We start from the raw sequence: 72,089 nt of genomic DNA on the forward strand, positions 1-72,089 counted from the left end.
GTCGTCGTAAATCTCATAGAGTTCATCGTTCCATCGAATGCGATGTTTGCCGTGGCCAAGACCATAAATCTTTCGCAGAACCTAATGAGTGACTTATAGAGTTTGATTTTTGTTCGTCGAGAGAGAACTTTACTTCTCAATTGCCTATTCAGTCCTTAGTAGCACCTGTTGGCAAGAGATGTTCTGCGTTGGATTTTGAGGCTGACGTTGTTGTTGGCATGGATGCTGGTTCGGCTTCAAAGTTGTGACTGACAACAGTTACGTGGAAGCTTAGTCGCGAGTCCGACGACTGATAACAGGAGATATTTCATCTTGTCATCGTTCACTGCCAGACCCATTTGCTTTACTTCCTTATCTAGTCTAGAGAAAGCAGAACTAACGATGCAGATATTGAGGCCAATGATATCAATATAATCGGCGTACGCCAGCAGTTGTACACTCTTATAGAAGATGGTACCTTCTCTATTTAGTTCTGCAGCTGGAATTATTTTCTCCAGAAGTAGGTTGACAAAGTCACACGAAAGGGAGTAGTCTTGTCTGAAACCTCATTCCCGATCCTAACGGAGCTTTTAGTGTTGCTCAATGCCAGTTTACACAGCCGTATTAGATTTGCAGAGATAGCGGCATAAATACAGCTCCTTTTCCTGCTGGCACGCTGATAACGCCCAATCAGTTTGTTGACGGTGGGCTTTAATCTTCCACACAAAACGCTCGATAAAACCTTATACGCGATGTTGAGGAGGCTTAAATTCAATTCGTTGGGCATGCTGTCGTCCGACCATATTTTACAAAGAAGCCGATGCATGCTCCTTATCAGTTCTTCGCCGCCGTGTTTGAATAGCTTAGCTGGCCCCGCCGCGCTGTTGTTATTCAGACGTGTAATTGCTTTTTGAAATTCTTCATAGTCGGACAATGGAACATCTGCTCCATCGTTATCGATTGGGGAATCGGGTTCGCCTTCTCCTGGCGTTATATTTTCACTACCTTTCAGTAGGCTGGAGAAGTGTTCCTTCCATATTTTTTATATTCTCTGGGCATCAGTCACTGGATCAGCTTTGGGGGTTCTACAAGAATATGCTCCGGTCTTCAAACGTTCTGATTGTCGCCGCATCTTTGCATACAATTTTCGAGCATTACCCCAATTATCAAGCTTTTCATACTCACGCATTTCGGCCTCTCTCTTTTTCTGTCTGCGTCTAAAATCAGTTGTTATTCCGGAAACTATCAATGCTGTGCACAAACCAATATTTGCATATTGTCACAGGGTTAGCTTGGGCTACTGTGGGGTTCAGGATCTGGTGGATGTCTGAACGGCCTCCAGATGTGCAAGTTACCTGCGAATATTCAATAAGCAGTCAGCGACCAAAGCATCATGGGCGCAGAGATGAAGGGTGTAGCCTAAAAACTTATATCTGCCCGACGAAGTCTCTGTGATGGGGTGAATCGACATCACCCATAATTAAATGTCAAATAAACTAAATCCCGGAAGCGTCTGAGTCAGAGTGAGTGATTTACTGGGAGGCTATGAGCGGCTGGACTTCCCAGTATGAATAAAATGGTACGGTTAGGATCCCGGAGCAAATAAAACATGTCTGCGAATACAAAAAGTGTGAAAGCTGCGGTGCAGGGTGTATGAAGCCCTGTGCCTGCGGTTGTAAGAGGAGAGCAAGAAGGCTCTTGGCCGTCGATATCCAATGACTGCAATGATATGGTGGTGGTCCACTTGGCCAGCGTATATGATAATGCTACCAGTATGGTTGATAACGCAATAATAGACTCCTTTAAACGAGAGTCAAAGTAAGCTCGAACGGCAAAAAAGGTTCGTTCCATAGAAAAACTAATACGGGCAAGATCGTCGCCGCATTCGCTACAACTAGTTAGTACACCTCCAGTGAAAACTGTGCAAACTGGGAGGAACTACATGGCGAAGCTAGGAGATAGCATTAATTAACTCATAAGTCTCATGCGTCCACCTCAACGTTCAATAAATAATGGCATGCGAGAGCTTATAAATGCTATTTCTGGGCTTCATACATGGACACATGAGCAAAATACAGGTTCTAAGAAAGCGGATCGAACAGCTAATCTTGCTAAAATCACGACAGATACGACACCCAAAACAATGCGTGACAAAAAACAAGCCAATCGGAAAACGCCACCAAAAAAGAGCAAGACATACGATGAGTTGGAGGTGAGGAAAAGCAGAAATGAAGGAATAATGGAGATGAGCCCCTCCAATGAGAAAATAAAAGAAGGATCAAAGGATGGAAGCTGCACGACTGCCTGCAACAAATGCAAGTCCACGGATGCGCTGGAAATCATGAAAACTGGGAAATGTCTTATAGTGAAATATTGAAAGCGGTGAAACAAGAGGAAACTCTTCAAAATCTGGGCGAAGATGTGTCGCGCATTAGAAAAACAGCTAAAGTAAAAACTAATGAATATAAAGAAGAAATTAGTAAAGATCTAGGCAACAAGGTAGAAATAAAAGTTGTAGCGCATGCGAAATCAATAGAAATTCGAAGGATATAGTTCAAGCAGTTCTTTCACAGCTAAAAAAACTCAGTGCCGAGCAAGTACGATTAAAAGTTTCAAAAAAGCGCATGCGTATTAAGCAACTCAAATAACGCGAATGAGCAAGCAAAACTATTGACTGTTCATGTTAGTAAGTAAAAAGAACCACCACCGCCGAAAGCCATTATATTGGAAAAAAGGCGAAATTGGTATATTGAGTACGAGCTGCCACAAAGTTCGACGAAATATCAAAGAAGTAGAAGAAACGTGGAATATGAGCAACGATGGGAAACTTTTAAAATAATATGGGAATAGCTTAGAACAGCAATCAGGAAAAGCAAAGCTGCATGCTTTAAAGAACTCTGCGACAAAGAGGATGAAAACCCGTATAAAGCGGTAATGACAAAAGTTAGAGGTGATAAAGGACAAATTCCGACCAGCTCTACTATTTAAGGAAGTAGTAGAAACCTTGTTTCCAAAACAACAAGCGCAAGCAAAGGAATAGCTTAGAACCCCCCGTTTTTCTGGTAGTGGATGGCAATGAGGTAGTTCGAGCATCGGAACGTTTCGGTAATATAAAAGTTTGGACGGTTTTCCAAATAGGGCGTTAAAGACTGCTATCAAATTCAAACCTAAATATTCACTGACGTTTTGATGGGATGAAATTTTTCCAAATATATGGAAAAGACAGCACTTGGTGCTTCTATCAAAACTAAACAAGCCGCCAGGAGATCCAAGTTCGTACAGGCCCCTCTGTATGTTCGATACTATTGGTAAAAACCTACAACGGATAATATGTGATCGGCTTAAAAAACATCTAGAAGAAGTAGAGAGCTTTTCTCAAAAGCAATACGTTTTCGTAGACGACGTTCGACATTGACGCAGTTAAAAAAGTTACGGAAATAGCAGCAAAGCCATTGAGGACACCAGCAGTGCTAACTTCTATTATTAAGAAAGTGGAAGCCGTCACATTTACAGAGTTACGTCACATCCATATCTTAAATACTTGGGCATAATAATTGATACAACACGGCGCTAAGCCGAATAATGGCTAACACTGGCGATACATGTCAGAGCCGAAGACTATTACTGGTTAAAGTGACATAATTTGATATAACACGGCCCTAAGCCGAATAATGGCTAACACAGGCGGGACAAGTCAGAGCCGAAGACTATTACTGTTTAAAGTGACACAGTGAATAGTTATGTATTCAGCGCCAGTGTGGGCTAACGCAGAAAACATATGTATGCCAAACCAGCTAAAGCCTTATTTTGGGCTAAGTGCACGTAGAGTTGTCAGCGTTTTCCGAACGGTATCTCACAAGGCCAGGAGTGATTTCAGGCATAATGCCACCTGAAATAACGGCTCTGAAGGTAAAGAGAGTGTATGAAAAAAATAAAAGCAAACCCCTATCAACGAAAGAGCTCGAGGAAGAAAAACAGTAATGGCAATGTCTGTGGGATTCCGCGCCCAAAGGACGATGGACTTACAGCTTTACTAAAAATTCTTTGCTATAAATATAAATTCTTGTTTGAGCTCTTTATTATGATCAAAGGACCAAAATTTTACAGAATGATAAGGGCCTAAAACAATTCTAGGTTAGTGCAGTATTAGCTTTTGGAGCAAAATGTAGATATTTTCGTTAGGCGTCCATTATGTTCAGATTCCAGTCCATTTAAAAAGTTATGAGCAATTATGAATAGTTAATTTTGAAAAAGAAAGTTTTTGGCCTTTTTATTTTTATCTCGTAGAAACATTTTGTAAACATTTATTTTCTTATGACCTGAATACACTGGATTTTTTTAGTCTAAAATAAAATAAAATATTTGTTTACATTATTTGAGAAAAACCATAGTAATGTATATATCAAGAGGGATATCTCTTCCGAGGCTGTTAACGCTTTTTTCATTAGCAGTGTTTTTTACGTGGCTGGTTCCAACCCCATCGCACAAACCTGTGGAGGGGATGTTTCGCCTTCTCATTTTAGCTCACCTTAAAACGGATGTTTTCTGGCTACCCAGAGGATACTTGGTCAAAGACCGGAAGTCGTGAGCTGCATGAGACATATGTAAAAGAATCGTTTGTGGCAAAAATAATACGGCTGTGTAAATTGACGTCGAGCAAACACCAAAAGCTCCGTCCGACTAGGAAAAGACCTCTCGGAGCCGTTCGATACCAAACAAGGCGACATCCGTTCGTGCGGCAACTTTTCAATCTGCTCTTGGAGAAAATAATTCGAGCTGCAGAGCCTAATCGAGCAGGTACCATCTTCTATAAGAGTGTGGTCGTCGCACTCGCGAGTAGGCTCCCACGTCACTGTTGACAGTCATAACTTCCAAGTTGTAGATAATTTCATCTATTTTGGAAACAGCATTAACAGCAACAACAATGTCGACATCGAAATCCAACGAAGAATAACTCTTGCCAACAGGTGCTGCTTTGAACTGAGTAGGAAATAGAGAAGTAAAGTTCTTTCTCGACGAACAAAAACCAAACTCTATAAGTCACACATTATTCTCGTCCTGCTATATGGTGCAGAGGCATGGACGATGACAACATCTGACAAGTTGACGTTAGAAGTTCTCGAGAGAAAGGTTCTACGAAAGATTTATGGTCCTTTGCGCGTAGGCCACGGCGAATATCCCATTCGATGGAACGATGTATATCTCATACAGCTTATCGTTTCAACGAATGGGATATTCGCCATGGCCAACGCGACATAGTTCAACATAATTCAACGAATTAAGAGACCGCGGCCACGCTGGCTAGATCATGTCATACGTATGGACGAAAACACTCCAGCTCTGAAAGTATTCGACGCAATACCCGTCGAGGGAAGCAAAGGAAGAGGAAAACCTCCACTCTGTTGGAAAGACCAGGTGGAGCAACACCTGGCTGCGCTTGGCATTTCCAATTGGCACCACGTGGCGAAAAGAAGAAACGACTGGCCCGCTGTTGTTAACTCGTCTATAATCGCGTAAGCGGTATCTACGCCAGTAAAGAAGAAGATTGTCCATATATCCACCAGGAATAAGAGATTTTAACGAAGCAAATCTCACTGCCTTTTTAAAAAAATGTTATATTTGAAAGAGAGAGCTTAAAATTATGGGTTTTTCTATATTAATTGATCATAATGAGAAAAAATAAACATTTTAAATAAATCAATAAAGGAAGGGCTAAGTTTGGGTAAAACCTAACAGTTTATACTTTTGGAACTTGCAAAAATCAAAGCCAGGGAAATACCTAAAGGTGTAAAATGTCTAACAGAGGATCGGAATCTAAGAAGCTTAAGATAATTAATATGTACATATGTACATATATAGTATACTCTATATAACTCATACACTAACTGACTATATTCGACATAAAGTTTATTACAAAATCATTATATGTATGAAAGTTGGGGTAGTAGTGACTCGATTTCATTTTTCTTTCCCAATACCACAGACTGTTAACTTGCTAAAAAATTTTCGAAAATTCTGATATTAGTTATACGTATGGGGTCTAGGTCAATAATTCGCTAAAATGTATCTATTTTAGACACTAAGAAGCACTATTATGATTAAAACACTCTCATTTTTATTGAGAAAACTCACATATTAGTCGACATATGAGGTACAAAGTCATCGAAAGTTCAAAAATCAATATATGTATTATGTATATGGGGGTTAAGAGATGTATTGGACTGTTTGAACCCATTTTTGATATACAGATTAACTATTGATAGGGAAGAATTATCCATAAATATCGATTACATATCTCACACATTGAGTATTCGTGCAAAGTTTCATCCCGTTATATTAACCGTTTCTTGATTTGTGTACTGGAAACTGAAAGAATCAAGAAGAATTTAAAATTATCCTATATGGGAAGTAGGCGTAGTTGTTAGTAGTTGGACGAAATCGGCCATTTTCGTACTCTGACATATGAGAAGAATGTCACGTACTAAATTTTGCCGAAATCGGCCTTTTGGGTCCCGGAATATCGGATTTCATCAAAAAGTGAGCAGTGCCACGCCAATCTTTTTTGTGCTATTAGTAGTTTTTAACAGTATCGTTATATAGAAAGTGAACGGGTGTTCATCCAATTGCATAAATTTTAACACTGTCGGTAGGAGTTCTTATAACATTTGGGCTCAGCAAATTTGGTTGTTGTAGCTTTAGTCGTTTAGGAGATATGTACATTAAACTTATTATAAAAAAAATTATATTTTTTAGAATAAACAATTGAATTTTACAAAAAAAATTCAATTTGCCGTAAAAGTTCGAAAATTCCAGAAATTAATCAGAAGTTAACTTTAACCTTGAATAACTTTTAAGGGAGTGAGTATATCGAAAAATTGTCCGGACTTATTTTGTAGAGCAATCAACTCCGTACAAGAATATGACTTTTTTATTCCTACAAACGAGAAAGTTCCAGAGAAAAAAAAATATTCGAAAAAAGTTGCAAAATCCCATGTAATTTCAATGGGAAATGTATCGTGTTTGGGGCAAGGTTTATTATGAAAATTAAGGGCTTTTTATAATCTGATATTTTTTTTAGATGGAAAACTAAAAGTTTAGGGGGCGTCTCGTCAAAAATAATCAATTTGGTAAATAACGGACACCCTAATATACACTTGTGTGGGTAGGAAAAATTTATATACTTTTATTGAATTTTCTTAAAGTATATCCTTTTAGAATTATTTCTTCCAAATTTGATAGAGATCTGAGCACTAGAACGAAAGTTACAGCTGTCAACAGCGCGTTTCTCCCATTTGCCCCCGAGTACGTGCCAAAACCTTAAAAGCGATTATCTCAAAATTATGTTTTTTAAAAAGTACCGTTGCGGTCAGCAAGGATTCTCAGGAACCATGGGACCTATCGCTCTAATTTTTTACTGGCCTCTTGAAAACTACAATATCTCATACTTGAACGAAGGATTTTTTATTTTAAATAAGGGGTTTTTTGGGAATGAAAAACTTATTTTTAGACCCACAAAAATCGATATTTTCAGTAAAATCATCCCACTTGCGTAAAAATGTTTATTTCGCCAAAACCTTCGTTCAAGTACGGGGTTATGATATACTATAAACTACAGAAAACTGTTGTTTGTTTTGATTGCAGATGAACCATCACCTACTTACCATGCTCACCCCAAAGCGTATAAGAAAAAAAGTGTATAGGCACAACAGCTATAGTGCCAACAAAGGGGCACATTTTTCACTGAAAAATTAAATTTAACAACTTTAAACATATATAAACGTATCCACAGTGTTCAATAAAAAACTCCCTTTTTGCAAAAAAAATCTTAAACAACCCAATTTTTTTTTCAGAAAATAAGTGTATATAACCCCTTTAAAGAGTTGCCTTAACTTTAAGATAAAGTTTAGAAATAGACAACTGAATCGAAAATCTAACGATGTTTTTAAGGTATGATGTGTTAAGGACATTATTCTGGATTCCACTTTCTCAATTATAGGAACAAATTGCAAGTATTCGCAACAAGAAATGCCTGCCCTTCTTTTCTTCTTTATTGGCGTAGACACCGCTTACGCGATTATAGCCGAGTTAACAACAGCGCGCCAGTCGTTTCTTCTTTTCGCTACGTGGCGCCAATTGGATATTTCAAGCGAAGCCAGGTCCTTCTCCACTAGGTCCTTCCAACGAAGTGGAGGTCTTCCACTTCCTTTGCTTCCCCCGGCGGGTACAGCGTCCAATACTTTCAGAGCTGGAGTGTTTTCGTCCATACGTATGACATGACCTAGCCAGCGTAGCCGCTGTCTTTTAATTCACTGAACTAAGTCAATGTCGTCGTATATCTCGTAAAGCTCATTGTTCCATCGAACACGGTATTCGCCGTGGCCAACGCGCAAAGGACCATAAATCTTTCGCAGAAGTTTTCTCTCGAAAACTCGCAACGTCGACTCATCAGTTGTTGTGATAGACCAGGCCTCTGCACTATATAGCAGGACGGGAATTATGAGTGACTTAAAGAATTTGGTTTTTGTTCGTCGAGATGGGACTTTGCTTCTTAATTGCCTACTCAGTCCGAAGTAGCACCTGTTGGCAAAAGTTATCCTGCCTTGGATTTCTGGTTCCAAGATAGACGAAATTATCTACGACTTCAAAGTTATGACTGTCAACAGTGACGTGAGAGCCAAGTCGCGAATGCGACGTCTGTTTGTCAGACCATTTGCATTGCTTCCTTGTCCAGTCTTGAGAAAGCAGAATTAACGGTGCGGGTGTTGAGGCCGATGATGTCAATATCATCCCAATCCCGGTGCGTGGGCGCAAATAAGCGATATGTTGAAGAACACCGCTTTGATGCGGATTGTGGCTAGACGTTCATTCACCACAGTGAATGATAGTACTCGGCGACGGAGTCTCTCTCCCACCACGAATCCCACACCAAACTTGCGCTCCTTTATATGGCCGCTGTAGGAAATGTCACAAGGACCTACTCGTCTCTGTCCTTGTCCCGTCCATCGCATTTCTTGGACGGCGGTTATGTCAGCCTTCTTTCTAACGAGGACATCAACCAGCTGGGCAGCGGCACCTTCCCAATTAAGGCACCGGACATTCCAGGTGCATGCCCTTACTTCGTATTCCTTATTTCGTTTGCCATGATCGTCATTAAAAGGGGGGTCTCTTATCCGAGGCTTGTTGCTTCCTTTCATTGGGGGTGTTTTTCTTACGTGGCGGGTACCAAACCCAGCGCACAACCCTGCGGAGGGGTGTTTCACCTTTTCACTTTAGCTCGCCTTCAAACGGTTGTTCTTAGGCTACCCAGAGGACACTTGGTCAAAGACCGGAAGTCGTGAGCTGCTTGAGTCATATGTAAAAGAATCGTTTCTGGTCACTCCCAATTGAATGGCGATCAGAGAACTTTCCTCACTTGCGTGAACTTCTACACATGACTCCATCCTCCAATGCTCCATCCTCCAATGCCTGTCCACGGTCGTCAAATTAGTGCAGAGATAATACGAAGAAAATTTTTACATTTTTTTTATACATATATTCACAACATACTGCATAAAATATAATATTTTTTTTCACTTAACGATTTGATTTAGAAATATCGAGTTCCGCGTGTCGATCTTTTTGTCCCTGCAAACGACAAATTGAGTTAGAATTTAGATATATTGGTAAAATTTGATATTCTAGTGCTATAACACATAAAGTACTATGAATAGGTCACGTAGTTTCAACACATAAAAATTGGTACAATATATCAAAGAGGTTATAGAAATTTGTTTTTAAAAAACTTTTGAAATAAAAGTGTAACACAGCGCTTACAAGGTATAACGAACATTGCACCATCTATAAGAGTGAAGATAGATAGTAACTAGCGTCCTACAGCTTTCAGTAATTGAAATGTATAAAAAGTTGGCAGAAGTCCCAAAGATATGTATATACAATTTCTGGCTAGAAAAACAAACCCTGATATATTCTTTCTGTATGAGTAAGAGAGACTTACTTTTTTTGTTTGGCAGGTTAAGTTTGTTTAAGTTTTTTTTTTAATAAATGCTTTGGATACCGAAAAAAGGGTTTGAATTTCAATCCAAGGGGAATTCAGACCACATTTTGGCGGCACTCCCCCGAGTAAGTGGACCATTATGAAGTTGTTAACCGAAATCTGAAATCGATAATTGAGTCAATCTCGACTTCAACTCTTCAGGCCACAATAAATAATTTTCTAGTTAGGTGTTGCATATATGTATGCAATAAAACAAAAAATAAATGTAATCCATTGATTAAAAAAAGTTATTACAGTTTTTTTTTGTAGCACGATTCGTATTAAAGGCGTAACAAAAAATTACTTCCGATGTTAACAAGAGAGCAATTTTGAGAAAACCATCTAAATATTAACCTAGAAGGGCCGATTGATAGAATTATTCAACTATGTATGTTCAATAAACCTAATCAAATAAATGTGATTTCGTTTTTACAAATCGAATTATTTCAATTAAGGTACTCAATACAGCGATTGTTTCTTTTATTATTTCGTAGTCTTTCTATTTCACGTCGAAACAGCTGTTTGAAACAAATGATATTTATTTTCAATAGATATGTAAATATTTTATTTTTCAAAAATTTAAATTTTCTCTAACTAACATGCGTGAGAATTGTGCAAAATAAAGACTTCGCCTTGCAGAAGATTTGAAGACGGGGTTTCAGGAATATTTTAAATCTGTTTGAAGTCGCTAATGAACTGTTTAAATACTTTTATTTACTATTGTAACTTTGTAGCAAAATATCGAGGAATTTTATTTCATCTACAACAGGGAGCAAAAGAACATTTTCTAATTGCCATTGGGAAAGATACGGACGTTTCATTAGAAATAATTACCGACTGAAATGGAAATGACTGTGCTATGAAAAAATAGATTACTGTGAAGATGCGAGCTCATCAACTTTGCAGTTTCCAGCAATTCCTCTTTGAGTCCTTAGTCTTAAGTTACTTGATGCTATTGTCAGTGAGGTCAGCGCGCGGTGAGCATGGCATGTATTATTGTTTTGCTGTCGGATTTAATGCACATCTCTATGAATGAAGCTGCAATTCGAATCGGTACTTGTACATTAACTTAAGCCACTCTTGCTTTAAAAATACTCCAGTGGTCTGGTATCCTGAAGCTAAAGTTAATTGATATCTTTGACCTAAAACTCTCCCTCCGGCCATATATCCCCTGTTGGCATGTACGCAGAGAAAAATCCACGTCTTATACGTTTTTCGTTTTCAAATTACATTTAAATACGTGAATTCAGTTTTCAGAACAAGACATTTTATTGCGAAATCACCTAATAATATCATTCGATTTCCGCAACAGGCAAATTTCAAACCGAATCCATGAAGTTTTTTAATGTAATGAACATAACATTTTCAATAAATTATAAAAAATTTGAGAGACGATAGCCAGGCGTTTTGTGAACCTTTAAAAAAAGATTAAGCAAATCGGTTTAGTAGTTCGACCGGAATCATGTTCGCTCGTTTAAAAAAGTATGTTTTGAGAAAAACTCGTTTAAAGTTTGAGGTACTGGTGTGTTTGAGGTACTGGTTGTGCACTCCGAGCACTCCGGACTTCGGTATTATTATTTTCGAAACCTTCCAATTGTAAAGTGGGTTTCTACATTAATTCTAAGGTTATAAGGGAACAGAAAATGCAAACAAAAATGAAAAAATATTAACCTACTGACCCCTTAACAAGCAAAATTACTACAAACTAGTGATATTTCATGATCGGGAAAGACGTCTACGAGCCGTTCGATACCGAACGAGTTGTTAGACAAAGGAAGTTCCTATCGGCCGACTTCTTCAAACTATTCCTGGAGAAAATAATTCGAGCTGCAGATTTGAATAGAGAAGGTCAATATTCTATAAGAGTGTACAACTGCTGGCGTGCACCGGCGATATTGATATAGTTGGCCTCAACAACCGCGCCGATAGTTCTACTTTCTCCAGACTAGATAAGAAAGCGGAGCAAATGGGTCTGGTAGTGAGGGCGAAACGAAATATCTCCTGTCATCAAAGTAATAATCGTCGCACTCGCGGCTCCTATCTACACTTATAATTGATTGTATATAATATATATTAAAAGGAATTGTTTTTGAAAAGGAATACACTATTTTACTTCTTTTATCAATACCATATGCATGTTAACTCTACTGTCTTATAAGAAATTGCATTAACATGGGAAGGATCAATGCTTGAAAATGACCAATCAATTTGTATACCCACAGGTGCAGTTGGATATTCTGTAATAAGCAGGGAACTATTTTTTTTTTTTATGTAGAAGATTTCCTATTCTATTCCCTGTAGATTTTAGAACAACATTAAAATCTCCACCGATTGTGACGTTTTGATTACATAACTAAGAAGTAAGAAGTTCCTGAAGTTTGTAGATAAATATCTGAGAAAAAGTCTGAATTATTGTAAAGAGCCGAAATATTAATATTAAAACATATAAAGAAGGCACCGCTTACGCGGTTATAGCCGATTTAACAACAGCGCACCAGTATTTTCTTCTTTCTTTATGTGGCGCCAATTCGAGATACCAGTGTAGCGAGATACTTCTCTATCTGATTTCTTCAATGGAGTGAGGGCCTTCTTCTTCATCTGCTTCCGCCGGCGGGTACTGAATACAAGGCCTTCAAAGCTGGAATATTCTCTTCCATCTGGACAACATGACCTAGCCAGAGCAGCCGCTGTCTCTTGATTCGCTGTGCTATTTCACTGTCGCCGTATATACTCGCCGTTGCCAATGCGGAAAGGGCCATAAATCTTCCCCAATTGTTCATTTCTCATCATAACCAAGTAATGGAACATCTATTTTTATCGTCATCGATTAGAGAATCGAGTTAGCCATCTCTGGAGAAATGGTAATGTTCCCTCCATAATTTTAGTATGCTCTGGGCATCGGTTACTAGATCACCTCTGGGGGTAGAGTTTCCCTCAAGCCTCTCAGCCAGTTTCTTAAGCTTTTCATACTCACGCATTTCGGCTTCTTTCTTTTTTTGTCTACATATGCGTCTCGCTTTAGTGTTAGTGTTGAATGAAGTGGACGTGTTATTTACGCTCTTGGATTATTCGCTGAATGATCCAAGCTTTTCATTGTGAAAACACTAGATTTTTTGAGTTAGGACTTACCGGAATTCCGGACGATCCAAGTGGATACTAAACCCAAAGAAATAGATAAGTACAATTTAATTTAAACAAAAATTTATTTGCAAATACCTGCCCCTTTTCGCGGCCAATTTCCAAATTATTTAGTAATAACTTTTTTATTTCCCCTAATAACAGCGAATCAAACGTGCGCTTATTTTTTAATTTGACGTTTTGCTTTGATCAAATCAGCTGAATCAGAGAATCCTTTTCGGAGGAATTCTAAAATGTTGAGAACGCCCCCAAACGGCAAAAATGAGGAAGCCACCGCTGCTGGATCAACATTTAGTGAAACTGCTGATCGGGCAAGCAAAAGTGAAGAGAAATCACGAAATAATGAGTCCTCCAATTATTTCAACAACCTGGACTGCAAATTAAAAGAGTTAGAAAATATGATGACTGGTCAAAGGCATGTAAACCAGGCAATGCGCGATTTACTTAGTAGCATAATGTGCTTATATAGTAAAGCCGAGAAACCGGTGGAAAAAACTATGGTTGAGAAAGCAACACAGCTTTCTCATATTTTCAAAGAGATGAGTACCCCAAAGCGGCTGCGAGAAGCATCGGGAGAGCTATCCCCCACAAAAAAGCCAAAAAAGGCTAATGAAAAGGTGCAACAAATGACCAGTGAGGCCACGAAAATAATAGATATCACGGGTCCACTTAACGCATGTGAAAAATGGGTGGATGTTGTCAAAAAGAGAAAGCCGATTCAGAAGAAAATAAGAACGAAACCGGACGCCATCATTATAACCAAAAAGGAAGGGTCGTCGTATGCTGATATTTTATGAAAGATAAAAAGTGACAGCGGTCTTGAAGAGTTGGGAGCAAACGTGACCTACATAAGAAAAACGATGAAAGGAGACCTACTGATTGAGCTAAAAAAGCAGGCGGACAAGAGAGCCGAATCATTCCAAAGCGTCTTAGAGGGCGCGGTGGGTGAAATGGCGCTAATACAGCCAAAAACCCATAGCGTCACAATAGTGTGTAAGGATTTAGATGAAATTACTACACCTGAAGAAATCTGTGAGGCGCTAAAAAAATAGTGCGGGATCTAAAACCTGGAGAAATCAAGCGTCAAAAGTATGAGAAAAACGCGTAGTGGCCCCCAGATAGCGTTAGTATGCCTACGTGCACAGGATGCCAAAGCTGCACTAAAGTCGGGCAAAGTTAAGATAGGATGGTCGATCTGCCGCCTTCGAGAATACTCGCCTATTCCTAGATGTTATAAATGTTTCCACCTGGGTCACATGGCGCGTAACTGACGTAGTTTGACAGACAGATCTTTTCAATGCACCCGTTGCGGAACCGCGGGACATTTAGCAAAGGCATGCACCAACGTTCCGAGCTGCATGCTCTGCAAAGGGGAACACTCCGTATTGAGCATGACTTGCCCCAAGTACGTGGAGATGATGAAGACTCTAAGGAAATGAGGATAATACAGTTAAACTTAAATCATTGCGCAGCAGCACAGGATTTACTAGACCAGACAATCACAGAAGAGAACATTGATGTCCCCATACTAAGTAGGTATTCCCCGACTCGTGGAAAGTACAACGTTTGGTTCTGCTCCCAAAACCAAAGAAACCACCTGAAGAACCTTCATCGTACCGACCTTTGTGTATGCTCGACACAATGGGTAAGGTGTACGAAAGTATAATACGAAACCGCTTGGAGTTAGTAATCCAGAAAGCCGGCGGACTATCAGAGAGACAATACGGCTTTATAAAAAAGAGATCCACAATTGACGCACTACGAGAAGTCGTCGATACTGCGAAATGTGCAGTAAGTGGGAAAAGATGGAAAGGTGGCACGAAAAAGTACTGCGCACTGATCACCCTGGATGTCAAGAATGCGTTCAACACTGCAAAATGGGCACACATAATCGGTGCCCTGAAAAAAATTCGCGCCCCAGAATACCTCATAAACATTATAACGAGTTATTTTAAAAATAGAAGGCTGATTTATGATACGAACGAAGGAGCCAAGAGCTACTCTATCTCGGAGTACCCCAAGGGTCAGTGTTAGGCCCGCTGTTATGGAACCTCATGTATGACGGGGTGGTAAGAAGACAGCAACCAAAAGATGTGAAACTAATAGCATATGCGGACGATCTCATGGTGGTAGCAGTGGCAAAACAATTAGTCGACCTAAGAAGCAAATGCAATGAGTGCGTAAATGATCTACGACACTGGTTCTCTTCTGTGAGTCTGGAACTGGCGGAGGGAAAAACAGAAGTTTTACTCATAAGCACTAGGAAGATATAAGAACGAATAGAGCTCACTGTAGGGGAGTGCGAGATTACTTCGCAGCCTCAACTGAAGTATCTGGGAGTAATATTGGATTCCAAATTAAAATTTAAAGAGCACCTGGAGTATTCTTCCGCGAAGGCAAACAAAATTTATAATGCCCTATCGAGAATGATGACCAATAGAGGCTGTGTGCGTTCCAGCCGGCGATTCTTACAAGCGAAAGCAATGAGTTCCGTAATACTGTACGCAGCACCAGTATGGATACAGGCAATGGATATAAAAGCGTATGCTAAACAAATAATTGCAGTGCATAGGCTTTCTGCAATTCGAGTAATAAGTGCTTTCCGCACTACATCAACTGACGCTGCTGAAGTATTAGCCAGCATGCTGCCCATTGACATCCAAGGAGATGAACTCGAGCATTTATATCATCTATCAGTGCCGAAAACAGTATCGGCAAAGACAGAGGAGAGGAACAAGAGCATTAAAATGTGGCAGGAGCGGTGGAATTCCTCATCCAAAGGGCGTTGGACCCACCGACTTATACCGGACATCCACTCTTGGACTGATAGACGACATGGGGACTTAGACTTTTATCTGACCCAAATACTTAGTGGACATGGATGCTTTAGAAGTTACCTTTTCAGATTCCACAATGACATTAGTCCGAACTGTCCGACGTGTACAGAGCATATAGAAGAATCTGAACATGTATTATTTTATTGCCCTAGATTTTCAAATATAAGGGAAAAACTAAAAACCACACTCGGTGGTAGTTTTACAGTCGATAATTTAATGACACTCATGTGTCAGTCGACTGATAAATGGAAAGCTGTCAGCGAAGCGTCAGCATCCATAATGACAAAACTAAGACTTTTTGAACAAATTAGGCGTCCGTCAGTCCGCGCGATAGAGGAGACTTAAATGTCCTGTCCCTCCCACGAAGTAATACTTAATCGGTGGTCCCGTGGGAGAGTCCTGAGTTGGGAGTAGGTTAGGTTTAGCGGATGAAAGTTCCGCACTCCGGCGTTCGATGCTTCCCCCTACCATAAAAAAACAAAAAAAAAAAAAACCCCTTCAACTCTCGATATCTATCCCACCCCGCTCGTTTTGTGATCGATTGTAACATTGCGAGGTAAGCTGTCTGCCTTCTATCCATTTCGACACGACAGTCGTAGTCGTAAAAGCTGTTCTTTCGGCCTTTGCGAAAACTAATGATTTCGCTTGCAGCTGTAGTTATCGCTTAGCTGGACGGACATTTTTTATACCCTGAACAGGGTATATTAAGTTTGTCACGATGTTTGTTACACCCAGAAAGAAGCGTCGGAAACCCTATAAAGTATATATGTATATGAATAATCAGTATGTTGAGCTGAGTCGATTTAACCATGTCCGTCTGTTTTCTGTCCGTCCGTCTGTATATATACGAACTAGTCCCTCAGTTCTTAAGATATCCTTTCGAAATTTTGCAAACCTCATTTTCTCTTCAAGAAGCTGCTCATTTGTCGGAACAGCCGATATCGGATCACTATAACATATAGCTGCTATATAAACTGAACGATCGGAATCAAGTTCTTGTATGGAAAACTTTCACATTTTACAATCTATCTTCACAAAACTTGGCACAGGTTATTTTCTAACATAATTATGTAATATACGAAGAAATTGTTCTGATCGGCTTACTATAGCGTACAGCTGCCATACAAACTGAACGATCGGAATCAAGTTCTTGTATGGAAAACTTTCACATTTCACAATGTATCTTCACCAAATTTGGTATAGATTATTTTCTAAGGCAACAATGTAATCTCCGAAAAAATTGTTCAGATCGGATTACTATAGCATATAGCTTCCATACGAACTGAACACATTACTAAAAGAAATGCACCTGTGAAGGGTATATTAGCTTCGGTGCAACCGAAGTTAACGTTTTTTCTTGTTTTATACTAAAGTATGTAATTGGTATCCAGAAACTTTCTAGGAGATAACTCCTACAAAGAGAAACCAAATAATGTGCTGTAAGCAAATATCCACCAATCTCCAACAGGTGAGAGTTGCTTAAAATCACCAAACACTAAAATCAATATGCCACCGAAGGGCTCTCTGTTTTGAATATTTGCTTTAATCTGGTATCAACAGAGCTAAACATACGAGTACCTGTCATCGATATTTTATAAGTTATCAGTTTTAAATCGATAAGTCATGAATACAACAACTATATCATTGCTAAGTGCCCTCAAATCTCTATTCAACTGATTAACGGATAAAGAGAATATTGAGTGATATATCAGTCCACTTATTCTGAATGCTGCTGTATCTCTCGCACCTAGCTAAGGAAAACGTTGAAGGAACTTGGATTTAATCCAGGTGTAAAATTGATCTTTCCCACCCCTGCTCCGCCACCAATGTACTCATAAAACGGACGACTTATTTTTAGTTGGTGCATCAAATGTGTAAAAAAGGTCATTTGCTTAATACACTGTGGAACATTTTTGGGAATATTGTCAGGGGGGTGAGAAATTCCAAGTCAGAGTGATGGTACTAGGTCAGTATAGTAAAACCCTCAAAGGGCGTACCTTTTAAATTTTTTCCTTATCTTGATGTTTTTTCGCTTAGTTGTAACATTTTGGCAAAAACGTAATTTAACATAACTCGCAAACCACTATTATTTATTTTTCCAATCCATTAGACGGTTGTAGCAGCTTTTACACACTATATTTGGTACCCAATTTTCGTTCACTATAACTTTTTGGGAATAAGGAAAAAATTTAAAAGGTCATAAAAAAAACTGACACATACGAACGCCAAACCCTTTGAGGGTTTTACTATACTGATCTAGTACCACCACCTTTACTTGGAATTTCTCAACCCCCAGATTAGCTGTTATACTGTGAAATTTAAAAGGTCATAAAAAAAAAATGACACATACGAACGCTAAACCCTTTGAGGGTTTTACTATACTGATCTAGTACCATCACCCTGACTTGGAATTTCTCACCCCCCAGATTAGCTGTTGTATTGTGATATTTAAACGTTGAACAGCTGGAATTAAAGGGAGAAATTTAATTAGTGCAATATGGCAATCATATTCAATACCATTAGTTGGTCTTCCCATGCCCATTCCCCATGAAAGTCCATGAATTTTAAATTTGGGCTATTTCGGGAAGCGCCGACACCCTGAACTCATTTTCCACAAGAGGTAGTTCAGTTTGTATATCTTCTTCTAAATCTATTTCATTATGAGAATGTCGGAGGATATTTTTAAGAAAATACATGCTATGTACATGCGGAAAACCTCTCTGTTGAATCTTCATTCTCTTGTAAAAGCAAAATTATGTCTAAAAACCTCCTTAAAAAAGGCTTAAGGTGGTTAAAATAAGAGATACCGATCTTGGTTTATTAAACTGTTGGCTTCCTTTTCCGAAATATTTTTAGAATCAAAAGGTTTTGAGGAAACTACCAAAAGCTCAACCCACTGAGATTCAGCAGCCAATAAAGAAAAGAAGAAGGTTGGAAGCCGAAATTGGCGAACCGTTGTAATTGCCTTTTTTCTCGAAGCAAATTGATGTAAAATTCTTAATTTACAACAAATACAACTTTTTATAATTATAGAACAACTTTGGAATGGTAGATTAATATGAGGCTATAACTAAACGGTTATAGTAAGAGTTTTCTACAGGAATATTGTCCGAAAGAGTCTCTTGAAGGCCTGGATTTAGCACCGGTGGTGCAGATAGTACGAGAATTGGAATTATTTTTTTTCTGACAATGGCATTTTTGGAAGTTGCATAAAAATTGTAATTTCCCTATTCAGAAACCATAATCTCCCGCAGTAAATACATATTTCTTTATGTTTTGAAAATAAATGTTTTTGAATTATGAATAATACCTACTTTTATGACATTATTTTCTCTCGTTAAGGCTGAGCCCACACCGGGTTAGTCAAAACAGGTTTTCTTGTCTCATACGCAACTGCACATAGCTTCATATGTGACAACCCACACCGAACAAGACGAAACGAAAACGCATGTTCGTGCTTTAACTCGTTTGAAGAGCTGTTGTCGAACTTCTTATGTATTTTCATACAGCCAACGCACACCAAATGCGACAAAACCGTCTTTGTTGTTGATCCATACATCCTGAGCTACGGCGCAATCAACACCGAATGGAACAAACAAGACTCGACAGAAAAACACGTTTCGTTGATTAATATTCTAACAAAGCGACAAGAAAAAACTAAAAATAGTGGCTGCAGGAATATTATTACAAAGTGACTAGGAGAATACAGAAATATTAGTTGCTAACAGTATCTTGACGTAAAATGGACGAAACCACAATTCGGACCTTAATGAGTGCCGTCATTCTAGGCTTACGCAGATTGAAACACCATCTCAAGTCGAGCGATGAAGTTAGGAATTTACTAATCAACGAGCACTATACAAATATAACAATAAGCGATTTACTAACAGTTTCTAAATTGAAAATTTTACAAGATAGTAATAACATTTATTTTATAAAGTAATATCCAATAGTTGAACAAAATTGTAAGAAAATACAAATCAAGCCAGTTGTGAAAAATTGTAAAATAATTATGATAGAAACTAATATAATATCAAAATGTAAAAGTAAATATCAACAGCTTGTTATCCATGTTTTATCAAATTACAACTAGAAATAGTTCCTGGGTTTTGAATTTACTAAGCCAAAAGCCCACATACTGTCAAACCGTTACAGCAGATCACAACCAATAGAGGAAATTGACAACGACCTGATCGTTATAAACGATAAATTGGTGGAAGTTTGTGAAGGAAACTTTCATGCAATAACGTTGCATGGAATGTTTGTTATTAAGTTTACATAAAATGTGACTATTAATGGTACTATTTACTCTAACTGGCGGAAGATGGTACGTACTTATCCAGAAGCCGCGCCCGCAAAATTTTTGAATCTGACTAATCATACAACATTATTACTGCTTCCGTACCTGCCCAATATTAACCAAAAAAACCACACATTGTATTATTGAGAGGCTTTGTGAAAGCACAATCGTCGAGATGGCTAATTGCTTACGCATCTACAAAAGCATTTTTTTTGGTGTTGCCATACTAGCCTACGTAGTCAACAAGCACCGAAAGCACAACGTTAGTATTGCAATATTGGGCAACGGTTTCAAAGAATCCGTGGACGTATCCTCTTCTAGCGTGAGAGTAGTTAACATATCACAGTAGCCCACAAAAACAAGTGCATTTATGACTGTGATTGCAACGCAACAAATAACATCAAAAATGCGAGCCTTAAGTTGCAGACATATAGTAATAACGGAAACGCTTACCAGTAGCTAACGACACCAACAGTCCCAAACCGTGGGAATTGCCGAATCAGCGTAATGGAATCATGCGGCAATCCACGTGAGGTGATGGCAAGTAAATTTGATAGGTGTTAGGTATTCCGGGGCAGCACCGAAAAGTTAGTCGAAAAGATACTAGCGAACGGCTGCCCTACATTGTAGGGAAATAAAATAAATTAAATTAAACCTTGCGTTTTATTTACTTTTTAGTATGCAAGTTGACGGCAGCCTCTGCATTTAAACTTTCAATGTAACTGTAAACAAACATATATCCTTTAAATCCCCATCGCATTTATGCATATTTTGCATTTATACAGCAACGCAATTGAAATTCACCCTAAACCAATATTTACATAATAAATTAATAAAAAATCAATATCTTTGTTCTTTGTTTAGATAATAAATTTTTTTGTTTAGATGAACAATAAAATAGCTTTTAAATAAATAAAGTTCTTAAAGCAATATTTTATTTTTTTAATCGTTCTCTTGACAGGAAAGTTAATTGGCTTTTTCTATAATATGAACTACATAGTTCATTTATAAAATTGCATCCATGGGACAAGGAAAAATACACTCGGATTTTTATAGAAATTCAGCGGAAGGAATTACTATTCATAGCCAACGGCCAATAATAAAGTCATCTCAAATTTGACCCAGAAAATAAAGACAGCAGAATATATTTGTATGATGTATTTAAAATTTACTGCTACTACAAGTAAATTAAAAATGGGGGAATAGCCCAACTATGAAATATAAGAAATTATCATATTGCGATTTCTGTAAGAGCGCTCTTGACACTAAGGAGTGTCCAAAAATTAAAAAAAAAAAAACAAAATAACGAAAGAAAATAAAAATATTATAAATAAAAAAAAAAATATTAGGGGTGTTTTTAAATATATAAGAAAAACCAAAGAAGCAACAGTTGAAGACTATGAAAATAGGAACACAATAGCATCCGAAACACCCTTCGATTTATAATAAAGAGCTTAATTCTGCGATTCCGAACTCCAGACCCTACAGAATAAAAAGGATTCCTTCATAGAAGAGATAAAATTAAAATAATTATTCAAAAAATGGTAATACATCAATTAAGGCTTGTACAGTCAATAAATTAAAATAAAAACTCTATAATTCAAGCTCAATTCTGCGATTCTGATTTCTAGACCGTCCAGAATAGAAGAGCCTCCTTTCATAAGGAAGGGATTACGAAAAAAAATAATTTATCTCAAATTGTTAAAATGCTAAATTTAATAGAAATCTAAAAGCTTTTGTCGATACAGGAGACAACTCCTGCTTCCTTTATCAAGCCAGGATTTAAAAGGAGTATATTAGCCAACTATATACGGATGAAAAACGTTAATGGCTATTCAATTATAAAATATCACCATATAATAACTTTTTTCGAGGTTAAGCAGATCTTCTACGAATTAGAAGGCTTAGAATCTGACCTACTCCTAGGGTATGATTTCCTTAAAAATATTGAGGCACACATCGATGTGCCCAATCGGAATCATGAACGTTTTCCTGTTTACTGTTGTGCATCTCGCACTTCATTTGGAGAAGTCCAAAGAGTGTATTTTAACACAGAGAATACAGTACAACCATCGGAAGCACCGCCAACAACGAAATTGATATTGACGAGTTTTTTCTCAACTTGCGTCAGTGATCCGTTTGCGAGAATATTGCTCTATTCGGAAATCCTTTCTTTCATTAAACATGGAACATGATAATCACTTCGCATGCCACTGAAGTTCGCACACTTTTCGCGATGCTGATTTCAACATATCAGCCTTCAAATCCGCGTCAATTGTGGGATATAAAAAAAATGACATTGCCGAAGACATTTTACATCGTATTAGCTAAGAATTGGAAATGGGCAAATTCCGATTGTCTTGACAAAAAAGACGAAACCGTGAATTATACAGTGGAATTTCTAAATTCTTTGGAGAGGCTTGGTATGCCGCCGCATCATTTGCGTCTCAAAGTTGGATCTGCCATTATTATGTTTTGCAATCTTCATGCGCCGAAACTGTGTATTGAAACCTGACTGATTGTGACGGAGCTATCGAATATAAAGGGCCGAATGCTTGATTCTACGAACCCCTATGAGTTTCAACGATTTGCCATGTCAGTTCAAACGTATTCCGTTTCCAAGTAAAACTGCATTTACGATGACAATCAACAGGATACAAGGATAGTCGCTAGAAATATGTGACATAAATCTGGAAATGCTATGTTTTTCACATGGCCATATATATGTACGTGGCGTGTTCACGAGTTGGAAAACAATCTTCTCTGTACATTTACGTACCAAGCTGCGTTACATTGAAAAAATGTTGAAAAATCGAAAATTAACGATGTTCAAATATCATTGAACATGCATACTTATCAGCAAAGCTGAAATACAATTAAAAATATATATCTATTTTCAAACATACATACATACATATGTATGTCTGGACATAAACATAGTCATGCATAGGGACACATGTCATAAATTTACAGAAGAGATAACATTAAACACACACACACACACACATGTATTAAATTGTATACTGGAAAACAACCCCATGTCAAGCAGCAATAAACAATATGCTGCAATACATACAAACATACACACATACACATATATTTAGTTATTTAAGATAGTTTTAAAATTTGTATATAAGCAAGGAAAATACAAAATAAAATCAGAATGAATAAATTCTCAGCTCATATAAGTCTTTATTTTTCCCTCACCAGCGGTAAGAAGTTAAAGATACTCATTTGAGTTTATAACATTTGGTCCATCGAGCCGGATTTAGAGCTCGGCCAAATTAAAAAGTCCTGTATTTACAAACCAGGCAATCTACAAAACAGCCCTGCTTAAAATACAGGCAACTTAAAACAAACATAATTGTAAGACGGGTATATATTCCCGCATATTGGCTAAATAAAAATAATAATTGTAAGACGGGTGTATATTCCCACATATTAGCAACATAAATCAAATTAAACACTTGATCCTATCGAGCCTAAAAAAAAAGCTCAGCCAAATTTAAAAAAGCCCTGATATTATAAAAAATACAGGTAAATAAAAAAGTAAGCCCTGTTATTAATATAAATGCAGGCAAAATTAAATGTAAGACGGGTGTATATTCCCGCATATTGATTAAATAAAAATGTTTGTAAGACGGGTGTATATTCCTTCATTAAAACCGATCGCATAAGCCGTTTTAGCAGAGACTAAACGCAGTGATCTAACTGCTATCCAAGAGATATTCAGCGGCTCTGAGTCGAGGCACAGCAAGGTCAACTAGGCGACCAAATCAAATACCGCCACCGATTTCTGTGGAGAAAAATAAGCAGTTCATCAATAAGTAGGAGAAGTGTTGACGAAACACTCTCAAAATGGGAATAAACAGGAAGAAAATTCCTGAAACCCAAGCGGATTTTTCCGAAAAAGTTTGGTACACGTCCAAGACTTTTTCAAAAAATCTATCAAGTAAAACAAAAATTGAAGAAGTTGAAGCCAAACACCAAGATTTAGATCGAAAAACTTCTATATTCATGAGGAAAATTGAAAACCTCAGAAGAAAAATGGAAGATCTAAGTAAGGAATTAAGGATCAACAACGATCATTTAAAGTGTTTAGACTTTTTATTCGTAGATACTCAAAAACTAAAAGGCAAATTAGATTTCAATGAAGAAATTGAAATCGTATTCGAAGAAATTAATGACGAATACTATGAAGAGCTAAAAATTTAAAAAAAGGTTACAAAAAGAAGAGCCTAAAATTTCTTATTGCCCCAACTTTGAATTGAGAAAAATAATAAAAATTCCAACATTTTATGGCGATATTAAGGAATGGGCCAATTTTTACAACATATTTCAAGTTATGGTACGTGACAACGAGCAGATGCCGAACACAGAAAAAATGCTGCGTCTTCGTCAATGCTTAAAAGGCGAAGCTGCACGAGTAATACAGCATCTACAAATTTCACAAAAAAATTATGAAGCTGCATGGAGTCTACTTAAGAAAAAGTATGACAATCAGCGAATTCTGTTCATAATACCCAAATTATCTACAACTGCGACGAAACTAACTAATGCAGTGCAAAAGATAGAAGACGAGAAACTAATAACAGTTCGATTACTCCCTCTATATTCTGTTAAAGAAAAAACAACAGAAATAATAGAGGAAGATAAAAAGGAAAATGAAATTGAAGAAGAATTCTTTGCAGAATTACATGAACCTTCAAAAACTGAGGAGTCTCTGAATCTCATATCTCTTCCGGCAGGCTCACATTTTGGAGAAATGTGGGAAAGTGAAGTCCAGACGAAATCGATTGAATATAAGGACGAAGCTGATCATATTGTGGAAGATGATGCTAAAGCGCATGAGAAGGAAGAGGAAATTAAAATTTTACACAAACAAACATTGCCGAAAGTAGCAAGAGAAACAATACAGAAGGAAGATAATGAAATTGTTCAAATCGAAGAAACGGATTCAGTGAAGACATTGGGGTTGCAATTGGAACCAAAACGTGACCTCTTTAAGTTTAAAGCAGCACCTCAACAGATGGAAAAAAGTACAAAAACGGTTGCAGCTTTGAAGGACACAAGAACATCCAAGGATGGATCCAGCAGCAGTAAGGACGAACGCAAATGCAGCAAGTCTGATGACGATAAATCCAAGAAAAAAGATGAGAAGTCCGGCGACAAAATGGATGAAGACATTAGTAAACAAAAATCATCTTCAAACAAGATTTCGCAGAAGGATGACAAAAAAAAGTCTTCAGTGAATACATCTACAAAATCGTCGTCCACAGGAAAGCAGACAACACCTTCACGTAATCTTTGGGTATCCGGGTTACCTTCATTAACGAGAGCCAGTGATCTGAAAACCATATTTTCTAAATATGGAAAAGTTATCGGAGCCAAGGTGGTCACCAACACCCGAACTCTGGGTACACGTTGTTATGGCTACGTAACAATGTCATCATCGCCGGATGCCAGTCATTGCTTTGAACATTTGCATCATACCGAAATATCAGTAGAGCGCACTAAAGACGAAATCGGCAGCTCAACAAGTGTCGCCAAAACACGTGCGGATATAACAAAAAAAGATGAAGACAAGAAGATACGAGACACAACTTCTAAGACGAGAGACGACAAACGTAAAACTATTGATACAAAGAAGGACCAAATGTTATAAACTCAAATAAGTATCTTTAACTTCTTACCGCTAGTGGGGGAAAAATAAAGACTTATACTCGTATGAGCTGAGAATTTATTCATTCTGATTTTATTTTGTATTTTCCTTGCTTATATACAAATTTTAAAACTATCTTAAATAACCAAATATATGTGTATGTGTGTATGTTTGTATGTATTGCAGCATATTGTTTATTGCTGCTTAACATGGGGTTGTTTTCCAGTGTACAATTTAATACATGTGTGTGTGTTTAATGTTATCTCTTCTGTAAGTTTAAGACATGTTTCCCTATGCATTTTTATTAACTCTCGCAACAATGTTGCTAAGGAGAGTATTATAGTTTTGTTCACATAACGGTTGTTTGTAAGTCCTAAAACTAAAAGAGTCAGATATAGGGTTATATATACCAAAGTGATCAGGGTGATGAGTAGAGTCGAAATCCGGATGTCTGTCTGTCCGTCCGTCCGTCTGTCCGTCCGTCTGTCCGTCCGTCCGTCCGTGCAAGCTGTAACTTGAGTAAAAATTGAGATATCATGATGAAACTTGGTACACGTATTCCTTGGCGCCATAAGAAGGTTATGTTCAAAGATGGACAAAATCGGCCCACTGCCACGCCCACAAAATGGCGGAAACCGAAAACCCATAAAGTGTCATAACTAAGCCATAAATAAAGATATTAAAGTGAAATTTGGCACAAGGGATCGCATTAGGAAGGGGCATATTTGGACGTAATTTTTTTGGAAAAGTGGGCGTGGCCCCGCCCCCTACTAAGTTTTTTGTACATATCTCGGAAACTACTATAGCTATGCCAACCAAACTCTACAGAGTCGTTTTCTTCAGGCATTTCCATATACAGTTCAAAAATGGAAGAAATCGGATAATAACCACGCCCACCTCCCATACAAAGGTTATGTTGAAAATCACTAAAAGTGCGTTAACGGACTAACAAACAAGTAAGGAAGGGCTAAGTTCGGGTGTCACCGAACATTTTATACTCTCGCATGATAAAGTGATAATCGAGATTTCATTATACGTCATTTATATATTTTTCAAATACCGTATTTTTGTAAAGTTTTATTCCGCTATCATCATTGGTTCCTAATGTATATATTATGTATACAGAGAAGGCATCAGATGGAATTCGAAATAGCGTTATATTGGAAGAAGCCGTGGTTGTGAACCGATTTCACCCATATTTCGTACGTGTCATCAGGGTGTTAAGAAAATATTATATACCGAATTTCATTGAAATCGGTCTAGTAGTTCCTGAGATATGGTTTTTGGTCCATAAGTGGGCGAAGCCACGCCCATTTTCAATTTTTAAAAAAAGCCTGGGTGCAGCTTTCTTCTGCCATTTCTTCTGTAAAATTTAGTGTTTCTGACGTTTTTTGTTAGTCGGTTAACGGACTTTTAGTGATTTTCAACATAACCTTTGTATGGGAGGTGGGCGTGGTTATTATCCGATGTCTTCCATTTTTGAACTGTATATAGAAATGCCTGAAGAAAACGACTCTATAGAGTTTGGTTGATATAGCTATAGTAGTTTCCGAGATATATACAAAAAACTTAGTAGAGGGCGGGGCCACGCCCACTTTTCCAAAAAACTGCGCCCAAATATGCCCCTCCCTAATGCGATCCTTTATGCCAAATTTCACTTTAATATCTTTATTTATGGCTTAGTTATGACACTTTATAGGTTTTCGGTTTCCGCCATTTTGTGGGCGTGGCAGTGGGCCGATTTTGCCCATCTTCGAACTTAACCTTCTTATGGAGCCAAGGAATACGTGTACCAAGTTTCATCATGATATCTCAACTTTTACTCAAGTTACAGCTTGCACGGACGGACGGACGGACAGACGGACGGACAGACAGACATCCGGATTTCGACTCTACTCGTCACCCTGATCACTTTGGTATATATAACCCTATATCTGACTCTTTTAGTTTTAGGACTTACAAACAACCGTTATGTGAACAAAACTATAATACATATAGCAACATTGTTGCGAGAGTATAAAAACGTCAGAAACACTAAATTTTACGGAAGAAATTGCAGAAGGAAGCTGCACCCAGGCTTTTTTGAAAAATTGAAAGTGGGCGTGGCCTCGCCCACTTATGGACCAAAAACCATATCTCAGGAACTACTATACCGATTGCAATGAAATTCGGTATATAATATTTTCTTAACACCCTGATGACATGTACGAAATATAGGTGAAATCGGTTCACAACCACGCCTTCTTCCAATATAACGCTATTTTGAATTTTATCTGATGCCTTCTCTCTATAATATATAGTACATTAGGAACCAATGATGATAGCGGAATAAAACTTTACAAAAATACGGTATTTGAAAAATATGTAAATGACGTATAATGAAATCTCGATTATCACTTTATCATGCGAGAGTATAAAATGTTCGGTGACACCCGAACTTAGATTTCCTTACTTGTTTTTATTGGATGCGCATTGCATGTAAATGCATGACTATGCTTATGTCCATACATACATATGTATGTATGTATGTTTGAAAATAGATATACATATATTTTTAATTGTATTTCGGCTTTGCTGATAAGTATGCATGTTCAATGATATTTGAACATATTGCCGAGGGAAAGAAATGATTATTTAAAATTAGTGGACTGTATATGTTTTCATGATCTTAAATATTACAAATTTCTTAACTTATCTTATTTAAGAAAACGAACATGTTCAATTTTGAACGAACGATTTTCAAGAGAATATAAATTCAACTTTCTTTTCAATTCCAAACGCATAATTTCACGCAGGACAACGTCTGCATGGTCAGCTAGTTTCCAAAAACCAAGCCGGCAAAAATTAAAATAATAACAATAAGGAACGTAAAGTTTCCACAAAAGGATAAAAAAGAATAAATGTCAAAAATAGAAACAATAAAACTAAGGAAACAGGAGTTCCCACAAATCGAGTTAATGGAAAAATTAAAAATAAAGAACAGAAAGATTCCACAAATCAAGCCGGAAATAATAACGGCAAAAATTAAAAAACAACGGAGAGTTTTGGCGATCACATTATATTTAAAAAATATGTTTTATCTCAAGGACAAATTGGAAATATGAACAAAGACTAACTACTTTTATTCGTCAAAAAAACTCCAAAATTTTTAAAAATAATAATCAGGTTGAGCATCTCTCTCAATATATATCATATATAAAGGAAACAATTGCCTAAACGCATTCAAGCATTAATGCAAACTTCCCATTCATGACAAATGTAAAAGCAGAAATAATAATTAAAAGTGAGGATCCGATATGGAGCAGACAATATCCATATCACTTATCTGTAAATTAATTTGTTAGTGAGGAAATTAACAAAGTTATTAATGAAAATAAGGCCTGGTAAGAGTCCGTATAATTCACCAAAAAAGGAAAGAGATGATTTATTTATTATTTTTTCAGAAGACAAAATGCAACACTTAAGAGATCTAGAAACAATTACGGAATTGCTAAAAAAAAAAACCAATTAATAGAAAAGTCACAATAAGGTCATAGGTTTTAAAGGCAAAAAAAGGATATATTTGGGTTTTTTTGTGGCGACATGGGTAATATAAATTTTTTTTAATTTAATGACATATTACTGAACAACTTTTGAAGTATATTAGAAAAAATTTTCAATAAAAAATATTAATAAATAAGCCTGTGACGGTGAATCTCCAGAAGCTTGAACCTTGAATAAAGTGGTTTAGCAGTAAACATTATAACTCGTTACTGGATCATCTGAAACAAAAAAATTTATAAGCGCTTTAAAGGTGATGTATTTTTCGAGGAAATCAGAAAAAGTTTTTTTTTATGTTTTGCTGCAGTTGGAAGCATTAGCTCAAAAAATCGAGGTTAATTTATTAATAAAAAATAGGAAAAAATTAAAAAACCTCCATCTGATTACCTGTTGAATTATGTGAAGAAATAATTTTCAAATTTTCAAAAGGATCGGTTCAATAGATTTTGAGTTCTAATGTTCACGAACTTCAAAAATAACGTTTTCGGGAAAATCGATTTGAAATACCAGGCAGGTATGATAGTCAGGTATCACGGCCAGTCGTTTAAAACGCTGTAACTCCGTTATTTTGACTATAATTGACTCAAAATTTGTACACAATATTCTCGACATATTGATCGTTTAGAACAAAAAAAAAAATAAAAAAATGCAAAAAAAATTAAAACCTTACCCTCTCTTAATGCAAAGACTAAATATAAAAAATTTGTTGGTAATCCACGTCATAGTATAACCAATGGACAAATAGAAAGATTCCATTCTACAATAATTGAGATAGCACGATGTCTTGAAGAAGAATACAATTTAGTGAGCGACTAAGAAACTATATTACGAGCAGCTCAACAATATAACTTAACATTACATTCAGTAACCAGTTTCAAACCAACAGGCGTCTTTCACAATAAAGTAAAACATGAAAAATTACAAGACATCTTAAAACAAGCAAAAGAAAAGATGCTAACATTCCTCAATAAACACAGAATCAAAAAAGAATATCAAGAATTTTGAAATCGTTGTATAATATTAATTCTGCTATCATTGGCACATCCCCACAATTGCGCACCATATGACCATCCGGCTTGATTATTTGTTTATAAAGAAGTAATTTGTTGTGTATGGACAGGTTTGACCTTCGCCCAATTAGCCATTTCATTTTCGACAATTTCAGATTAAGTTCACTGCTTTTTGAAGTGAAAACTTCTTATGGCGCGTTAGGCACTTTTGTGGGTGAGCATTTTCAACCATTTTACACAGATATACTCCGCGTGTATTCTTATAATATATGTATGTATACTATACGCGCTCTTTGCATGGGCATTCGTTCGTGCTCTTGCGACAGACGAGATTACATACCTAAGTATGTGTATACTCAGACAGAGAACTTAAAACATAGAGAAGGTGCAAATTGAATTCTGTATGATGTTCGATTGGACGGCTAACAGAGCTTATAAGATTTTGGAACGGAATTCACCATTCTCGCTGCTATTAAGCAGAATTGAGCACGTTCTCTGGCAGAAATATATGTAAAACGACTGAATTCATGCGAGAATGAATAAAGAGAAATGCTTTGAAGAAAAATATACAAAGTCATACAAAGAATGTAAAGAAGCATTCTCTGAGTCACATATGCGTGATTTATCTTGTATCATATGAACCATTTTTTTCAGAAAAATTAAAAAAATTTTAATTTTTTTACAAAATCGTGAAAAATTATGTAAAAATAATTTAATTGTATTTTTTAATTATTTCAATAAAGTTATATTTATATATAATTTCTTCAAAGAAAATTGATGACCTTCATGAAATATGCATATTCGCATTATTTCGTTATCATTTCCATATTTGCACCAATAGAATTTCTATGGCATATAAGAATGTACATTAGGGTGTGTCATTCTGAGTCAACCTTTTTTTCAACTGAAAAACAGGCTAAAAACTTCCGAAAATGTGAAAAAGAAAGTCACTCAAAAGATGAGCTCTTAATATTAATTTTAAGAGGTGCCTGTTTCAAATTTTCTGTTTTCCATATAAATAACATGGAAAAAAATCATTTTTTTTGTGGTGGTTATTGTGCGGAGGTTATTATATGTGCACGCGATGGCTGCCAGTAGGGATGGTAAACTCGATTCGGATTCTACTCGAGAATCGAGTTTTCTCGTAAAATAATCGATTTTTCGGAATCGATCTTCAGTAGTCGAAGTCGATTAAGAATCGATTCTTGACATTCGAAAATAATAAATATGCAAGTCCAAAAGGGCTATAAATATTACTATTCATGCATTCATACAAAATTGTACTCATATCATAATTATGTTTACATGCCAATATGGAAATGCTGACGGCAAACGCAAAAGTATACACATTTGCATACATTGCGATTGCCTGGTTCAAAGCAAAAATTGAAGCATGAAAATATCACAATGCTGTGGTTGGGAGTATCATCATGGGCATGCATACATATACATATTTATGTCTTCATATTCTTGGGTATGGGAGACAAAGAACACAATAAAAAATGTCTTTATGTTCTCTGTGTGAGAGGTGTGTTTTGTACGCATTTTTCGCTGTTAAAAGTGGAATATCAAAGAACTTACCAATGATCGCAATCTTAGCACAACAAAATACAAAACTACTATTGATGCAGTATTCACAAGATATATAAATAGATTTAAATCAAAGTTGGGCACAATTCCGATTTCTATCGTTCTAGGTACCGCAAAAGCTTAGTTTACGAGATATTCGACCTTAAAGTTCAAAAATTCGCAAAACTCGAACATTTCAAGAAGCTATTTCACCACGTTAAACCCACTTTATTCACATTTTTCTCTTCAAATTAATTAAATTACACTAAAATCTTTTAAATAAATCCACAGTTTACACTTTTGCAAGTTTTTTATTTAAAAATCTTTATTTTAAAAATTACATTTTGCACTCGTTCGAATCTCATTTGTTTACCAAAAATTACGAAGAAATGGAGCGCTGCCATGTGATGACAAGGTAATTCGCTGAAATTCCTCTTTTTCGCAAAAATTCCTCTATTCATGCATATGGATATTTTCTTTTTTTAAATTTATTAAGCAAATAAGTAATATTATATACATGTATTAGTAATATTATATAATAATATTATATATACATATGTATAAGTAATATTATATAATAATGTTACGTAATAAAGTGTAAGGCTACAGTACAGTACGAAAATTCAAATTTTGTTTCAATATGAGTGCATGATAACCGTAAAATATAACCACTTTATATCCAAAACTCATATTTTAAATATAATAATATATATATCGTCACCTAAAATGCAAACCACTGAATCATAAAAAATAAATTGAAATCGCTGAGAGATATAATAACCAAAATGTATAAATTTTATAACGAAAACTTAAATTTTGTTTGAATATTGGATATAAAGTGGTTATATTTTTTGGTTATCATGCACTCATATTGAAACAAAATTTGAGTTTTGGATATAAAGTATTTATATTTTTTGGTTATTATATCTATCAGCGATTTCGATTTATTTTTTATGATACATTGGTTTGTATTTTAGGGGACGATATATATATTATTATATTTAAATTATGAGTTTTGAATATAAAGTAGTTATATTTTTTGGTTATTATGCACTCAAACTCATATTTTAAATATAATATATACATATATATGTATATGTATATATCGTCACCTAATATACAAACCAATGTATCATAAAAAATAAGTGGAAATCGCTGACAGAAATAATAATCAAAATTTATCAATTTTATAACGAAAACTTAAATTTTGTTTGAATATAAGTGCATAATAACCAAAGAATATAACCACTTTCACCACTTTATAACAAGAAGTCCATATATTTTTTATTTTTAACGCAGAAAGGAGTACTACGCGATAGTACTTCAGTCACCTCGGGTATTCGCCCGCCAGGGTTATTTTTTTAGAGCGCGGCCGAAGTCCGCCAACGCAGAAAGGAGTACTACGCGATAGTACTTCAGTCACCCCGGGTATTCGCTCGGCCAGAGTTATTTTTTTAGAGCACGGCCGAAGGCCGCCAACGCAGAAAGGAGTACTACGCGATAGTTCTTCAGTCAACCCGGGTATTCCCTCGACCAGGGTTATTTTTTTAAAGCGCGGCCGAAGGCCGCCAACGCAGAAAGGAGTACTACGCGATAGTAATTCAGTCACATAAATTACGTATTACACATATTATGTAGAAAAATAATATTGATGAAAATCCTGATATTTACTGTTTAAGATGTGGCAAGGCTCTGTTTTCCTCATAATTGTAAACAAAATGCTGATAATGATAGATGTAAGAGTTGTTTAAATTATGGATGAGAATTGATAAATTTTGTATTTACTATTTGCTAATATTTACTAATTTAAATAAAACCCCTTCCTTCGAATATAGTTTCTATATTATTCTACTTCATGTCCCTTCAAAAAGTGCCCACATTGCTTTGATAAACTTGTTTTTTTTTTTATGTACAATTTCTCATGTCGCGAGCCCACCTAAAAATGCTCACCCAAAAAAGTGCCCAACGCGCCATAAGTTCAAGTTTTCACTTCTGCCTGCACTCCCGGAGTGCAACCTTCCTCGGTTATTTTAATATGCTCTTTCCAATGTAATCTAGCATCGATAAGTGATTCTTTTGTAATTTCTTTTTTGTAAAATTTACATGAACCGACTTGCCACCGTTTAGTTTTATTCTCCATTTGTTAGTCCAACTTACTACAGAGTTGATTTCATGTTGCAGGTTTTGCGCAGCTTTTTCTGCTGTTTCTTCAACGCATATTATTGCGGTGTCATTAGCAAAAGTGGCAGTCTTACTGTTTGGTGCTTACGGTAACTCTCTTGTACACAACATATATAAAAGTGGACCTAAGGTACTTATCTGAGGAGCTCCTGCTTCAATTTCTTTTAGTTTGGAGAGTTCATTTCCTTGTTTTACACGGAAAAATCTCACGGTGATATACGATTCTAAAAGAGCACAATACTCAATTGGAATACATGATTTTAGTTTTTGCATAAGTCCTTCCTGCCATACCTTGTCAAACTCTTGTGCAACGTCATAGAATACAGCTGAGCATACGTTTCCCTCCTCTAGGGATTTTTCTATTTCTGATGTTATTCTGTGAATTTGTTCTATTGTTGAATGCTTGTTTCTAAAACCAAACTGATGCGATGGGATTACCTGCTTTTCGTCGATTATAAATTTTTATCTTAGATAAATTAATTTTTCAAAAAGTTTTGAGATTTGTGGAAGTAGTGAAATTGGTCTATATGACGAGACTACGTGAGGATCCTTTCCTGGCTTAGGAACCATAACAACTTCGGCAACTTTCCAAAGGCTTGGAAAATGTGTCAGACGGATTGCTGTATTGAAAAGATAGGTGAGCTTCCGTAAACATTTGTATGGTAACTGCTTTAACACTTCTGCTGTAATTAATACTTTCTTATCTTTAAGCTTTTTGATTTCACTTTTTAGTTCACAAATGGTGATTGCTAGGATTGTTGCATGATCCTGTTGAATACTACTGAGAAACGCGATTTCACTATCCTTGTTTGGACGAAAGGTTTCAGCTAGGTGTTTTGCAAAATGCTTTATCACAATCACTTCTGGCCCATGTATTGGAAGCAATTTTTAGTGGTGCAACGTGGATTATTGGACGTTTCAGATACTTTGTACTTTTCCAGAGTGAGTAATCATCTTTTTTGTCAGCAGATAGTTGAGATAAATATTTATTAATTGACTCATTCTTAATATGAGAGATTTCTCGTTTTAGTTCAGCTGTTGCCTTATTTAGGTTTGTTTTGTCGAGTGGTGAGCGGGTTTGTTGAAATTTCCGTCGTAACTTTCTTTTCTTAATTAAGAAGATTTTTATTTCTTTAGGGTAAATTTAACCTATAATTTTCCGCTTTATCTCCGGAGTATTATCCCAAGCTGCTTGGTGAATTTCTTTCGTAAATGTGTTAACTTCTGACTCTAGTTGTTCATTTATTGTGAATTTCTGACATTTTATTTTAGTCTGAAGTATTTGTTTGAACGAAGTCCTGTCCGTATTTTTGTTGTATAGCTTCAGACTAAGATCTCTTTTAATAACTGTTTCACTTAGTGTTAAATATAATGGAGAGTGATCGGGGATTAGGAGGATGGAGTCATGTGTAGAAGTTCACGCAAGTGAGGAAAGTTCTCTGATCGCCATTCACTTGGGAGTGGCCAGAAACGATTCTTTTACATATGACTCAAGCAGCTCACTACTTCCGGTCTTTGACCAAGTATCCTCTGGGTAGCCTAAGAACATCCGTTTGAAGGCGAGCTAAAGTGAGAAGGCGAAATATCCCCTACATAGGGTTGTGCGCTGGCTTTGGGACCCGCCACGTAAAAAAATACCCCCAATGAACAGTAACAACCAGCCTCGGATGAGAGACCCCCCTTTTGATGACGACCACGGCAAACGAAATAAGGAGTACGATTTAAGGGCATGCACCTGGAATGTCCGGTCCCCTAATTGGGAAGGTGCCGCTGCCCAGCTGGTTGATGTCCTCGTGAAAATAAAGGCTGACATCACCGCCGTCCAAGAAATGCGATGGACGGGACAAGGACAAAGACGAGTAGGTCCTTGTGGCATTTACTACAGTGGCCATATAAAAGAGCGCAAGTTTGGTGTGGGATTCGTGGTGGGAGAGAGACTTCGTCGCCGAATACTATCATTCACTCCGGTGAATGAACGTCTAGCCACAATCCGCATCGAAGCGAGGTTCTTCAACATATCGCTGATATGCGCCCACGCCCCGACGGAAGAGAAGGACGATGTGACCAAAGATGCCTTTTATGAGTGCTTGGAGCGCACTTATGAGAGCTGCCCCCGCCACGATGTCAAAATCGTGCTTGGCGATTTTAACGCCAGGGTGGGCAAAGAAGGTATCTTTGGTACTACGGTCGGTAAATTCAGCCTCCACGATGAAACATCCCCAAATGGGTTGAGGCTGATCGACTTCGCCGGGGCCCGAAATATGGTTATCTGTAGTACTAGATTCCAGCATAAGAAGATTCATCAAGCTACCTGGCTGTCTCTGGATCGAAAAACTACCAACCAGATCGATCATGTTGTGATAGACGGAAGACACGTCTCCAGTGTTTTAGATGTGAGTGCGCTCCGAGGTCCTAACATCGACTCGAACCACTATCTTGTTGCAGCTAAGATTCGCACCCGCCTCTGTGCAGCAAAAAACGCACGCCAACAAACACAAGGAAGGTTCGACGTCGAGAAGCTGCAATCACAACAGACAGCCGAACGATTCTCTACTCGGCTTGCACTCCTGCTCTCTGAGAGCACTCGTCAACAACTCGGTATAAGGGAACTGTGGGACTGCATTTCAAACTTCTTACGTACAGCTGCAACCGAAACCATTGGTTTTCGGAAAGTGCAAAAGAACAGCTGGTACGACGAGGAGTGCCGTGTCGCAGCGGAGAGAAAACAGGCTGCCTACCTCGCAATGTTACGATCGACCACAACACGAGCGGGATGGGATAGATACCGAGAGTTGAAGAGGGAAGCGAGACGCATTTGTAGACAGAAAAAGAAGGAGGCCGAAATGCGTGAGTACAAAGAGCTTGATAAGCTGGCCGACAGGGGTAATACAGAAGGTTTCAAGACCGGAGCATACTGTTGTAGAATACCCAAAGGTGATCTAGTCACTGATGCCCAGAGCATACTTAAATTATGGAGGGAACACTTCTCCAGCCTGCTGAATGGCAGTGAACGCACAACGCCAGGAGAAGGCGAACCCGATTCCCCAATCGATTACGATGGAGCAGACGTTCCATTGCCCGACCATGAAGAAGTTCGAATAGCAATTGCGCGCCTGAAGAACAACAAAGCGGCGGGGGCCGACGGATTGCCGGCCGAGCTTTTCAAACACGGCGGCGAAGAACTGATAAGGAGCATGCATCAGCTTTTTTGTAAAATGTGGTCGGACGAAAGCATGCCCAACGATTGGAATTTAAGTGTGCTATGCCCAATCCATAAAAAAGGAGACCCCACAATCTGCGCCAACTACCGTGGGATTAGCCTCCTCATCATCGCATATAAGGTTCTATCGAGCGTATTGTGTGAAAGATTAAAGCCCACCGTCAACAAGCTGATTGGACCTTATCAGTGTGGCTTTAGACCTGGAAAATCAACAACCGACCAGATATTCACCATGCGCCAAATCTTGGCAAATACCCTTGAAAGAAGAATCGACACACACGACCTCTTCGTCGATTTCAAAGCTGCTTTCGACAGCACGAAAAGGAGCTGCCTTTATGCCGCGATGTCTGAATTTGGTATCCCCGCAAAACTAATACGGCTGTGTAAACTGACGTTGAGTAACACGAAAAGCTCCGTCAGAATCGGGAAGGACCTCTCCGAGCCGTTCGATACCAAACGATGTTTCAGACAAGGTAACTCCCTATCGTGCGACTTCTTCAACATCCTTCTGGAGAAAATAGTTCGAGCTGCAGAACTAAATAGAGAAGGTACCATCTTTTATAAGAGTGTACAGCTACTGGCGTATGCCGATGATATTGATATCATCGGCCTCAACACCCGCGCCGTTAGTTCTGCTTTCTCCAGACTGGACAAGGAAGCAAAAGAAATGGGTCTGGCAGTGAACGAGGGCAAGACGAAATATCTCCTGTCATCAAACAAACAGTTGTCGCACTCGCGACTTGGCACTCACGTCACTGTTGACAGTCATAACTTTGAAGTCGTAGATAATTTCGTCTATCTTGGAACCAGCGTACACACCACCAACAATGTCAGCCTAGAAATCCATCGCAGGATAACTCTTGCCAACAGGTGCTACTTCGGACTGAGTAGGCAATTGAGAAACAAAGTCCTCTCTCGACAAACAAAAACCAAACTCTATAAGTCACTCATAATTCCCGTCCTGCTATATGGTGCAGAGGCTTGGACGATGTCAACAACTGATGAGTCGACGTTGCGAGTTTTTGAGAGAAAAGTTCTGCGAAAGATTTGTGGTCCTTTGCGCGTTGGCCACGGCGAATATCGCATTCGATGGAACGATGAGCTGTACGAGATATACGATGACATTGACATAGTTCAGCGAATTAAAAGACATCGGCTACGCTGGCTAGGTCATGTTGTCCGAATGGATGAAAACACTCCAGCTCTGAAAGTATTCGACGCTGTACCCGCCGGGGGAAGCAGAGGAAGAGGAAGACCTCCACTCCGTTGGAGGGACCAGGTAGAGAAGGACCTCGCTACGCTTGGAATATCCAATTGGCGCCACGTAGCGAAAAGAAGAAACGACTGGCGCGCTGTTGTTAACTCGGCTATAATCGCGTAAGCGGTGTCTACGCCAATTAAGAAGATCGGAGCTTAGACCTAACCCACCTTCTATTTCTATGAAATTTCGAGATATCTTCCTGGTTATAAAGAAGTCTATTACATGTGGTACTTTGTTGGTGTCCGCTGGCCAGTAAGTTGATGTTCCGGTCGATAAAACCTCACACCCGGTTTCTTGAGCTGCCTGAAATAAGTCTCGCCCTTTAGCTGTCGTTAGGTGCGATCCCCAGTAAATATGCTTAGCGTTAAAGTCGCCTCCCATAATAAATTTATTTGGGTGCATATTGAGAAGTTCTTTATATTCTTCAATGAGAATTTTGTATCTCGGCGGGCAATATATCGTAGTAATTGACAAGAGTTGGTTCATTGCTTTTAATGTAATAGTTGTGGTTTGAATACTGTGCGTACTGATTTTTCTGTCCTCGTAATGTTTAACACGTTGAGGACGGCGCAGTTTTCAGTAGTCAGTTTCATCTGGCGACTCCTAGAACGATAAATAGCTAAGGCAGATGTAAGAATGCGAAGCAAGACGCAAAGCGCAACGCGAGATCATGGCAGAGTTAGAGCGTTGAGAGAAGCGAGCTTTCTTTTAGTTGTTCTTGTGAAATTTCAGAATATAGCAACAAAGTTACCATCTGAGTTTTTAAAGACGCGTGCTTTAAAAACTAAATGATTGAAGCGGTAGAGCACGTTGCAAACAGCATTCCCGCTTTGCTCTTGCATAGCTGTTTGAACTTGCAAGCCGCTTGTTGTAGTTATTTTCTACTATTTTCATTGAAAATTTAATTTCTTTGCGAGTGCCAAGTACCAAGCAGTCCGGTGTTTTAAAATTTAGACCGAACCGCAAGCACCCAGAAGAATTATGCATTTTCTTCAGAAATATCCTGGAACCGCAAGACAGTCCCGGAAACGATGCCATGAATGTTAAAACTCACAATTGTTAAAAAAATATATTTAAAAATTTGTTTTAGTTCTGAATCAAAGACAGCGTGACCCACCGGCGGGTCGTCATCGTGTTAATGCTATTTTTAACAATAACAGCAGTGCCTCCCCTCGCACAATTACTAGGGTAGATTGTATGATAGATATCGTAGTTTTTGAAAGTTATATGGCTCTGTCTCGTTAAATGAGTTTCGGATATTAGACATACTATATGTACATCTATTTTCTCTTTTTGTAAAATAAGGTGAAGCTCTTCTTGGTGCTTTAATAGTCCACTAGCATTCCATGTCATAACTCGGAGAGCTCCATTTATGCCTTACATTTTGTTTTATTTTTTTTTTTCGAGGTTTTCTAAACGGGTGCACAGATCGATATTGAATTTTTCTTGTTTATTCAACTTAACGTTTGAGTTGCTTTTCAGTACTTCAGAAAAAGTGAGCTTACTCGCCTGTAGACGATTCTGCTTGTTGACAGTACTTTTATTACCAATCGGTGGATTATTTGATGTCCTGGGCAAATTTATGGAAACTTTTTGTTTCTTCAAGGCTTTTTTACGAATGATTTGAAGCTCCTTGGCAACAATGCATCCTCTGTAGTTTGCCGAATGGCTTTCGCGCAGTTACAGCATTTTGGTTTTACCAAGTTTGGTTTTTGGCTCTCGATGGTTTTGAGCTTACCACCGCATTTAACGCACTTTGACATTTTGCCACAGAAGTTCTTGTTGTGTCCAAATGCCTGGCAATTTTTACATTGTAGAATAAGTTTAGAATTCCTAATAGGCTCTAAGAGAACAACGGTGTGATGAATGTGTTTGATTTCATATATTTTCTTGATGTCTTCATTAGAATCAAAAGTAGCTAAAACATGTTTAAAGGTTCTCGTGTTTTCCACTTGAGTTTATTTATGACGTTCATAACATTTAAAACTTGTTCTTTTAAATCAGCGATATCACTAATGCTACACGAATGTTGGAGATTTTTAATCATAACCTTTATTGGGCGCGTTTCAAAGGAATACCATACAGCTCCCGACGCAGACAACATTTATGTCACTGATCTATAGTCACCACTTGATGTAACGCTTATTTTATGAATGTCGTTATTTAATAGTTTTAACACAAATGAACTTTTGGTATTATATTTAATTAGGTTATTTAGTTCCTTATAATTAGAGATATTTGAAATCATTAGAGGTGAAGGCCGTGGATCATACTTCGGTTTTTCATTTTTAACTGTCTGGTTTTCACCGTTCAATGAAAACGTTTTTTCTTTTAATATCACTTCTGGTGAAGCTTCGGCCTTACGCTTTTTACTAGCCTTTTATTTTTCTTTAAAATCCAGTCTGTTTCCAGAGCTAATTCTTCTTCATCAGTTTTGTATTGTGATTGACTATAATTAGGCACAAGTGGACGATTATTTTGTTATTTAAGCTTTTGATTTTCACTATTTAATTGTTCGCATAACTGTTCTAATTCTTTCAAATTTTGTTTCAACTTATCTATTTCTGAAACAAATTTTTTCGGTTGGCTTGTTAGTATTGTTAGGGGGTGGGGTACGAAGCATAATCCAGCTATATATTATAGATTTATTATATTTATATTTATTCGCTGGCAATGGTGAGTTAGTTGGCCAATAGTTAGTAAAAATAAATATGTGGTACTACCAGAAGAAACGCAGAGAACGTATATTTATAGAGAAGGTCCAACAAAGGACAAGCGTGTGAACTGTCAAAAACTAACGAAATGCGATGAGCGTGTTTCACCACAGCTAGCTAAGAAGGAGAAATTTTAACAGTGGCGCGTGAACAAAGCTGAGCATTTAATGAAAATTATGCTCAGAAATATACATTGCTATTACAGACGTATGTTGGCCTGTTGCTTCTATTTTTATACGTTTACATGCCATCATATTAATTGATATGATGATCGTTTTGCGTATTTTTATAAATGCATGCAAAACTGATAATATTCTAATTAAATTATGCTATTTCCAAAACAATAATTGTAGTTAATGTACGAAAAAGAGCTATTTTCTAAGTATTTTTTGTTTGATACTATAATATAATTTCATATGTGAATATGTTTGTAAATATGTATATATCCTAAGAAACTTAATATATTACAATAATGTAGTATGTAATTACATTTCTTTACTTAAATTTTCATACGCATCTAGATATTAGCACATGGTTACATACATATATACATACATGTGTAAGTAGAATTAAAATTCAAATCGTGATTTTATCATTTATCAGTAAAAAGTGTGCGCAAGGGAATTTTTACCAAAAGTAAAAATAAGTCAAAAGAATATATTTTGAGCTGCACCGAAATGTGTACTCTTTATTTGTAGTCTTAAGACTAATTTATTACATGGTTCTTACTTCTATTTATACTTACCAGTATGTTTGCTTATTACTAGTTGATAGTTTGTTAAGATACAGATTATATTATTTGTTTAGGTTTGTTTACATATATACAGTGAAATTCCTCATAACCGGACACTCACGGTCGCAGTGTTTTTGTCCGGTTATGGGAGATGTCCGCTTATAGGGGATGAGGTCAAAAAATATATACTATACATATAAATTTCATTGTAATTTATTTAAGAAATTTTTCGAAGTAAAGAATATTTAAATACTTTAGTATTACATATACATACATCCATAAATATATCAATTAAATACATTGTACAAGTCTTTACATTTCAATATCGACTAGTTTGATAAAAAAAATTGTGTGATGCTTGTTTGTTTTAACATTGATTCCTTTGATTTGAAATTTTCATTTTCAATGTGACTCTCGATATTTTTAACCTGCTGAAAAACTACATAGTCATTTTTTGCAAATTGTTTCAAGCGCGCAACAAGTTTTAAAACCTCATCATATGATGTTATGGGGTCACTTATTTCTTCTGAACGTTCATCTTCTGAATCACTTAAGTCCATAGTATCATCTGGTTGGTCAAATTGAATTTCTATATTGTTGTCCTCAGTGAAAACATTTTGATTTATTTGGAGAAAACCTTCGAAATCATTTGCCAAATCTGATCCTTCCTGAAGCCTAGCATAGACTGCCAGTGGAATGTCATCTTCGGGATCAAAATCTGAAGGATGCCCTAAGGTTTCCAAAAATCCTGCTTTACGGAAGCAGTTTCGGATTGTTGTGGCTTCCACTTTATCCCAAGATGCTTTGATAAAATACACAGCTTCCAGTACATTAATCGATTTTGAGAGCTCTGAGGCAGAACTTGTATCGCCAATTTTAGTTATCAAGTGTTTTAAAACTAAGCTTCTATACAAAGTTTTAAAATTTTGGATTATACCTTGATCAAGGGGTTGGCTAACTGCCGTTGTATTTGGTGGCAAGAAACAAATTTTTATGTTGGTCAAGTCTAATTCCTTTGGATGAGAAGCCGCGTTATCTAGAAACAAGATAATTTTTCGATTCTGGGCTTTCATTCTTCGATTGAACTGCTGCAGCCATTCGCTCATCACTTCTCGAGTCATCCATGCTTTTTTATTAGACTTGCAATCCACTGGAAGCTTTGCAATTGGAACATGTTTAAAGGATCGAGGACGGGCTACTTTCCCTATAACCAAAAGCGGCTCCTTATCTCCAGCCATATTAGCACAGAACAAAATTGTGAGTCTTTCCTTTGATAGCTTACATCCCATACATTTTTCAGATTTAAAAGCGAGGGTTTTGTCCGGTAAGGCACGAAAGAAAAGCCCACTCTCATCGGCGTTGTAAATGTCTTCAGGCTTCTACCCATTCAACAGAGTTTGCAGATTTGTCTGAAACTGTTCGACATCATCCTGATTCACATCTGCAGCTTCACCAGATATGCATTTGAAGGAAACATTATTCCTTAATCGCCATTAATTTAGCCATCCATCCGAAGCTTTAAAATTAGGTACACCCAGTTTTCCTGCAATTTCCATTGCCTTTGCTTTCAAAATGGGACCAGAAATCGGAATTTTTTGACTTCTAGCCTTAGCGAACCAATGAAAACACATCCTGTCTATTTCCGGGCCGCCTTCTTTAAGGAAACTTCGCTTTTGGTGAATATTAGATCCAGACTCCCATATAGAACGAATTTTCTCTTTATTTTTATTAATTTCAGCAGCTTGAGTTTTGCCAATATTGAACCTTTTAAAGCAAAGGAAACGTGTACCTACAAGTTAAATTTTGGACTCACCATACTTTGCCTTTTTGCAATTCCACGTACTGATAACTTTTCTTTTTCGAAAACAATAATAACTTGCATTTTCTCTTTAATAGAAAGTAGCTTCTTTTTCGGTGCCATATTATTACGAACTTTGAACGCAACCACTCGCATGCAACTTACTTGACAAACTGAATAGAAAACCACCTTTTACTTGACACGCACGGCTTAAATGTGTGCATACATTTTAAAAGGGGAATCCCCTATTTCATTTTTATAATGAACAACAAAGCTTGCTTGCAATGTTTTTGAATTTTGTCCGTTTATGAGAAATTTTTTCATGGAAATGGCTTGAAATACAGTGTCCGCGTCCGGTTATTAGAACGTCCGTTGATTAGAATGATATTTGTATGAACAAATGATTGAAAAACCTGTCTACACAAAATTTGTCCGGTTATTGGAGCTGCCCGGTTATAAGGACTGTCCGTCTTGGGGAATTTCACTGTATTTCTTGCTTAGATGCATTTGCTCTGTTTTAAGATAAGGTTGTTGTGGTATTCAAACTCAATGTGGTTTTCATACTTGTTTGTTTAGGATTGTTTGTTGTAGTGATAGTGCATTTCAATTGTTCCAACTCAAGGTTGTTTTGATGCATTCTGTTTACTGATACCGAAAGTTGTTTTAATGTTTGTTACTATTATAAGGAATACGTTCCTTAACTCGCGCACTGCTCTATAAGTACATACATATGCATATGTGTAGGACATTGCCGAACAAATAATGCACACAAGCCGACATACATATGTACATATTTACATATCTGCGTACATATGTAAATATGTCGCCCGCATAGACTACAAATATTGTTCTACAAAACTAACAATAAACTCAAATATCATCAGCAGCATCACAAGTCAATATGGCAGCCAAATAGTCGATGACCAAATTTGTAGAAAAGCACACAACAACAATATTTTCATTCATGAAATCAAGCGCATTTTCAACAGGCAAACTTGCTTCATTCCTAAAAACAAACACCATCACATCTCCCCGAACAAGCCCTTGCCTACAAGCGTCTTTTCGCGACGATGGCAAAAGCTAAAAATCATAAATTGAACAATTTCTGATATTTGTATGAGAAGGAAAAAGTGAAAACCCCGCAAATATAAGTATTCAAAAATAGTATAATAAAATTGACAACATAGTTTATTTGTCGATTTTCAAGTCAAGAAATGTGTCAAAGAAAATATTCAATATACCTCTGATTTATGTGCACAGTGAATTCCGGTTAAGTAGTACTCCGCTTAAATGAAAATCATCCCTCTTAACTGCCTATATCTTGTGGCATCTCATGGTTGGTTTTTCGAAATATATAGAAGTTATTGTTTTAAGTACCTACCACTAGCTTAAGTATCCGCAATCGCTTATGTGACATATTATATTGTTATTTTTAACATACCACAAAAATCTGTATCTTTGATTGTGGTACTAACAGGGATTGACTGTATTTGTCAAGGAATGTAAAAAATATTGTTACGTGGCTTGCAAAAATCTGCGTCGATATGTAAGCAAGCTCATACAGAAACATACATACATATTTACGCTGGTTTGTTGGTGGAGCTGTTACAGCGGCAAGAGAAGCAGTGGCAATTGGCGATCGTTCGTTTGTGTTTTCGGCACAGCTCGGATTTTCTACCAACAACTCAATGTTGTGACGCTTTGTCGTCGCGTCAGTCTTTCGACATATTTTTGCCAACGACAGTAGGACGACAGTAGAGTTGACAGTAGAATGGAAGATAGAAAGAGGAGGTAGAGTGGTGATGCCACTAATATGTAAAATGTAAAATTATTCACAGCTCTAACAAACTTGATGCTATTTTACAAATAAAAGCATAAAATAGCTATATTATAGCTCTATTATATCATTTGTAATAACAAGTGATAATTTAAAGCAAAAATATTTACCTATTTACTTATTTTTTGCATAAAAAATTTCACTTTGAACAAAATATTAAAATTTCATTGAAGTGAAAGGTATTAGTATGGCCACAACGAAATTGTGTACATGCAAAATGGACAACTGCGTTGTTTTGTGTACATGCCGGCCATTGTGTTGTTGTTGCTTCTCAAAATGTACATGTAGCAAGATGAACAACGACGTTTTCAGTTCACTGTCGTGCCGCTGCAGTCTGTCGTAGCCATTGTGTTTACACTTTGAAGTTAGCGAGAACGACAACTGTCGGCCTGCAGTCGTGTAGTCGTGCAGCTGTCAAAATAACACTGCCCATAAGAACGTGTGTATTTGAATATTTGACAGATGTAGTTTGCAGTCTGTCGTAGCCATTGTGTTTACACTTTGACTCTTTGACAAAATCTGAGCTTCGGCCATTGGTTGTCCGGGGCAACGGAGATTTCGCATGAAACAATATGTGTACATATTTACATACATAGTTGTGTGTGGACAAATTTACAAACATTATGCGTATAGTTTTTTTTGTTTACATGCTCACATAATTACATACATATATGAATATGTGCGAACGCTTGGCCTTTCAACTTTTAAAGGCCTGAAAATAAATATGTACATAAGTATGTATATATCTTATCAAACCTGCATTAATTAAATATTTAAATAACAACATAAACATGACTATTATATATTCCGAAAAATTTTAAGGAATTCATCATGAAATAGTTCAATTTGTACGTACATGCTTGGGTGCTTTGATATAAAATACATATGTATGTAGAAAATATATATATGCATGTAAATAAATTATATGCAGAGTCGTTTGCGCATTGTAAATATGCGAATCTGTAAGCGAACATTCCTTAGCTCCTCGGAAATAGCATTTTTCTCATTTAACACTGAAAATGCTCAGTTCTGCTATTTTCGTGTCCCCTGATGTTAAATGTGGTGAAACACGCTAATAATTTTTCTGCGGTGTGGTGAAACACGCTCATCCAAAACAGTAAATATCCCTAAATTCTCGTCATCGTGAATCTTCTCTATAAATAGTATACGTCCTCTGGTTATACTACGGTAGTGACTTTTCCAAATTCCCTTTTGCTGGTCAAAGTCCAGTAAGAAAAAATGGTATTAGGCTGCCTTACGTCTACTGAGAAATTTTTAGCAGGTGCAACAGTCTATCCACTCAATCATCTCTTCGCACTTCAACTTCCAGTCGATCTCCGTGAAAAGCACTTTCGTATGTAAACAGGTTTTTTTATTTTAATTATTGTAAATATTTAAAATTATTGAATTTATTTCTTGCATACTTTATTTTTCTCCACTTCGCTACAGGGTTGCTAAATTATATGCAGTGGCGTAGCTACAACTTTGGGCGCCCGGGGCCAAGGATATTCTGCCGCCCCCCTTTATCTACCTACCTACAAGTTTCATGAGAAGGTTCGAACAAAAGTGAATTTTTATAAAATATCTTCCAAAGTAAGTATATAAAATTTAGGAACTAGAAGCCACGCAAGTTCTGAAGTTCCAAGACTCTCACAATACGGTTTTTGAGGAAATTGATAGTAAATTTACAAGACATCGTATTAAAAGCTATAGAAAAAACCCATTTTCACCTTATATCTTGTACACTTTTGACACAATTCGCAGGAATTTTTGACCAAATTGTAGTTTTTTAATACAATTTTTGAAAATTTGGAGAAATAAAAGTACTTGCTACAATCAAAGCATAGGGTAACTGTGAAAGGGACACGTCGCGTCGACAGAGTAAAAATAAAGATATTGTTTTTTTGTCACTCCTACGTCGCAATGTGTCGCTCTCACAGTTTGCCCTATGCTTCAACTGTGAAATATCCGTTGGTTTCTCAAAATATGTTCGGTTAAAGAAACTATGGAATTTTTTGTCTGTACACGAGGCTTGATACAAATGTTTCTTTAAAATGGAAAAAATCATTCAAAAACGAATCCACGCTCTCCACAAATTTGGAAAAGCTTAATGACCGTTTTGGTTTTCTTTGTGATTTTGAACAAATTATAGAACTAACCAGAGACTCATACAATGACAAACTCATCAAAATTAAAGAAAAATGCCAGCAACTTGCCGAATCCTATCCAGATGACTTGGATAACGAAGATTTATACAGTGACATCCAAAACGTCCTACTTTTATTAAAGAGAGCGAAGAAAAACGAAGAACAAATTGGATTTTGGCCAGAAAAAGTTTTATTATACATTTCTTCAATGGGACTGGAAGCCTACAAGACGTTAGCGACAGCTTTAAGAATACTACTCACTATACCTGTATAATTGCATCTTGAGAAAGATCTTTTAGCAAACTTAAATTGATCAAATCTAACTTGAGATCGACCATGAGTCAGAGTAGACTGTCCACTCTTGCGATTCTCTCAATAGAATGTGAAACTGCTTCAACTTTAAATTACAATGATATGATATGTGATTTTGCAGCGATCAAAGCTGGAAAAGTGCAACTTTAAGTTCTATCACTATTTTTAAGAAAGATATAAACCAAAAGGTATAAGACAAATTCAAAGACTGAAGAGTATTCGAGTAAAATTTTTTAATTTTTATTCAGATTATTACATTGTGAGTGTACAACAAAAAAAACAGCGAAGATCGTTTTGCCGCCCCCAAGACGTTGCGTCCGGGGCGACGGCCCCCTGCGCCCCCCTAGTTACGCCACTGATTATATGAGATTGAGATTAAGAATTAAAAATGTATAAATACAAGTTCCTAAAGACAGCGAAGTTAATTCGCATACTATATGAAAATATAAACGTAATAGAATCACTTGTTATAATTTATTCGCAAACAAAGCCTAACCAATGGCAGAAAAGTAAAATTTGTGTTAATCAAAAGAGTAGGGATTCTTTCTTGTTTTCTTCAAGAGTGGGAAATAGTTTTAATGAAAACTCTTCTTTTAAAGAGATATTTTTTTATTTCCTTAACCTTAAAATGGTGCCCATATACTCTCGATCACAGCAAGTATTCAGAATTTTCTTTTATTATATTTTTTTTTTTAAATATTGTGTTTCATTTGAAATTTGTCTACTTTTGAATTTTTGACAATAAGCCTAAAAAAAAATAATTTTATATAATTATTTCATTAGCGTTTATTCAACACTTGTTCCAATCTCCCGCGTTCTCTAATATAACCTAACATCTTTTATTGCAAATTCCAACTAAATTCTCCGCATATTTCACATGAAGCGACCTCCAGATTTGTTTCATTAAAGCCTAAACATTCTTTATTCCATTGATGTCTGGTGGCTGTGATGACCAATCTAAACTAATAATACGGTTTTCCTGTTTTAAATGTGTACATAGGCTGCTCCTTTGTCTCGGATCATTGTCTACTTACAGTATTCAATCATAGTTATTTATACGGTAAAGCTTTTCAGATGACTTCAGTAAACCATTTTAATACAATTCTATCATTCTAACCCCCTTCTGTGAAGCACCTCAAAACCCTACAGTCTTTGAATAAATGTTGGTATTTTTCTTAGCCAAAAACGCCTCAAGGGGTTCTTAAAAAAGAAAAAAATAACAACATCATCTACGTTTCCATTTTCTCCCTAATGTGCCTGCAAGCGAATTTTCAAGTGAAGCGGTTGTGTTTTTTGGTGCGGTCCTGGGGTTTTGTCCAAAATTCCTAGTTTCTCACACCAATTGTTAGCGATTCCTTTGCTGAAGCTTTTCGAAAGCTAAAACAACTAAACGGACACTAAATTTGCGGGATAAGATAAGTACAATTTGTATTTCTTAATTAAAATTCATTTTTACCCGAATATATTTTTGTGTTTTTTATAAAAACACATCGTTTTTCTCCTGTAGCTGCAATTCAAGCAAAGCGCGTGCTTAATTTTTTGCATTGCCATTTCCTCCTTTTGTTTTCTACTCCTTTTCGTATTCCCTTTGGTTTTGGCATTACCAACTACCGAAAATATAAGAAAGGTTGTAGTGACAGTGACTGAACACACCTTACGTTAGAGCTCCCAACTATTTTTCTCATTGAGGTATGGCCTCTGAGAACAGTAGCGGATGCACACCCGAAAATCCATTTAGAAGGAACTCTAAAATCATGAGAACACCTCCTAATGGAAAAAGTGAGTTATCCACCGCTGCTGGATCAACGAAAAAATGCGAAGATGCCAATAATACAATTAGAGGTGGCAAACTCTCCGAGGAAACGCCAATTAACGAAACTACCCAAAATTTCAACCAGTTGGGTAGTAAAATAAAAGAACTGGAGAATATGATGGCTGGCCAAAGGCATATAAACCAGGCAATGCGCGATTTAGTTAGCAGCATAGTAGCGCTACATGCCAAAGCTGTTAAAAGGGGGAAACCTACCCAAAAGGATTATGGTAGGGAAGCGTCCCAGGTTTCCCCAAAGGGTAAGGATGTAAATACCCCGAAGAGGCTACGGGAGACAATAGGCTTTTTACCTCCCACTAAAAAGCCGAAAAATGTAAATAAAGCGGAGAAGCCCACCTACAGCGAGACATTGAAGTTGATTCAAACCAATACAACGGTTATACCCACTACATCCGAAACATGGGTGGACGTTGTCAAGAAGCAAAGACCAGCCGAAAAGAAAATTAGATCGAGGCCAGACGCCATCATACTCACGAAAAAGGATGGTGCATCATACGCGGATATTCTCCGGAAAATAAAAGGTGATACCGGGTTAGAAGAATTGGGCTCAAGTGTCACGTATATAAGGAAAACGTTAAAAGGAGACCTGCTATTAGAGCTGAAAAACCAAGCGGATAAGAGAGCCGACGCGTTCCAAAGTGCTTTCGAGGAAGTGGTCGGTGAAATGGCTGTGATACAGCCCAAAACCCACAATGTCACGATCATATGCAAGGACTTAGATGAAATTACGACTCCGGAAGAGATCTGCGAGGCACTGAAAAAAGAGTGCGGGATAGAAAACCTAGGGAAAATAAATATTAAGAGCATGCGAAAAACCCGAAGCGGTACCCAATAGCTACTATATGCCTGCGCGCCCAGGATGCCAAGACTGTGCTTAAGGTAGGCAAGATAATGATCGGGTGGTCCATTTGTCGCCTCCGGGAATACTCCCCTATTCCCCGTTGCTTCAGGTGTTTCCATCTGGGGCACATGGCGCACAAATGCTGCAACCCTGTTGACAGGTCGTCCCTGTGTACACGTTGCGGATCCGGTGGACATGTAGCGAAGTCATGCACTAACGATCCTAGCTGCATGCTGTGTAAAGGAGCACACTCAGCCTTGAGTACTACGTGCCCCAAGTATTTGGAGATGGCGAAATCTTTAGGAAAATGAAGATAATACAATTAAATCTAAATCACTGCGCTGCAGCACAAGATCTGCTTGAACAGACAGTAGTTGAAAAAACATTGATGTCGCTTTATTAAGTGAACAATACTCCCAGCGTTCGGAAAGCACTTGGACTGCAGACATATCCGGAAAAGCTGCAATATGGTCATGTAAAGGACAACCATTTATATCTCGCTCCAGATATCACAACTGTTTCACATGGGCAAATATACGTGGCATATACTTTGTTAGCTGCTATGCTCCTCCCAGCGCCTCAATTAAAGATTTTGAAGAATTCCTCTTGGAACTTGTTCTAGAAACCAGAGGCAAAGCACCAATTGTAATCGCAGGCGACTTCAATGCGTGGTCGACCGCTTGGGGTAGTAGGCGCACAAACCATCGTGGGCGTCTACTACTTGAATTCCTCGGCCAAACAAATCTTACGATCCTGAATAGCGGAACGCAAAATACATTTCAAAAAGGAAACAAAGGCTCTATAATCGATCTCATGTTCGCCAACGACGCCCTTAGTAGGCACATCAAGTGGGCGGTGTCGGACATATTTACAAATAGTGACCACATGGCTATTATTGCTGAAGTCTCATATGCCGAAGGGTCGGAACGCCGCAGCAGGAGCATATGCCAAAAACGAACTTGGAAAGAAAAAGACTTTGATGCTGAACTTTTTGAGATGGTCTGGAGTTCAGAAAATATACAAGGCGAAGACGCCATGCACTTGGTATCCGCAGTTCGTCAAAAATTGTCTACAGCTTGCGACGCAACCATGCGTAGGACAGCACACCGCAACAACCGAAGGCCAGTGTATTGGTGGAATGAAGAGATAGCTAAGCTCAGAAAACTCTGCAACTCAGCTAGACGCCGCCTACAACGTAATCAGAGTGAAGAAAATGAAAGCAGTCTTAGGAATTTATTTAAAAGTCAAAAGAAGCTTCTGAAGTCAGCCATCGGTCGCAGTAAAAAGAAGTGTTTTGAAAAACTCTGTGAGGAAGCAAACGAAGACCCCTGGGGAACAGCATATAAAATATGTATGTCAAAATTCAAAAACAAGGCACAACAGCCCAAAAGTGCATCCTTCATGAGAAATGTCGTCGAAACTTTGTTCCCAAAACACGACAGTATTTCTTATGCTAAGCCTCGAACCGAAGTCATAGAGCCACCACTGCTGGTTAGTGAAGAAGAAATATTGGCCATAGCCGGAAAAATTAAAAGCAGCAAAGCGCCTGGATTAGATGGCATTCCAAACAGAGCCCTAAAGGAGGCCATGATTCTGAAACCTAAATTATTCGTAAAAATGTACAATGCGTGCTTAAAAGAAGGAACATTTCCCGACCCATGGAAAGTCCAGCGATTGGTTCTACTCCCTAAACCAAAAAAGCCTCCGGAGGAACCATCTTCATATCGACCTCTGTGCATGCTTGACACTATTGGCAAAGTTTATGAAAGCATAGTTAGAAACCGCTTGGAGATAGCAATCCAGAAAGCCGGCGGATTATCAGAAAGACAATACGGCTTTATGAAAAAGAGGTCCACCATTGATGCACTATACGATGTCGTTGACACCGCGAAATGCGCAGTAAGTGGCAAGCAGGCGGAACAAAAAAATATTGTGCGCTGGTCACCCTGGATGTGAAGAATGCCTTTAACTCAGCAAAGTGGACAAACATAATTAAAGCTCTGTATGACATAAGCACTCCTCAATATCTGATGGAAATTGTCATAAGTTATTTCGAAAACAGGCGACTGTTATTTGATACAGATGATGGCACAAAGAGCTACTCTATCTCGAGTGGAGTACCGCAAGGCTCGGTACTAGGCCCCCTTTTATGGAACATAATGTATGATGGGGTGCTAAGGAGACACCAACCGAAAGATATTAAATTAGTTGCAAACGCAGACGACCTTATTGTGGTAGCAGTTGCCAAACACCTCGATGACCTCCGGAGCAAATGCAACGAGTGCATTAACGGTCTGCGCCAATGGTTCTCCTCAATGAGTTTAGAACTGGCGGAGCAAAAGACTGAAGTCTTGCTCATAAGCACAAGAAAAGTGGAGGAAAGTATATCTCTCACCATAGGGGAATGCCAGATTCATTCACAGCCACACCTAAAATATTTGGGAGTAATAGTAGACTCAAGGCTCAAATTTAAGGACCACTTAGAATACACTGCAGGTAAAGCGAACAAAATCCTGAATGCCTTATCAAGAATGATGGCAAATAAAGGCTGCGTGCGTTCCACCCGGCGTTTTTTACTAGCAAAGGTAATGAGATCGGTTGTATTATATGCGGCTCCAATATGGATCCAGGCGCTAGGCATCAAAGCATATGCCAGACAAATAAACACAGTGCACAGGCTGTCGGTACTAAGAGTTATCAGTGCTTTCTGAACAATTTAAAGCGACGTTGCTGAAGTAATAGCCAGTATGATGCCCATTGACATCCAGGGTGACGAATACGAGCGAGTGTACAAATTATCAGGGCCAACTACAGAAGCCAAAAGAAGAGAGAGAGTGAAAAGCTTAACAATATGGCAGCAGCGGTGGGAAACCTCACATAAAGGACGGTGGACCTACAGACTCATACCGAATGTCCATTCCTGGATCGACAGACGACATGGGGACCTGGATTTCCACCTAACCCAAATATTAAGTGGACATGGATGCTTTAGAAGCTATCTATACAGATTCCAGCACGACATTAGTCCGAATTGTCCGTCGTGTTCAGAGTGCTGTGAAGACTCTGAGCATGTTTTCTTTTACTGCCCGCGCTTTACAAGTGCAAGGGAAAAACTTAAAACTACACTCGGTGGTAGTTTTACGGTGGAAAATTTGACGACACTCATGTGTCAGTCCACTGAGAACTGGAGAGCTGTCAGCGAAGCGGCAGCCTCAATCATGACAAAATTGAGACATATAGACCAGAGTAGGCGTCCGTCAGTCCGTGCAATAGAAGAGACTTAAATGTCTTATCACTCCCACGAAGTAATACTTAATCAGGTGGTTCCGTGGGAGAGTCTGGAGTTGGGAGTAGGTTAGGTTTAGCGGATTAAAGTTCCGCACTCCGGCTTTTGATGCTTCCCCCTACTTTAAAAAAAAAAAAAAAAAAAAAAAAAATGTGCAGACCTCCACTTCCCAAATGTACAACTGGTATTTAAATACAAGCATATTTTTAATAGTCCATTTGGGACATTTAGGACGCTTTGTTAGAAAGGCAGCTTCAAAACGTCTTGTTTGCCTTTTGAAAATTTTGTGGAGTTTTATCTTTTATTGATTCTGAATAGCTCGTGTCTTAGCTTCTTGTAACCTTCGGCTCTTTTCTTTGCGTCATTTGGGTTTATTCAAGTTTCTATTACCCAAGCTTATTTATCTCTGATAATTATTCCGACCTGGTTGTCCGATATCATTGTAATGTTGCGGTTGTTGTCTGGTTTGTCTAAATGGAGAAAATTATGGACCAATGTTCATACCCGTAGGTACTTATTGCTGCCGATGATGTTCATTGGATATTCTACTGTCGTCTTCTTCCTTACTGGCGTAGAAATCGCTTACGCGGTTTTAGCCGAGTTAACAACAGCACAGCAGTCGTTTCTTCTTTTTGCAATGTGGCACCAACTGGAGATTTCAAGCAAAGCTGGATCCTTCTTCACCTGGTCTTTCCAACGGAGAGGAGGTCTTCCTCTGCTTCCTCCGGCGGGTACTGCGTCGAATACTTTCAGAGTCGGAGTGTTTTCGTCTAGTCGGAATGTCGGCGTATATCTCATACAACTCATCCTTCCATCTAATGCGACCATAAACCTTTGTCTTCGAGAGAGGACTCTACTGCTCAAACGCCTACTCCGTCCAACAGGTGCTACGGCAAGAGTTATTCCGCGTTAGATTTCGAGGATGACATTGTTGTTGCTGTTAATGCTGGTTCCAAAACAGACGAAATTATCTACAACATCGAAGTTATGATTGTCAACAGTGACGTCGGAGCCTAGTCGCGAGTGCGACGAATGTTTGTTTGATGACCGGAGATATTTCGTCTTGTCCTCGTTCAGCACCAGACCCATTTGCTTCGCTTCCTTATCCATTCTGGAAATATCAATATTATCGGCGTACGCAGCAGCTGTTCACTTTTATATAAGATGGTTCCTGCTCGATTAAGTTCTGCAGCTCGAATTATTTTCTCCAAGAGTAGATTGAAGAAGTCAACGAAAGCTTTGACCGAAACCTCGTTTGCTATTGAACGACTAGGAGAGGTCCTTCACGATTCTAATAGAACTTTTAGTGTTGCTTAACGTCTGTTTACACAGCCGTATTAATTTTCCGGGGATACCAAATTCAGACATCGTGGCATAAAGGCATATTTGGTCACATCGTCTATATTCGACTGTATTGTGGAGAATATTGGTAATTATTGAAATTTGGTAGGAAATTGTTCCTCCCAAATGAGTTCACAAAAGTTATTTTAGACATTCTAGCTCGATGTTTACAGCTTTTAAGTTAGAGCTAATGCGGAGCTTGGGTCCAAAGGATGACAAATAATGGTCTGTTAAGATCAGAAATGAATACACGAAGCGCATTTTCCCGATATTTCTTGTAGAGGGACTTAATAAGTGGTTTATTGTCACCATGAGTTATTGTAGTTTTATATATCAGCATAGTTAATTTGCGTTCGATCTCATCACAGTACTTGACAGCCAATGACGATCTTTTACAGAGTATTTAAAGTTCTTGATCGATCAAATAGATCCCTTTTTTCGAATATGTGAAGCCTCTTTCAAAGGCTTTGTATGCAGTGTAATCTGTTTGTCTCCAGGATATGTAACGCTCCTGGTCACCATTAAATGCTGGCATACTTTTAACAAAATCTCGTCGCAGGTCTTACAGATTGAATTGAATAGTTGGAAATCTCGCCGTGTGCGGGCAGTTACAGTATGCACTGCAGCACTAAGCAGTGCTTGAATAATTTGAGCTCCCATTGATAAATTGAAGGACATATAATGGTACAGAAATCAAATGTTTGGTCCTGCCTGCCTGGCTTTTTATTATTATACTTTGTCGTTTTACTATTTATTTATAATTTTTTTTCGGATTCCTCTGCCAGTCTGTAATAATATTCCTTCGTCTGTTACTAGGTAGAGCATCCCAGTGTGTAATTTTATTTAGTTTACCGTATATGACTAAAATTTCTTCTTGATTCTCTTGAGGATTTCCCCGAAGATGGTCAATTGCAGCTTTTTTATTATTTTATCATCGGTTGTACAAATCGTTACCTTGCGTTAAATTTTCTTTTTTACTTGCTTTTATGTTTATAATTCTCTGGAGAGTCCACCCTCCGGCCGTGAATAGCAGATTTTTTATTTTTTCATTAACAGTTGTACAAACCGTTCTTTTGAAAGAAAAAATTCAACACCATTAACCCACTTCTACCGAAAGACGCAGAAGCAAGTAAAGTTTGGAGCATCGAACACTCTATCCACAATTTTGGGTAAATTTTTTACTTATGGTAAATTATTTCTCTTTCGATGACCAATAAATGACTTCTAGTTGTGTGTGGGTCCCTCGATGACTACTCCTCGGTTTAGCGTGCTAATAAAATTTGTATTATCCTTTATAAGAGTTTTTATGTCTAATAAAATTTCATTTATCTTGTATAAGGATCTTTATGCCTAATAAAATTTCACTTATACATTAAAAAGATTTTTATTTCTCCAAAAATTTCACTTATCTTTAGAAAGATTTTTATGTGTGGGTCCGAACTTACGACCACGATCACGTATACTTTTACGAGCATATTCCACGTTGGGCGCAAATTAATAAAACGAGTTAGTTTCATTTGATCAGGATTTATTTAACTTTCTTCGCAAGTACAGCTGTATTCACTGGGTGAGTTCGTACGACTAATCAAGTCATTATATTTTTAAGCGACTACGCTTAAATACCTGATTTCCCTAATTAAAAGCAGGTTACAGGAAAATAAAATAACTGAACAATCGGTTGTATAGGAGATATGGGATTTAGGTGTGTGATATGGCCGATTCCGACAAATGATCAATAGAATCGCAAAAACCAGCTATGTTTTAAATTTCATTCAGATATCTCAAAAACTGACAAAGAAAATTTTATGATCCCAAATCAACCCGCTCTAAATATATGTATCAAATGTTCATATACAAGTATGTACGAACATATTCAACAAAGTGAAGTTAAAGTATGCACAAATAATTATATTAATATAAGAGAAAACAAATACGTATAAACATACATTTCAAATACAACAAACACACGGTCGCGAAATTAAATGCAAAATAAAGCAAATTAAATGGCTGAGATCATAAAAACATAAAATTAACATTTATGCTAACAAACAAAACCAACGGTCGCGAATTCTGAGTCAAAATACACAAACAACATTATGAGGCATACAAGTTGGAAACATTGCGGAGAGGAGCACCTAAATTTAACCACACGCAACTCATTTTCCTTTTACATTTTTAATAACTTTTAAAGTTAAAATAGCGAAATAAAAAAAATTTAAAACTATTTGCCCAGAAACCAAAAAAAAAAAAAATACAAATAACGCGCACAGAACAATCATAAAATAAATACATATTCACATATTTACAGCCCACATTCTCAATTCCCTGCCAACCATGGATAAAAAACCAGTGAAACAGCAGGTGAAAATGTGGGTAGATTGCCATAGGCCGCGTGAAGATTCTACCCACTTTTCCCCTCGCACGTACGTGTACATGTGATCATACATCTCTGTTGCGCTCATTCAGCAGTGTCATATAAAAAAGTATATCTGTCCTGCTCTAATATCCCCCATCGACGGCTGATGCAGAGTTGCATTTTCAACAGCTGATGCAGGGTTGCATTTTTTGATTCCTACTTTAAAAATTTCCTAAAATTTCAAACAAAACCTTTTAATTTTTAAATTATTAATTTTATTATTTTTAATAAATATTTACATACATTTTATTATAATTTAATAAATTAAAGCTAACATTGTTATTTACACAACATATTTAATTAAAAAAAATAATTATCATCTGAAAAACTATTTATTAAAGAAAAGCATTATTAATAGCTGAAAATAAAAGAGTGAAAAAAGATTATAATATACAAGTACCTGAAATAAAATAAAGGTCATTAAAACCTGAAAATAAATAATAATTACATTGAATTTGTAATATTTAAAAGAAAAAGAAAGATTAATTGTATAAAATGAAAATAGTATCTGAAAAAAAGATTAATATTATTTGAAAAAATTAAATATATTAAATACAAATAGAATTTACTCTGAAAGCAAAGATTAATTAAATAAAAATAACATCTAAAAGAAAAGATAAATATTATTTGATCATTTAAAATATAAAACAAACATTTGTTTTCACATATTATATTGGATTGTGCAGCCCGCCTTACACGCAAAAAATACATATGTATGTATGCATTTATTTTTGCGTATTATATCCAATTTCAAAGTACACACACTTTTTTTACATACTTACTTAACAATTGATATTTGATGCTTCTGATGATATTGCTGCAGCTGCCATTTCCAGTTGCTATAAAAACAAATGAAGAAATTATTTGCAAATTATTAAAAAAAAAAAATCACATAAAATTCACTTACTCACCTTCTTGTTGTACGAGCCTCCTTTACGATGGTACGATCACGAATGACAAACGTCTTCCAATCGTTCTTTTATTACTCTTTTTGGGATTTTCTTTTGGCACTATTGACAATTACTTTTTCTCCTTCACACTCATTCAAATAAATCAAGAAATGAAAGAAACTTTTTTTCAACGCATTTAAGTAAACAAAAAATAACCCGAAAATGTGCGTTGGTGTTAGTGCATAGAGAACAAATATGTATCTAGTTGAATTGAAATATTTCGCAAATATGGGTAGCCGTTTTTGGCAGGGAATACCCCTTTGTACTTTGTCAAACAAACATAAGGAGGATTGTATAGATGGCGTTCACATGGGGACTCTTTTGTCGCTTATTATCAAATTCTCTTTTGGTATCACTCTGTGCGCTACCAAGAAAGAAAAGAGTCCAGCAACTCGATTTGTTTTTTTTCTTCCTTTTCACAAAATTTCTGCGAAGGTTTGTGTGGTTCGGCTAAGCGAGTTGTATAGTTAATTATTATGTTGACCTCACATTCTGGTTAATAACACTGTGGAACATTTTTGGGATTATTGTCTGGGGGGTGAGAAATTCCAAGTCAGGGTGATGGTACTAGGTCAGCATAGTAAACCCCTCCAAGGGTTTGGCGTTCGTTTTGTTTTTGTTTTTGGCAAAAACGTAGCATACAAAAAAAAAAAAAAAAACAACGTTTTTGCCAAAATGTTACAACCAAGCGAAAAAACATCAAGATAAGGAAAAAAATTAAAAGGTCATAAAAAACACTCACACATACGAACGCCAAACCCTTTGAGGGTTTTACTGTTCTGACCTAGTACCATCACCCTGACTTGGAATTTCTCACCCCCCAGATTTGCTGTTGAATGTAATGAATGTGGTAGAAGATTATGCATAATACCAACTATTAATATTTTCAAAGAAATTCTTCAGTCATAAATTCCCTTATATATTAAATGCACGCTATAAATATTTTCAAGACCAAATTTGAGACGGGAATTCCCTATACTTTCGGGAAGTATTAAAAGTCGGCAATTCTGATACTCTAATTTTTCTCTATTTGTTATATAATATGGTTGATTTAGATAAAATTATATTTGAATTGCGGTTAAAACAAATAAAAAATGAAAGCCTCTTAATATTTTTATGTAAATTTAATACAGTAAAAATAACTCGGTTTTTTAAATTTATTTATAAATATAAATATTTGATTTATAATTCTAATGGTATAAAATATTTAAATTGAGTATCCTATTTTTATCCTTATTCAACATTTTCTAAATTCTTCCAATTATACTATGCATATTATATAGAAAAATTGATAAGATTCAAATTTCCGAAAATATACAAAAGATTTCATGTATGAACTGGCAAATACAAAATAAAAAGCATATTACTTGCATATTTAAATATGTACGCACAAAATATTCCTGCATGCTAATGTGCAAAGCGCATTGATCCCTTCAACGAGCTCTTATTTCTACACACATATAAATACGAACATAAAATTCCATATTTAAAACTACATAGAACAATGTTTGATATCACTACAACTAGTTTCAAAAAGTAATGAGTAGTTTAATTTGAATAGAAATTAATAATAATTTGCATACAAACATAGTATATAATTAATTCCTTTATATTTTAGCTTCCATCTTAACCATATGGTTTTTTTCGATTCTCGCCTCCCCGTGCACATTTGCATTAAGCCTTTTATAGTGGGCATCTGCCTGACTCCTTATTTCTTCGGCGACTGTATTCACCCTTAGGTCTCGATGAATATCAGCATTTCTGCAGTATCAAGGAGCATTTACAATACTTCTTAGCACATTGTTTGGAAAACGCTGTATAATATTAATAATGCTATCATTGGCACATCCCCACAGTTGCGCACCGGCTTGATTTTATCTTTATAAAGAAGTCATTCTTTGTGTATGGAGAGGTTTGACCTTCGCCCAGGTAGTGATTTCATTATTAACAATTTCAGATTATGTTCAATCATTTTATATTATTATGCCTAATTCAACGTAATCTAGCATCGAGCGTGATGCCAAGATATTCGGCTGTATTTGCATATGGTATGCAGACATACGAGATATACGACGACATCGACATAGTTCAGCGAATTAAAAGACAGCGGCTACGCTGGCTAGGTCATGTTGTCCGGATGGACGAAAACACTCCAGCTCTGAAAGTATTCGACGCAATAACCGCCGGGGGAAGCAGAGGAAGAGGAAGACCTCCACTCTGTTGGAAGGACCAAGTGGAGAAGGTCATGGCTTTGCTTGGAATATCCAATTGGCGCCACGTAGCGAAAAGAAGAAACGACTGGCGCGCTGTTGTTAACTCGGCTATAATCGCGTAAGCGGTGTCTACGCCAATTAAGATGAAGAAGTTGCAGACATATAGAATATTTATAGGATGATAAGTGATTCTTTTGTTTGTAAAATTTACACGAACCGATTTGTCACCATTTTTTTATTTTACATTTTTTAGTCCAACTTACTAAAGAGTTGAATTTATTTTGCAGGCTTAGCGCAGCCTTTTTTGCTGTTTTTTCGACGCATATTATTGCGGTGCCATCAACAAAAGTGGCAGCCATACTGTTTGGTGCTAACGGTAAGTCTCTTGTATACAGAATATATAAAAGTGGACCTAAAGTATTTTCCTGAGGAGCTCCTGTTTCAATTTCTTTTAGTTTGGATTAATTTCCTTCTTTTAATTTTTGCATAAGTTCTTCGTGCCGCACCTTGTCGAAGGCTTGCGCAACGTCAACGAATACATCTGAGCATACGTTTCCCTTCTGGAGAAATTTTTTATTTCGGATGTTATTCTATGAATTTGCTCTGTTGTTTCTAAAACCGAACTGATGCGATGGGATTAACTGCTTTTCATCGATTATAAATTTTAATCTTTGATAAATTAATTTTAAAAAAAATGTGGTATTTGTGGGAGTTGTGAAATTGGTTTATATGACGAGACTTCATGAGGTTCCTTTCCTGACTTAGGAACCATAACAACTTCGACAACTTTCCAAAGGCCTGGAAAATGTGTCAGAAGGATTGCTGTATTGAAAAGATGGCTAAGCTTCAGAAAATATTTTTATGGTAACTGCTTTAACACTTCAGCTGTAATTAGATCGAATCCAGCTGCTTTCTTAACTTTCAGCTTTTTAAGTTCCCAAAGGTTATTGCTGGAATTGTTGAATAATCCTGTTGACTATAACTGAGGTATGCGATTTCATCATTTCTATTTGGACGAAAGCTAGGTGTCTAGCCCATTTATTGGAAGCAATTTTTAATGGTGCAACGTGGTTTGCTGCACGTTTCAGTCATTTGGTACTTTACCAGACTGAGTAATCATCTTTTTTGTCGGCGGATAGTTGAGATAAATATTTACATATTAATTGACTCATTCTTTATATAAGCGATATCTCGTTTTAATTCAGCTGTTTCCTTATTTAGATTTGTTTCGTCGAGTTGTGAGCGTATTTGTTGCCACTTCCGTTGTAAATTTTTTATATTAATTAGGAGAATTTTTGTTTCCTTAGGGTAAATTGTTGTCCGCTTTATCTTCGGAGTACTATCCCAAGCTGCTTGTTGAATATATTTCGTAAATGTGTCAACTTCTAACTCTAGTTGTTCAATTGTTGTGATTTTTGGACACTTTATTTTAGTCTGAAGGTTTGAATATTGTGCGTACTGATTTTTTATCCTCATAATGTTTAATGCTGTTTTTAACAATAACAGCAATGCTTGCATACATATCAGCGCAGATTTTTGCGAGCCGCGGAAAAATATTTTAGAATTATACATATAAAAATTTAAATGATGAAATGTAATTTAGATATAATATTGTTGTAATATATTAAGTTTTTTAGGATATTATGATGGACATTTACATTGTATATATGTATATGATAACATATATATGTAGTATGTAGCAATGTAAATGTGATTACTGTATTATGTTGTATCGTTGCCTTATTTTGATGTTACTTGAATAAGCAATCCTGTTGTATTTTTGAATTTGTATTATGCTTTATTTTAATATTACTCGAATAAGCAATCCTGATGTAATTTTGAATTTGTATCATAACTTATTTTAATGTTATCCGAATAAGCAACCCTGATGTAATTTTGAATTTGTATCATAACTTATTTTAATGTTATCCGAATAAGCAACCCTGATGTAATTTTGAATTTGTATCATACCTTATTTTAATGTTACTCGAATAAGCAACCCTGATGTAATTTTTAAAACTTGTAACTGGCGACATGAAAGTGAGAAAAATAAAGAAGAGTCAAGCGCTGAACACATAGAGAGCGACAGACTGCAAACTACATCTGTCAAAAAATAAAATACACACGTTCTTATGGGCAGTGTTATTTTGACAGCTGCACGACTACACGACTGCAGGCCGACAGTTGTCGTTCTCGCTAACTTCAATATCCTCCTATTTTTGCCAACGACAGTAGAGTTGACAGTAGAATGGAAGATAGAAAGAGGAGGTAGAGTGGTGATGCCACTAATATGTAAAATGTAAAATTATTCACAGCTCTAACAAACTTGATGTTATTTTACAAATAAAAGCATAAAATAGCTATATTATAGCTCTATTATATCATTTGTAATAACAATTGATAATTTAAAGCAAAAATATTTACCTATTTACTTATTTTTTGCATAAAAAATTTCACTTTGAACAAAATATTAAAATTTCATTGAAGTGAAAGGTATTAGTATGGCCACAACGAAATTGTGTACATACAAAATGGACAACTGCGTTGTTTTGTGTACATGCCGGCCATTGTGTTGTTGTTGCTTCTCAAAGTGTAAACACAATGGCTACGACAGACTGCAAACTACATCTGTCAAATATTAAAATACACACGTTCTTATGGGCAGTGTTATTTCGACAGCTGCACGACTACACGACTGCAGGCCGACAGTTGTCGTTCTCGCTAACTTCAAATTGCTCCTATTTTTGCCAACGACAGTACGACGACAGTAGAGTTGACAGTAGAATGGAAGATAGAAAGAGGAGGTAGAGTGGTGATGCCACTAATATGTAAAATGTAAAATTATTCACAGCTCTAACAAACTTGATGTTATTTTACAAATAAAAGCATAAAATAGCTATATTATAGCTCTATTATATCATTTGTAATAACAAGTGATAATTTAAAGCAAAAATATTTACCTATTTACTTATTTTTTGCATAAAAAATTTCACTTTGAACAAAATATTAAAATTTCATTGAAGTGAAAGGTATTAGTATGGCCACAACGAAATTGTGTACATGCAAAATGGACAACTGCGTTGTTTTGTGTACATGCCGGCCATTGTGTTGTTGTTGCTTCTCAAAATGTACATGTAGTAAGATGAACAACGACGTTTTCAGTTCACTGTCGTGCCGCTGCAGTCTGTCGTAGCCATTGTGTTTACACTTTCAAAATGTACATGATGAACAACGACGTTTTCAGTTCACTGTCGTGCTGCTGCAGTCTGTCGCAGTCATTGTGTTTACCACTTCAGTTCGGACGCAACCACGAAACGAATCCGTCTTCCTACAAAATCTCAGAAGTGAGATTCGGGCACAGTAGCTAAGTACAGTTTTATCAAAGTTTTTGCAAAATTTTTTTTATAAAAATGGAGTGCGTCGATACAAACATATATACGGCGGCCCAGTTGCGTGAGTGGTTGAAGCGGTTGGGGCTCCCGACTCATGGCAACAAAAGTGCCCTGGCAATAAGGTTGGGCGATGTGCCTGCAATTGAGCGTGGCGATTGTCCTAGTTTCGCCGGCGAGGAGGTTGAATCGGTGGGCATTGATGAATCACCTTTGGAGGAGGCAGCGGAACGTGATTTAAAGACGCGGAGTGAGCTCCTGACCAAAGAAGTCGAGCAGTTAAAGCTTATGATCGTGCAACTTAGATCAAGCAATGTAGTAGGTGGCGCCACTGACGTGGCAGAAAAAGACGATTCATTGAATATCAGAGCTTCGGGTACTTTAAATAACGACGCAACGAATGTCAGGGCGACATACAACAAACAAACAAACATACAACATGCAACAAATAATAGCGGCGGCGCATTGAACAACGACAGCGGCGCATAGAACAACGGCAGCGGCGCTTTCAACGACAACAGCACTTTAAACGACAATGACGCTTTGAACAGCAACGGCGCTGTAGGTACAGTAACAAACGAATGTAATAAAGATAGCGCTACGGTAAGGAGTGGCGGTGCTGTGCCTTTGGAGATGTTAAAAGATCTGTTACCAGAATACGAAGGTGGGCCGAATTTTAACGTTTGGATTCAACAATTAAGAAGTGCTGGGAAAGTTTTTAATCTTGATCAAGGCGCTGCGCGCTATAATAATAAGCAAACTAAAAGGTAGTGCAAGAGTGTGGCTGCATGCGAGGCCTCTATTTATCACAGAAAATATAGACAGCCTTGTTGCAGAAATGCAAGCGGTATTTGCACCAACACACAACAAGTTGTTGCTGCGAAAACAGTTTGAAGCGCGCAAGTGGTCGGTTGGTGAAGGCTTCCACAAGTACTACAATGAAAAGGTTTCACTGTCACGTCCGTTGAATATGGATGAATGCGAGTTGATTGACCATATTATCGAGGGTATGCCGGACGAGCAGTTACGGACTCAGGCATATATCCAATGCTACACTACAAAAATGCAGCTTCTGCAGGTGTTCGGGAGAGTTGAATTGAAACGTGACTCGATGCAAATGCCTCGCACTAGTGTCAGATGTTTCAACTGCAACTCATTTGGACACATGGCCGTGGCATGTCGGAAACCGAAGCGAGAAGTTGGAGCGTGTTATGGGTGTGGCAGCATGGAGCATAAAGTCGCTACGTGTCCAACGAGGATTCAAAACGACCGTGCAGATGAGAGCCCATACGTAAGATATTTAAAGTTTATTGTGAGTAATAATACTGAATGTATGTTATCTTTAGAATGCCTCATCGACTCAGGGAGTCCAATAAGTTTTGCAAAACGATCATCCTTACCAGATAATATTGTATTTAATGATAATTTTTCAGTTTCTGTTCCATATTTTGGGTTAAATAAAAGTAAATTAGAAATGTTTGGTGAATTTAATTGTAATGTTTGTTTTGAAAATAAATTTGTCAATATAAATTTGATCGTAGTGGCCGATGAGACTATGGGGTATGACGTAGTTTTGGGTAGAGACTTTTTCAAAGCAAGTAATTTAGTTTTGATATGCAAGGATGAGATCAAAGGGAATACATTAATTAAGTTGAAAAAGAGTGTTGATGATAACAGTGTTGAATATGAAAGTGTAAACGATGAAGGTAAACATTAAGTGGGCGGGTTCAAAAAAGATTGTAATAAAAATTGTAAAGTAGAAATGTGTATAGTTACGTTAAATGAAACAAATGATAGAAAAACAAAAGTGGGTGATATAAATAAAACTGAGTGTATTGTTGACGAAACAAATGATAGGAAAATGATAGTTGATGCAAATAAAAATAAAACGTTAACTGATGTGAATAAAAGAAAAAAGATAATTGATCGGAAAAATAATCTGAGTGATAATCGTTGTAAAACAAATATGGTTACAAATTTTATTGTTGATGAAATTAAAAAATTGGTTGATAAGAAATTAGATCAAATTAATGAAATGGAAAGTAATAGTGAAAATAATGAAAATTCTAGAAATATAAAATGGCTAATACTTATTGATTTTGATAAGGGGAAAGAACTAAGTTTAAATGTGGGGAAAAATATATCACATTCAATTTGTACAAAATTAAATAAAGTATTTACAAAACTGTATGTACAGGCTGAACGTCCTGATGAACCATTGGTAAAGTGTAACATGAGACTCGTATTAGAAAACATAAAACCTTTTCATTATTCCCCGCGGCGATTATCGTATGCAGAAAAAGGGGAGTTGCAAAAGTTAATAGATGAGTATTTAGCAAGGGGATATATCAAACCAAGTGAGTCCGAATATGCGTCGCCGATTGCATTAGTAAAAAAAAACGGGAGATCTTAGAATGTGTGTAGTTACCCGACGCTGAATAAAGTAACCGCGAAAGATAATTATCCGATTCCATTAATTGATGACTTGTTAGATCGATTAGCGAAAAAGAAAATATTCACAAAGCTTGATCTTAAGAATGGGTTTTTTCATGTTTATATGCATCCAGAGTCACAGAGATATACGTCTTTTGTGACTCCGTTGGGCCAGTTTGAATTCGCGAGAATGCCTTTTGGACTTAAAAATGCACCATCGATGTTTCAATGGTTTATACAAAAAATATTTGCAGAAATGATAAAAGAAGGAAAAGTTATAGTGTATTTAGACGATATCATGATTGCAACAGAAAACTTAGAGAACCATTTCCAAATTCTAGAAAAAGTACTAAATAAGATAACTCAAAATAAACTTGAATTAAGGTTAGACAAGTGTAAATTTCGACAAACAAGCGTGAATTATTTGGGTTATATTGTTGACGGTGAAGGAATAAAGGCGGATGACAAAGGACTAGAAGCGATAAAAAATTTTCCGGTGCCAAAAAACGTTCATACAGTTCAAAGTTTCATAGGTTTGTGTTCGTATTTCAGGAGATTTGTGAAGGATTTTTCTGTTCTAGCAAAGCCTCTGTTCGACTTGACAAAAAAGGAAAAGATATTTTCGTTTGGGGCAAAAGAATTAGAATGCTTTGAGCTTTTGAAATCTAAAGTGCTGGGCGCCCCGGTACTTGCGTTGTATGACCCGAATGATTACACCGAGTTACATTGTGATGCAAGTTCGATAGGATTAGGGGCTATTTTATTGCAAAGGAAAGAAGTGTAAAGATGCACCCAATTTTTTTATTTTCGAAAAGATCTACCGAAGCAGAGTCACGATATCACAGCTTCGAGACCATTGCGCAGCAGCACAAGATCTGCTAGATCAGACAATCATAGAAGAGAACATTGATGTCGCCATCCTAAGTGAGCAATACTCCCAGCGTCCGGAAAGCACTTGGATTGCAGATAAATCTGGCAAGGCAGCAATATGGTCCTGTAAAGGGCAACCTTTTAAGACCTGCTCCAGAGAAAAACATAATTGCTTCACATGGGCGAATATTCAGGGGATTTATTTTGTAAGTTGCTACGCTCGTCCCAGCGCAGCAATCGCAGAGTTCGAGGATTTCCTCTTAAGGCTATCTTTAGAAACCAGAGGCAAAACACCTATTATAATAGCGGTTGATTTTAATGCTTGGTCAAGTGCATGGGGCAGCAGATGTACAAACCACCGCGGGCGGCTAATTCATGAATTTCTGAGTCAAACGCACTTAACAATAATGAACACCGGAACTCGAAACACTTACCAAAAGGGCAATAAAGGATCCATAATTGACATTATGTTTGCAAACGATTCGCTGAGCAGGCACATTAAGTGGGCGGTGTCTGACATATACACAAACAGTGATCATATGGCAATTATAGCGCAAATTTCGTACTCCCGAGATCAAGAACTTTTTAGCAGAAACCCCTGCCGAAAGCGAAGCTGGAAACAACAAGAATTCGACGCAGACCTGTTTGAGCTAGTCTGGAGTGCATCAAAGGCATCAGGTGACGGCGCCGCTCACCTGGTATCAGCAGTTCGAAAAGAACTGGTCGCAGCATGCGATGCAACAATGCGTAGAACGTCACATCACAACAAGCGGCGGCCTGTATATTGGTGGAACGAGGAAATTTCCACGCTGAGAAAGCTCTGTCACTCAGCTAGACGGCGTCTACAGCGTAACAGGGGTGAAACTAACGAAAACCACTTTAGGGAAGAATTTAAAAGCCACAAAAAGCTCCTGAAGTCAGCAATTACCCGTAGCAAAAAACCATGTTTTGAGAAGCTGTGTGAGGAAGCAAACATTGGCCCTTGGGGTACTGCTTACAAAATATGTATGTCAAGATTTAAAAACAAGCAGCAGCAACCTAAAGATGCATCTTTTATGGGAAAGGTTGTCGAAACATTATTCCCGAAACGACCGGATTTCATATGTCAAGCGACAGAAACGAAGCTGCAGAGTCACCCCCGCTAGTCACGGAAGACGAACTATTGGCAATAGCAAAGAAAATCAAAAACGCCAAAGCGCCTGGGTTGGATGGCATACCAAACAGAGCTCTGAAGGAAGCCATAAGCTCAAAACCTCGAGTTTTCGCTAAAATGTACAACGCTTGTATAAAGGAAGAGGTATTCCCCGACTCTTGGAAGGTACAACGTTTGGTTCTGCTCCCAAAACCAAAGAAACCACCTGAAGAACCGTCATCGTACCGACCACTGTGTATGCTCGACACAATGGGTAAAAGTGTACCGAAAGTATAATAGAAAACCGCTTGGAGTTAGCAATCCAAAAGCCGGCGGACTATCAGAGAGACAATACGGCTTTATAAAAAAACAGATCCACTATTGACGCACTACGAGAAGTCGTCGATACTGCGAAATGTGCAGTAAGTGGCAACAGATGGAAAGGTGGCACAAAAAGTACTGCGCGCTGATTACCCATGATGTCAAGAATACCTTCAACTCGGCAAAATGGGCAGATATAATAAAAGCCCTGGATGAAATACGGGCCCCTGAATACCTCATAAACATAATAATGAGCTATTTTAAAAACAGAAGGCTGATTTTTGATACGGACGAAGGCACCAAGAGCTACTCTATCTCGAGTGGAGTACCCCAAGGGTCAGTGTTAGGCCCACTAATATGGAACCTTATGTATGACGGGGTGCTAAGAAGACAGCAACCAGAAGACGTTAAACTAGTAGCTTATGCGGATGATCTCATAAATAATAAATCAAATAAATGTAATGAGTGCATAAATGGTCTACGCCAATGGTTCTCTTCTGTGAGTCTGAAACTGGCGGAGGGAAAAACAGAAGTTTTACTCATAAGCACTAGGAAGATATAAGAACGAATAGAGCTCACTGTAGGGGAGTGCGAGATTACTTCGCAGCCTCAACTGAAGTATCTGGGAGTAATATTGGATTCCAAATTAAAATTTAAAGAGCACCTGGAGTATTCTTCCGCGAAGGCAAACAAAATTTATAATGCCCTATCGAGAATGATGACCAATAGAGGCTGTGTGCGTTCCAGCCGGCGATTCTTACAAGCGAAAGCAATGAGTTCCGTAATACTGTACGCAGCACCAGTATGGATACAGGCAATGGATATAAAAGCGTATGCTAAACAAATAATTGCCGTGCATAGGCTTTCTGCAATTCGAGTAATAAGTGCTTTCCGGACAACATCAACCGACGCTGCTGAAGTATTAGCCAGCATGCCGCCCATTGACATCCAGGGAGATGAACTCGAGCGTTTATATCATCTATCAGTGCCGAAAACAGTATCGGCAAAGACAGAGGAGAGGAACAAAAGCATTAAAATGTGGCAGGAGCGGTGGAATTCCTCATCTAAAGGGCGTTGGACCCACCGACTGATACCGGACATCCACTCGTGGATAGACAGACGACATGGAGACCTAGACTTTTATCTGACTCAAATACTTAGTGGACATGGGTGCTTTAGAAGCTACCTTTTCAGATTCCACAATGACATTAGTCCGAACTGTCCGACATGTACAGAGCATATAGAAGACTCTGAGCATGTACTATTTTATTGCCCTCGATTTTCAAATACAAGGGAAAAACTAAAAACCACACTCGGTGGTAGTTTTACGGTCGATAATTTAACGACACTCATGTGCCAATCGACTGATAAATGGAAAGCTGTCAGCGAAGCGTCAGCATTCATAATGAGCGAACTGAGATCCCTTCAACAGACTAGGCGTCCGTCAGTCCGCGCAATAGAGGAGACTTAAATGTCTTGTCCCTCCCACGAAGTAATACTTAACCGGTGGTTCCGTGGGAGAGTCTTGAGTTGGGAGTAGGTTAGGTTTAGCGGATTAAAGTTCCGCACTCCGGCTTTCGATGCTTCCCCCTACTATAAAAAAAAAAAAAAAAAAAAAAAAAAAAAAAAGCTTCGAGTGGGAAGCTTTAGCAATAGTTAGCGCTTTGAAACGATTTCGTGTGTACCTTCAAGGAAAACTCTTCAAGATCATAACAGATTGTAATTCACTGGCACTTACATTGAATAAAAAAGAACTTATCCCTAGAATAGCACGATGGGCTTTAGAGTTACAAAACTTCAATTATACGTTGGAGCATCGAGCGGGAAAACACATGCAGCATGTTGATGCTCTAAGTCGGTCCAGTAATATTCTAGTAGTAGAAACAAATACCTTTGAGGAAAATTTGATTATATGCCAAGGAAGAGACGAGAATTTAAAAAAGTGGAAAAAACTATTAGAAGAAAAAGAACATAAATTATTTGAGATGAGAAATGGGGTTTTGTATAGAAAAAAAATTGATGGCAGAGTTTTATTTTGTGTTCCACAAGATATGGAGGGTAATGTAATTTACAAATATCATGACGAGGTTGGCCATGTTGGAATAGATAAAGAAGTAGAATTAATATCGAAAAGCTATTGGTTCCCTTAGTTGAGAGAAAAGGTTGATAGACACATAAAAAATTGCTTGAAATGTATTGTGTTCTCTTCCAAAAGTGGGGCGCAGGAGGGTTTTTTATACAGCATTCCAAAAGGAAGAATTCCCTTTGAAGTTGTTCACATTGACCACTTCGGTCCGATTGATAACTCATTAAAAACGAAACACTTTTTGGTCGTCATTGATGCATTTACAAAGTTTGTCAGACTTTACCCTACCAAAACAACAAATACTAGAGAAGCGATTCAAGCATTGCAAAGTATTTCCGAGGTTCGACAGCGAACATTTGATAAATTTGCGACACGGAATCTCACCACACAAATACAGAATTCACGCTGTGAAATGTTAACATTTTTAACAGTTCTCCACATATTCAACAAAGAATATGAAGAGAAATAAATACGTACGGCTTATGATGCCATAGCATGTATGCGCAATCAGGGAATATTGGAGAAAAATAAGTTCTTTGATATTCCATTTTTTAACAGCGAAAAATGTGTACAAATACAGCTCTCTCACATACTCAAGAATATGAAGAGACATAAATATGTATGCATGCTCCTTATGATACTCCCAACAACAGCATTGTGATATTTTCATGGTTCAATTTTTGCTTTCGCAATGTATGCAAATATGTAT

General features: G+C 37.3%; 1 protein-coding gene across 1 annotated transcript; it reads left to right on the forward strand.

Annotated features, from left to right (window-relative positions):
• Positions 1–24,632: 24,632 nt before the first annotated feature.
• On the forward strand, positions 24,633–25,952 carry LOC120780826 (SAFB-like transcription modulator). The gene has a single exon (XM_040113070.1). It carries the CDS (start codon positions 24,633–24,635, stop codon positions 25,950–25,952), a length of 1,320 nt encoding a protein of 439 aa, XP_039969004.1.
• Positions 25,953–72,089: the final 46,137 nt, after the last annotated feature.

Source organism: Bactrocera tryoni, unplaced genomic scaffold, assembly GCF_016617805.1.
Source record: "Bactrocera tryoni isolate S06 unplaced genomic scaffold, CSIRO_BtryS06_freeze2 scaffold_25, whole genome shotgun sequence".
Taxonomy (NCBI): Eukaryota; Metazoa; Arthropoda; class Insecta; order Diptera; family Tephritidae; genus Bactrocera; species Bactrocera tryoni.

What these genes read in the sequence shown, in the direction of transcription:
- LOC120780826 (XM_040113070.1), top strand. Translation starts at nt 24,633, where the DNA reads ATGGTACGTGACAACGAGCAGATGCCGAACACAGAAAAAATGCTGCGT.